General features: G+C 34.8%; 1 protein-coding gene across 1 annotated transcript; it reads right to left on the bottom strand.

Annotated features, from left to right (window-relative positions):
* Positions 1 to 41,867: 41,867 nt before the first annotated feature.
* LOC120349684 lies at positions 41,868 to 48,519 on the bottom strand. Its single transcript, XM_039420187.1, has 2 exons — positions 48,259 to 48,519; positions 41,868 to 42,056 (listed from the first exon to the last, which is right to left on the bottom strand). Exons 1-2 carry the CDS (start codon positions 48,427 to 48,429, stop codon positions 41,868 to 41,870), a joined length of 360 nt encoding a protein of 119 aa, XP_039276121.1. The 5' UTR covers positions 48,430 to 48,519.
* Positions 48,520 to 72,089: the final 23,570 nt, after the last annotated feature.

Below are 72,089 nucleotides of genomic sequence, written 5' to 3'. Positions count from 1 at the left end.
AATTCGTTGAGCAGCTATTTTTCCAAATTTGCTTCTGAGGCGTGTATTCTAATTTTTAAAATTGAATAGGAACAGATTCTATTGAAAATTTTGAGAACTAGATTCTCTAATTCCCCATTATAATCTCTATTTGGCAATGGTAATAGTTGCTACCTTGCATCTACATCAGATTGCTGTTTAAAGACATGTTTGTGGACTCTCTGGTTGAGACACAGAGTGACAATGGCAATGCAATTACTGTGTGCACCTCATCGTAGATAAATTGCACCAATTGCACTCAGTGCAAATAGTCTCACTTTTTTATTATAGATTGCAGAAATCCCAGAGCAAACATACTGTTTATAGTAGATAGATAGATATATTCATTGATAATTGTTACAAGGCTGTTGCCTATGGTAACATTTACAAGAATTGACAATAAAATTAAATCAAACTTAAGAGATGAATAATAATTATTTAACAGTTCTGCATTAGTATTGATCAATTACAAATATCAAAGAAAATAATATAGTATATATTAAGCTATCAACATTATACTAGATCACATTAGCAATACATGGAAAGAAAAGTTGGTATTTGCATCCATGTGGAATGAAACTTTTCATAAAAGTATTCGAAATATTAAACTTCATAATACAATACAATAGAGAGTAGAAGGAATAGGTAAGAAATGAACTATGAAGGGTGTCCTATTACAAAACATTATGATCAGACTTTTAATAAAAAAGAAAATATGTAATAATGAAACTGTGCATGAAATAGGAGCAATGGAATGAGAGCATGGATGCACCAAACCCTACCAATCATAATGACTTTATGCTAAGGTATCATTTATCAATGATGACAGGAGCCTCGATTTGAACAAATAGAAGCTTGGTGAGAAAATCAACTCAGGTGATAGATTGTTCCACAGTCGGGACGCTACTACAGTAAAAGAGGAGTTGTACATAACTGTGCGGTGGAGTGGAAGTTTAGTCTCATTGATTTTAATATTGTGAGTACGAACTTTTCTAATGGGACATTTAAATCACAGCTTTATTTCACCTGACATGAGCTATTTTTGCACTCACATGAACAAATGCAAATGAAATTTGAAATGAGAACCACTTCTCGATTCCAGAAAAGTCGAGTACAGATAATAAAAAAATTGACTTTTAAGCGATGAATGAGATGTAACAGAAAAAAGAAACCATGTTAGTTCTTAAGTATTGTATAAATATTATTCTCTAAATTTTGTCATTGGAAATTGATTGAATTGATCTATGTAAAAAGCTCTGTAGTGGATTACTGATTGATCATCAATTATTAATCAATTATCATGAACATTTTCTGATGAAGGCTCATCTGTTAACTTTGGAATGGACTCTTCAGAGATATCACTAAAACTATCCTTTCAATAAATCCACCAATCAATGACCATTAATCAACTTGTCTGATCATGTGGATCCCCAAGGATGTATGTTGTAATATGAGTTGTAATGATTTCATCACATGGTAGTGGAAAGTAATGAGTACATCACAAAGTGGAAATAATATGAGGTAGGTGGTATTGAATACCAACTGTGGTACAGTACCTTGTTTCATGAATCGTTCTTGTGGTAAGTGAAGGTGAGAATCTGATTGATTGGTCGATGCACATCTGTAATTTGCAATAATTCATTCTGCTCCCTTCAACAACTGGTAGTAATCTTTATAACGTGATACTTTAATGTAAGGTATCAAAAGAGTTGCACACACCATTCTATTAGCTTTGAAACTGTGATATGGTAGTCACAATAACTATTGAAAATTGTATTGTATATGCTTCATCCATAGAAGGAGGAGTCTGTAGGAGTATATTCACACCAATCTTAGCGGAGTATTGATGTGTAGTGAAAGGGGAAAATCTCTGGTAAGGATAATATAATTGTATTCGTGAGCACTAACCGTGCAATTGAAGTTGAGTTATCAGTTCTGCTATGTGTCGTTATCAGGTGAGTATAACATTTTTTTAGTCATATTGTAAAACATACGAATATGAAGAGCAATGTAATAAGACCTTTGTGCTCACAAAATCACTTAGTATTATGTTGAAATATGAATATTAATGTTAGTCAATTTATAATTATCGTCTTTAAATAGGTTGGAGCAAAGGAATAATCTCTCAGCGATCACTGTTATTGATGTCAGAGGATATAAGGTACAGTATTTATGCTAATAAGATCACTAACCTCGAATCCTTCAAATAATATTGATGGAAACTGAACCTAACACAGTTTTGATGTCTTACATGCTCCGTCCAGCGGTGATAGGTATGAATAAAGTAGTACTTTTTGTGTAGTTGAGAAGTTGATATAGTGGTAATTATTCATATTGAATGAAAAAGACTAAGAAATTGTCAAAAAACCACTGATTTATTGATAATTAGAAAGACCGGTTTCGGTTATTACACCATTGTCAATCTCTGATAAAATCTCTGATTGTTTAAACTTTGATTTCTTAGTCTTTTTCATTCAATAAAGTAGTATGCTATTAAGGTTAATAATTAAATGTAAATAGAGAAAAATCAAGAGTATATTTCAGGGTTCTTGATTCTAAAGACATTATTGAACAGTTTAGTAAATGCTCCACAATTCATTCCCTGTCTATTTAACCCTTCTACTACCAACGTTTTTCACATACACGAAATACCAAATGGGTAACCCCAACAAGATTTCTGTTTTATATAATTATTTTATATTTTTTCCATCAATCCATCAATCAAATGCATTACAAAATCTATTAGAATAATTGAAAATAAGTTTCTTCTGTTGATAAATAGGCTTTCAATTAAAAACTGACAGGCCAACAAAATTGAGAATTCTATTATATTGTTGAAGAGGAAATGTTGTCAAATAATTAAATTATGATTTTAGCGAAGCAATTTTTTCTAATTTAGACTTTAAGTGATCATTGTGAATCAGGTTTGGCAATAAAATGAAAATTGAACATTAAATTTATATCTCATGTATTCTGATAATGGATGAGATATACCAAAAAATTGCATGACATGGAATACCAAGTGGGGTAATAGAGTTACCCTCAGGATATATCTGCTAATAATTCCCAAAAAAAAGGAATGAATTGATTCTAAGAGATAAAATAACTAAAGTGATATGTTTTTAACGAGTACTCAATATTTCAATGAAATACATCAACATTATCTACAAAAAAATAGACAAAATGTGGGTTGGGGTAATCCAATTACCCCGCTTGGTAGTAGAAGGGCTAATTATGAAACTGGAATAATTGTCATGGGTCTCGGGTATCAATTTGTAACGGAGAGCATTGGAAACTCAAGTATATAGCCTAAAAGTGAACTCTGGTTGAAGTTGGATGGGAAAGAGACATCGGAAGACCGAGGAAGCGATGAACACCGGACAAGGCTTTACTAGCCTAGTCCATGATGGATGATGATGGAACTCTAAATTAGATCTCTTCAAACCATACGAGGATCTCAACAATCTCCGATAAAGTCAGAATTAGAATACTGATCTCAATAAACATCTAAATAGTGTCTTGCTTCCGATCCCAGAAACAACATAGAAAGAGAATTTTCGTATGGCATAAAGAGTCCTTTTCAGTTCAGCAGGCAGTATGTACTCGTTCGTATTGTGTGTGGCGAATTTTATTCAGACGCGGCAATGGTTTGGCCAAGATGGGGCGAAGAAGTGCTTCTCCGCCAGGAAAGGTACCGTTGCCAGTTTGTGTCACTGTTCCTTTCGGCTTCGGCAGTAGTGAGGTTGCAAGTTGCCAGTGTTTAGCCTGCTGCGCTGTCGCCAATGCTTCGACTCGTATAAGCTGCGTGCACAATTATTATCGAGAAGAAAACGAAAGCTGACTGGATCGCTTTTCTCCACAGAACCGAAGTACGTGCACAGAATACCAACTGCCACACAATAAGCTCGCATCAATTCACTTCCCCTCCTTGCACCCACCCCAAGTCGCCTTCCTCTTTTCCGTCACACCCATCCCTTCCGGTAGCGATAACAACAAATGTAAATAATTGGCTCCTCCTTTTTGACATTTTATCGACCCGGGCCTTTCTTTCAATTTCTTTGAGAATCAATTTACGCGACGTTGAAACGTGCAAAATCGCTGCTGACCTCTCGGCGTGCGCTCATTCCTTACCCACTGCGCGTTTCATTTAGAGCTGCTCGCTCCCTCTTTCAACCTTCTCAGCGCTCCCTCCGCCTACATTTTGGGGAATAGGTGGAAATTGATTCCAGGCCCTAGGAAATTGGCTTTGGTCTAGCATTTCTGTTTGGTCTGATAGCAGCGCACTAGTTCTGCTTTTAGATAGGGCAGCGAGTAGTTCAATTGAAAACCATGCTGGGTTGCTGGGTTGTATGAAAATTGGGTTGTATGAGTTTCTTCTTCATAAATAAATTCAGTCTCATTCAATCATCAAATTCAGGCTAAAATGGGATGAAGTAGAATATTCAATTTATTTTGCGAATGGAGAATCCAAGAGAGTCAAGAATGAACAACAGTTCCATTTTTTGGATTTGTTGAAATACAATTATTTCCTCTCTCATTCGTCTGCCAAACCTGTAAGTTTAAATCATGGTTTGATTATCAAAATTCTACCAACTATATACTTGTATCAACTAATAATACCAAATTGAATTTGGTTCTGCAGGAGGCATCCAGGTCATATTAAAGAAATATAAATATAGTCACACATCTATTACAAAAAAGTGTGATTGAAACGCTCTAGGAGTAGATGGAAATTCCAACTCTCCGTGTTAGGGAATATGTCATCCAGGTTGATACTTTTGTTATTAAGATTGATTCAACTCACTTGCACTGTATTCCATCTTAATTGAGATAACTCGTTCATACTCTATCACTATTACTAGTTACTTGATAACTATCTGTATTCCACGTATTTCCTGAACTCTTCTAATTGTCATAGCTTCTTCATAGAACTTCTTTTCCTTCAATGCTCATCAGGATGATATCCGCTAAAAATTATTGGATGGTTGTAGAATCATCAATAAGGGATCATTCGTATTGACCACGGTCAGTTAGGTACCTCACGTTGAGACTGTGAGCTCATGTGACAATTGAGTGAAGCTCTAGACCTTGATGGTCGGAAGGAGTTCCAGTGACGCTCATTAGTAGTTTCTAGTGCTTCAACTGTGTCCTGCCATGGAAGAATGAGACAATGTCAGGGGAAGACATTGCAGCTTGGATTTGTGACCAGATAACTAGACGTCGTCCGCTGTCTTTGCATCACAGCGAGTCTCTGCACACCGAATGTGCACCCAGAATAACTCGGCGTAATGAGACGCTTATATTCAAATTAAATTGAATCTATCTGTTTCCAATCTGCTTTTTGCTAGTCTCCCAACATTCGTTCTGGTCACCCTTGATATTTTCCCAACTTTTTTTACAATTATCCACAATTCCACCAATTTCAAGTTCACTTGGGTTTTGTTAGTTTTATTCTGGATAACAATGATTGAAAGTTCATTATAAGAGAATCAACTCACATGAATGCACAATGCAGTTCTGTAACATAACAATAATCAATTCCTGATTATAAAAACTCAATTATCAGTACATTTGATTGTTTTACCCATTATATTCATTCAATTTATAAAAAAACAACGATAAATAGACTCAAGATTGGGGATATTAACGAATGAGAGGCTATCAGTGATAATTGATCACATGATCAATAAATATTTGGTCTGAGATTCAGGTAATCTATACGTCATTATATATCGGTTCTACAGAAGCAAATTTTCCACCACTTTGAGACCCCATAGATGAGACGTCATCTGCTTATTTTATCATAGGCTCCTTCTTGTGGAACTTTCAGTCTTTTTCTAGGTATCATCTTTCAAGATGATGAGATACTACCATCAACTGAGAAATAAAGGTGTTGCTAATATTTCCTATTATAGCTTTGTAATCATAGCTTCACTTAATAATTCATTAATTCATCGCTCATATTTAAAAATTTTTTTCACGGTTTTGCAATATAATAATGACGTTTTTTGCTTGTGATATTACTGCGAACAAATATAAGAGATCCATAACTAATCAGTTAAATACAATAATTATTGTTCTATTATAATCATTGGAGTAATAAAACATTTTGTCATGAGGAATTACTGCGAACAAATATAAAAGATCCATAACTAATCAGTTAATTACAATAATTATTCTATTATAATCATTGGAGTAATAAGACATTTTGTCATAAGGAATATTGATATAAACGTGCTTTGAGTAAAATATTCTATTGCTAGCGGATCAAATTGATAAAGATGAAGAACAGCGACATGTTTCCCATCGCCACACTGGATGATGTTTTTCAAGTACAAACAAATCACTCATCCCGGACATGAGCAATGAACTCAGTACTACTTGTAACAACAAATGCAACACGAAACAAATCTATGACTAGGTTTCCAGTGCCTGCTTCATGAACATGCGATCCATGTTACTCTACAGCACGTAAAGGATATTGCAAAGGTCTGCAGCAGAGCTAAAGTAGTTGGAAATTGAACAGCATATTGCAAAGGACGCAAACTTTTCAATGAGTGATCTCCTCAAGGTTGAATCAGAACTGATAAGCAATGTTCGAGGGACTTATGATTTGCATGAAATCACCAGAGTATGATTCATTACCAAGCTGTTAACGTTTTAACCACTTATTTCTGCTTCCTCCATGGTGAGGATAATCTATGTCTGCTCATAAAATATTGGCCTTCTTCAATCGTCTCTCAGAACAGTGCACTTTATCGTGTTCGAGGTCACAGCGAAGCGCGAGCAATATCGTTGTTATAAGACGCGAGCAAGTGCAACCAATTTTCTTAATACTAATTCGGAATAATAGTTTCCTGTTACTCAATTTCATACTGTACTATCCCATCAAACCGCAGTTTTATTGGTTTTCGAATCTTATCAAGTTTTCTGAAATCTCCATCAATAATAGTGAAAACATTATTCCAATGAAGAGCTTGTAATCATAAAATCTGGATACCAAAAAGCCTCTGTTTTCAAATTTGATGAGGTTTTTCACATACAATATTGATCAACAAACAATAAAGCATTATACGGGTTTTTTATTGATAAAAACTTCGATAAGCTGGACATACAACATTCGAATAGTGATTCTTTTAGAAGTTTTAATCAGTTTGTATAGTATAGGTATAGTTGTATAGTACAGTTCGTATAGTATATGTATAGTATTTATGGGGAAAGTTTCTATATCCTTATATAATATCCTATAGGTTTCTGTATCCTATATCTAATCCTCTTATATTCTCAATCGCCCATGTAACAACTTCCATTTCTTCTAATCATTATATGACATTTTTGTATGTGTATCAACGCAAGTTTCACGATAGAAGACTCCTAGTAACACCACAAGGAGTACTGTGGTGTGATGTTATTATAACATGCAACAATTCTGCTGATAACACAAATTTGTGTATGTATGACCGAGAAATGTACTGCAATCCTAGATATAGCGACACTGTTATAAACCACCAATTCTCACTGTCATAAAATCATGCAATGATATGATTTATATCACCTAATTCGAATTTGTTTCCATTTTATTCAGTCCCACAAAATCTTACCGACCAGCAGATGATTATCGTCCCAGATAGCATGTGGTTCTAATGTCACTTGCTTTTGAAATACAATGGGGAGTGGTAAAGTTTCAAAATGTTCAGGCCAACCGCAAGCCAGCTGAGGAGAAGGAACCCTGCCGAAATTACTGGCTATCTCACTTGAAATTGGCTTCGTTTCGAATGGTGAAACATTATTGCTCTGTGGTAAGTTACAGCTCATAGACCAGTGCTCCGTGTCTCTTGGAAAATTCAGTCAGGCGTTATTAAGCGTGAAGTGTGATGGACAAGGTCTTTGGGCTCACGTTCTTTTATTGCTGTAATTATTAGACGAAAACAGTTTTATAGTCTTTTCTTCCCCGCATTACAACAATAATTTGACGCTCACAGGTTACCTCAGAACACGCATATGCGTATTTTAAGGAGAGTGATAGGGTATCGAGATGGTGGAGTGAGACTGCAATGAAGTGAGAGAGTAACAGATTTGTAATATGAGAGTGAGAATAAAAGAAGAATAAGTGACATTATGAATTATTGAATAGGTTATACCTCCATCTTTCTCCTGGTGAGACAAGGAAACACCATTCAGTTTGAGTTTTCAATTACTCTGGAAAAAACTTTAGATGCAGTTCACTGTTTCTATGTTTTCTTTAATTTGAAAATACAGTGTTGAATTTCGAATTCAATGAAACAATGATCTTGGAATTTGTTCAGATATGACAAGATCATTTTTCTAAAAGATTCATTCAAGTCGGCTAGAGTATTATTTTATGATAAATAAATAGATTATTGTTTTATTATTGATTACTAGCTGGCTCGGCGAACTTCGTATCGCCAAATTGTTCAATCTCATGACAAACTTTAGCTGGATGCACACCTGAGGAGGCGCGATGCGGCATTTTATTTATATAGATAATTTTCCAACTGCAAAATAAATGATTTACTGAAAACTAATTAATTCTGAACACCGGAAACAGCACAACTATTCGAAACAAAGCAATGTCTTTAGAGCATGTAATTCTTTAACCTGAGGCCGCACTGCTAGATGGTTACACACAGAACAGTCATTTCGTTTTTAGTCGAGGCGTTTAGAATAAAATACATGGGCGGTTATGGAGCAGTACACACTCTTGTCTACTATCTACCGAAGGCTGTTGTATGACGCAATGATTATAACAGCTGATTTTTATTTCTGTGTGTGGCCAGCTCACAAATATTCTCCCTTAAGGATTACATGTAAACTTCAAAGGACCGTAGGAAAGAGTCCTGAAGTCTGATTATAAATTTGATAGGCCATAAACCTGGTCCTGAACATAGCAAACACAACTGAAAAAATCATCAAATTCGGTGCACACAAAAATGTTATTGAATGTCAAAATTTGAGGCTCGATTTTTATTTAGATTATAGACAAAGAAGATGAATGTTTGTTTGATAGTAATATCAAAATCATGAGATTGAGGTTCCCTTTTTACCTTTTCCAAAAGTAATATGTCCTAGGATAGCAGTGAATAGGAGAATAAAAGAAAAGAGAAGGACAAAGATTTTGGTGGACACGAAATTGGAGAGAAAAAAGTGAACTTAGTAGGCATAGCCATGTCGTGCTCATAGATCGCACTCAAAGGAATGGTGCTGCGTGCTTTCAAGTCGTAAGAGAAGCTGATAATTTCTTGATGTGTTGTTACAAACGTATTCAAGTGTAAGGTGGGAAGGAATCATTGTAATTCAAGTTCTCTCTGTCGCTTAAGCTCTGGTCTCTTGTTCCTTTTCTTAGCAGGATTTTTGAAGATTTGTGCTTCTAGGGCTTGGACCTGTCAAATAATTTCGGTGAACAAACCTAAACTATACACTCAGTTGGAAAAAAGTCGTGAAACTTCTATATACGTGCAACAACTTATGTATGTATACATAGAACATATTCCAATTCTAGATATGTAAGAGGACGAGAGAAGCAATATAATTTCTTAATGTATATTATCAGTATACTCGAACAGCCATAGTGATCCTAGTACAGCCGTAGTATCTTTATCTTTATTTTATATAGTTTTACAATCGTATTTGGGTGGGACAATCATATTCACTCCCTTCGTAAAACAGAATATTGTCAATTCCACGAATGTCAACAGTGTAAAATTGACAATATTGCTTGAATTAATTATTGAAATGAAACATCATCATTGATACAAACCTATTCAATTGTTTGATATTTCAATCTCTGTAAACAGCGTTTTGTGAATCAGATTCCATGAGTATTCAGTCGATGTTAAATTCAACTACTCAAATAAATAACTGGCACTTTTCATCGATAATTTCCCACACTGATTGACTTAAGAAGTAACTAGCAGTATTCTAATAGAGCTGTAATAACGCTTGAATCCATGGAATCGTAGACTGTGGTGCTGAACAAGTCTATTACCCGAATTCAATGAACTTTTTCACCTTGTGCAATTCCAACAATCATTTGTGGTAAGCTTGAATTACCTGGAATTAAACTCCGTCAAGAATCTTGATAGAAAATCAAATTATCCCATTTCAAACTATTGGTAAAAAAGCAGAGCTAATAGCCCAGTAGAAGCGAATTCTCCTCAAAAATAGAAATAACACGTTTTCACTCTCCCAATGTAATACCCAAATGTGTGGGCAGGGAACACGATACTGCGACCACCAAGGTCAAAACATACTCTTCTCTTTTTCTAATCATTACCGTAACATCAATGCACTGGAATTTGAATTAAAATTTCAATTTATCACGTGAGTGATGTTGAATTAAGCGTGTAATATTGGCAATGAGTCTAGAAATGAAATAATAGCGATCACTATAAATGAGATTCTGATAGAGTGATCAATTATTTTACTGATATGAAGTTTTCGTTATAGAGGCTGTAATATTTCCAAGAAAGCCTATTTCAATATTATGAGTATCAAAATAATTTGAAATGGATACATGGAAATCTTATTACGCATTTTCTTGATCTATCTTCTATCTATATCTATAAAAGCGAAATGGCACTCACTGACTGACTGACTGACTGACTCACTCACTCACTCACTCACTCACTCGCAGAACTAAAAATCTTCCGGACCAAAAACGTTCAAATTTGGTAGGTATGTTCAGTTGGCCCTTTAGAGGCGCACTAAGAAATATTTTGGCGATATTTTAACTCTGAGGGTGGTTTTTAAGGGTTTAAAGTTTGTCTTTCAGCATGTATATTCTTCTTATTCCAATATCTTGAAATTATAATTGAAATGTCCATACCATATGTTAATATAGAACTATAATCTAGAGAGAGTACCTCTTCGAAACAGTTGATCTGGTAACTAAATTAAGAATTTTGTCAGGTTGGCATTAAGTTGAGTTGACTTTGTTAGGTTGGCACCAAGTTGAAGATTAAAATGCATTTATCCAGGACCTCCTAAATACCAATTTATCAGTACCTCCTAAATACCTATTTAGGAGGTCCTGATTTATCGCGGAAAAATTGATTGGGTAGCCTACTGCTACTTCAATCAGAGCTATTCCTGGGAATACTATATTACTAGCCGTCAGGCTCGCTTCACTCGCCATATCCGTTTAGCCAGACGTTTAGTCTGGATCCCCGACTGGATCGTCCTAGCATATGATAAAAATATGATATACATTTCAAATTTGGTAGGTGTGTTCAGTTGGCCCTTTAGAGGCGCACTAAGAAATCTTTTGGCGATATTTTAACTCTGACATACATTTCAAATTTGGTAGGTGTGTTCAGTTGGCCCTTTAGAGGCGCACTAAGAAATCTTTTGGCGATATTTCAACTCTGAGGGTGGTTTTTAAGGGTTTAAAGTTTGTCTTTCAGCATGTATATTCTTCTTATTCCAATATCTTGAAATTATAATTGAAATGTCCATACCATATGTTAATATAGAACTATAATCTAGAGAGAAACAGTTGTTCTGGTAACTAAATTAAAAATTTTGTCAGGTTGGCATTAAGTTTGAGTTGACTTTGTTAGGTTGGCACCAAGTTGAAGATTAAAATGCATTTATCCAGGACCTCCTAAATACCAATTTATCAGTACCTCCTAAATACCTATTTAGGAGGTCCTGATTTATCGCTGAAAAATTGATTGGGTAGCCTACTGCTACTTCAATCAGAGCTATTCCTGGGAATACTATATTACTAGCCGTCAGGCTCGCTTCACTCGCCATATCCGTTTAGCCAGACGTTTAGTCTGGATCCCCGACTGGATCGTCCTAACATATGATAAAAATATGACATAACATTTCAAATTTGGTAGGTGTGTTCTGTTGGCCCTTTAGAGGCGCAATAAGAACGGATTTGGAAAAAATTCAAAAGATGCCTACGCCCAAAATCTGCGTTTTTTAGCGTTTTCTCAGCTTTATCGAGAAAAAATAAACAGAAAATGTTCAAATTCACTACAGAAGCTCAGCTGGGGTGCAATAATGTTGTGTTAGAAGGAATTTGAAATAACGCCAAAGATACGCCCAAAATAAGCGTTTTCTCAGCTTTTCTGCATTTCCTCACATTTTCAATAATTGATGGAAATATTATATTAAAAACAATTCAGTACACAGGTTTAGCTGAGGTGGAAGAATTTGGTTCACCAAAGATAAGCCGATATAGTAACAGGTGTTTTTCGAGATCAAATTAACATAATACGTTCAAATTCGGTACAGAGGTTCCGCTGAGGTCTACATGCAGGCGAGCGAAGCGAGCCCGCTGATCTCATTTTTGGACAATCCAGTCGGGGGTCCGGAATTCGGTACAGAGGTTCCGCTGAGGTCTTCATGCAGGCGAGCGAAGCGAGCCCGCTGATCTAATCTTTGGACGATCCAGTCGGTGGTCCAGGATATGGCGAGCGAAGCGAGCCTGACAGCTAGTTAGATTATATTATCATAGCCAACTTTAATCTCGTTGCCATCTCATTGCTCTCGTTGAAATTTTACAGCCATCTCGTTGTCCAACAAGTTGACAACAGTGTTCACAATGTAGGTTGTCAGTTGCTGCATGTAATGACATATGCATGCAATATCATAGAGTAACCATTCATGAAGCACATAGCCACAGAGGATGAATAGAGAAAATATAGATTCATTATTATTCATTCTATAATATAGTGTATGCTCTCTGTATGGCAGTCTTCAATGAATTTTAACCTATCATGAGATTTCCACTCCTTTCAACTCGGGCTGACAAGTTGATTGAACCTGCTTGCGCCGATACCATTCTCCCTAGAATATGACATCCTAATATAGTGTGATTGAATCAGAAGCTGCATCATGGGAGCTTTGAAATATTGATCTGAACAGAATCAAGACAAGATTGTGTTTCTTCAATGGTTCCAAATTTTCTTAAATAACTCAATATTATTCGTTACAAGTGGTAATTGAGTGGAATATTTCTAATCAATTTATTAATTCAAGCCATCTAAATTCAAAATTTATAGTTTTCATGTTTATTTTCGAATAGAATTTTGTGAAAATTGTACACCTGAAATTCTAACCTCATCTTGGACTGTGTCACCTACAAATTTGGAAGAAAAATAGCACAAGGACTACCTTATTATTTTATCTACAAATGTTATTACATTAGTCTCATTTGTATTGCAAATAAATGAAATGAAATAAATAAATGAAATGAATAATCAAATTAGTGGTTCAAACGTATTAATCTATTGGTATAATCCTATCAAGTTTTAGAAAAAGTGGCATGATCCTTATCATTCTTTTATTTGAGTGGATTATTGAAAATACTTTATCATCAAAAAGTAGTATAATCAATGAGTAATGAGTAAACAATTTCAAAAAGGGTACTTGAACTTCTATTTCAATTTATATTCACATTAGAAAGTAGTATATAAGTGCAAATTTCACTGATAATGTTTTTGGACTGGACAGAACCAACATGAAGAAACCATGTTCCTACTTGCAAAATTCCAATGTATTTAAGTTCAAATTTATCTGTAATCGTCGTCTCATTCTTTATTGAAAAATAGTTACTTTACTTTCATTCGTAGAACATTGATTGATTATTTCTAATCCAGAATAATGACATTTTCAGCCTGGCAATCTAGGTAGTTGATCAAACCGCCGATGAAGGTTGGTAATCTGAACCGCTGGCCATCTATATCTTGAAAATCAACTTCTTATCAATTCTGATTTTGTGGCAGACTGATCCATTCACATTAATACTACATCAAATAAGTACTTTGGGCTGGATTGTACTCAAATTTACTAGCTTTCTTCAACTGTTGTTGACTAAAAATCGATTTCAAATTAAGTCTTCAGAGTTTGAGCTTCTCAACTGCTAGACCGCTCACACTCTCTCTTAATTTTCGAGAATCAGTCGAACATTCGACCCCAATTCATAAATCTTAGGTTACCATCCAACAATTACCTCAATAGCTACTGTTGTGGCTTTCGAGAAATCATCATTATCATTTGTACAACGATCACATCGTGGTGAGTATGTGGTCTTGTATGGAGATGTGCTTCCAGTGTGACATAGTTTTTATTTTTCAGTGTTACGACCTTTTTCAAGATCCGGACGAGGAAGGTCTAAAGGCTAGTCGAAGCGTGAATCCTTCCAGTTCTGTCCTGGTTCTTGTAAAAAGTAATTACTGCTCCTCTCCTCCAATCCTACTCCAGTAAACTACCGAATAGAGTTGGTTTCGTGGTGGAACCTATGGCCATTTAGGCAACTACCCCCCTCCCCCGCGAGCCGGCCCCCGAGTCATTAACGCACAAGGCAATATCTTCTTTCCCATCAAACCGCAGCACCGCCTTATCTCATCCGCTCTCGGCCACAGCCAGCTAGAAAGTTTTGTAATAATTATCATTAAACTACAATCACGGCTCGAATCACAATTGTGATCTGTTGTGCGTTATATAATGATAATAATGTGTAAGGCCCCCAACTAATGATTTCAAATGACCTATAAAGTGGCCGAGCAAGGTCAACCACACTGCATTACATCCTTATGAAAGTCGCTTCTCAGCACGTAAGGTGTCCGAAATTTGAATCACTGTGATATCAGATGGATTGATACTGTGGTTACAGAGTTCATCTAGAACTCTGATAGTCCTTCGATATCAAAATAAATTGAAAAGAACAATAAAATTTGCTTAAATTGGGATTACGTAGAGGAAATATTTGAATGATTGATCGAATAATGCCACAGATAAACAATATTTTGATCCATGATCTCAACAATCATCATCAATATATTTACATTTACTCATTGAAAGTGTTCAAAAATTTCTAAATGATCATCTTGAAATATCACTTAAATATATTTCTGCTTCATCCAAACTTTCACCAAACTCTAGAGTTCGGTACAGTATATCAACTTACTACATCAACTACTGAGGATTATATATCATTTGTATTATGTTGGATTTATCTACAACACCATTTATTTGTTTGAACTGGGAGTTGATGTTTGATAGGTGTCGACTTACAACATCACATATTTATTCAACTTGCACCTTTCAATTATTCTTACTATAAATCATTCAAATTTTCTTTCACCGAGTTCAAAGTATATAAGGCTTATTAGATGTTATTTAATTAGTGTTATTAAATATTGTTAATGAACATGTATATATCAGAATTGTTCTAATGAATTGGGTGACATGAAAGGCCCAATGCACCAGGGTGAAAGCAATTGTAAATTTGATTACATAGTAGGTACATTTTCGCTGTACCTGTACCATGGGGCCATTTGAGCATTGGTGCAGTTTGGCTGTGATAGTGACAGTGACAGGTGCTCGAATGCAGCGCAGCTTATCACTACATGCTGATTGAACATTGTTAACGGCTCTAGGCCCATCAATCGGGCCAAATCGCACCGTTTTGTTGACAGACCGACAAAACCGTGCCGTGCAAGTGTTTTAGTTAATTCGGCGTTAGTCGCCAACGGGCTGTGCATGTTGTCGTTGGAAGGAGAGAGAGTAAGCGAATGTCTGCACCAGAGACAAAAGCGTCAGAAACAACGATTAGGCCTGCATCACGTCAAAAACGCGACGCACGGGACAAACGTTGATCACGAAAATTCTACTTCCACTGAATCCTACATTCTACTTCCTCGTATTGTTTTTCAGTGGACAACAACACATGCGGATGGACCCAGTATGCACTCATTGTTCTTTTCTCCTGACTGATTAAGTAGTAATAGCCGTAATCCGCTGTTTTGTTTTGTTTTCTCGTGACAAGAAGAGAAAAGGTGCGAGAGAGAAGGAGAGTGAGTGAGAGAGTGACGACAGCAGTGCGCAGCTGTAGCTGTCCTGAATAATTTCGACAATAATCAAGTTAGAATGTCCTATTTCCATTTAGACCGTGCTATTCCAAACCGGCCGCACACTCTTCTGATTTTGTCTTTTTCTAAGTCTCTCTACACTATAAAAACACTCAACTTCGAGCAGGAAGCGCTAAGGAACGGAAGTATAGTGAAAACTTACTGTTACTTCCAAGAAACTACGCTGTGAATCCAGCTAGTTTCCCGAAATAAGTCGGACCAATTTTCTGCAGCAAAGTTCAAAGTTTAAAATGCACACACTATTTTAATGTCCGAGTAGCGGGAAGCTCTACTTGTTACAGGAAAGCCCACTTCCCGATTTTTCCATCCTCTTATAATCAGCGTGGAGAAATCGTTGTTGAGTCTGCACGTGCAACCTAGAATGATTCAAATTGATGACTTGCAATGACTTGCCAGAGTAGTAATGAATTCCACCTACAAATTACGAACATGCACTTTGAAACATGCATGCTTCAGTTTGAATGTTAACCTCACGTTCTCAACATCTATAATATCCTTTTCTTACATTCACATTTTCTCAATATCGAGTGTAGGACAAAACAGACGACTAAATATTTCAATAAAAGTATATAGTATTTAAATTTCTAACTCTTGACAGATTAGCGAGCCATTCGCTCAAATTAATATGTTGAATGAAAAAGACTAAGAAATTGTCAAAAAACCACTGATTTATTGATAATTAGAAAGACCGGTTTCGGTTATTTTAACGAGTTAGTTTAACTAAAGAGTTAGTTTATCAGAGATTGACAATGGTGTAATAACCGAAACCGGTCTTTCTAATTATCAATAAATCAGTGGTTTTTTGACATTTTCTTAGTCATTTTCATTCAATATGAATAATTACCACAATATCAACTTCTCAACTACACAAAAAAAAATTAATATGTATTTGAGTAGTAGATAATTGGAAAAAGATTAAGAATGAAATTCATATATAAAACATATCCTACTACATTACTTATAACTTTTCGTCTCTAATGGTTCTGAATTTGTTCTACTTGGTTATAATAAAGGAGAGGAATAGAAACCTTATGAGGTTGAATTGTTACAATTTAACAAGAATACAGATATTTTGCATGAGCATTCATGTGAGATTCCTTTGAATTCCTTCTCGCACATGACGAGTTCACAAAATTACTTGTAGTTCATGAAACTCTGGATGATCTACCTGGATCATTCATTAAGCTGGCTACATTTTATTCCACGTTGATAGAATCAAATTCAAATCAAGCATGGACACAATGTACAGAGTACAGAGATAATATCAACCTATGTTGTATTCTCACAGTAGAGTTTATCAATAAATGTTTATTACGTTTTAACTCGTACATAATAGTCTGATTGAATCAATGTTGAATAGATTGTTGGTTTACCCGTTGATTTGTGAAGATTTCTCAAGTCTATTGAGTTTCTCAAGTTCACAAGTAGAGTGTTGAAGGAGAAAGAAACGAAAATTTTAACCGAACAATATCATTTTCAACATTCTCAAAACAAGATAAGATGGAAACAAGAACTGAAACTGAAACTATGAACTTTTATAACTGAAACTGAAACTCGTATGCGACGTTTTTCACTTGGAGTTCAGTCTTGAAACCCCTTCCGGAACAATTTCCTAGTATCCAGAGTTTAACTTTTGTTCTGCTCCAACATAGATAGATTGGATGGAGTAAATCCGAATGTGGGAGTGGAGTTTTTTGTTGAAGGAGCCTGACTTGCACCGAGATAAAGTCGCTGCAAGTATAAGCTCTGTAGGGACGACGTCGTTTATCGCAGCCGCGTCGGTGTCTCCATTGGCCGCTCTCGGGGGAACTGCGGTCTTCCTCAACTACTTCGGATCGCAGCCTTCTTCTGCTTCTCACCTGCCATCTAGATTGAAACCACCTCAAGGATTTCGGGTCATGGTCGATTTCCAACGTTGTCGAGAGACAACCACTCTAGTGTGTCTCGTTGTTAAACCCAATTTTCGAACGGCTGCTTCAGAAAATCCTCTCCGAAGTTCACTGCATCTATCGAAACAAATCAGAAACATGATATATATTCTTCTATATAAATATATTCTTCCGAGTAGAAGATCGTCCTCCGTGGACGATGTTGTAAAAATGTACAGTTTCTTATTTGAATACACTAATTTACTTATTACTGCACAAAAAAAATTCTCTGTAATATCAACGTTAGTAGACAGGCTACTGACTTTGTCTACTAACTCCACTGTAATATAGCACATGATATAAGAAGTATATTTTGAAAAGGGACAGTTTTGGGCATAAGCCTGTTGTGCCTTTTTATGTAAGTGTAATAATTGTACTAGACTAGATGAGAATAATAATAATATCGAGTGACCTGGCTGGCTCAGGTCTGGTGTTGAGAGCTTTCAGGTCGCAACTGATCAATCACAGGGCCTCTGAACAACGACTTCTTTTTAGGCAGCCGGGATCGAAACCTGTTAAATATTAAACATTCTGTATTAGACTACATTGCTCATTGATTGGATATCGTTAAAGAAGTGTTTTGTAATTAATGAAGATTGGAAAATATTATTGACTTGCACTCCAAATTATAAGAATGTATCATTTTATCATTGTATCATTTTTAGAAGTTTCAAAATTAATATGCCGCCTTATAGAGAGTTTTCTATTTTCATTTCATCCCATTCCTAATTATACTCCGTATAATAGTGTTTCATGATTTACATCAATGTTATCTTGGCCATTTCGTTGACATCTTTGATATGATAAATATTAAACATTCCTAAATACTTCTTCGATTGGTTCATAAACAAAACATAACCTCATGCTGTTGGTGAGAACTTAGAACACACAACTGTTTATAGAGGAGGTACGAAATGAGTATCAATGATAAATGATGTATATAATAGTGGATATAGTAATTGTTTATTGAATTTATCAGAAACATTATGAAGTGAAACAATATTGATAGGACTGAAAGTTGAAATTCATCTATGAGTTTTCACCTTCCAAATAAAATATGTCGTATAAGATATCTCAATAATTAGTTGAAGTACCAAAGCTAGAGATGCAACTTGCTACTCCGAAAGAGCTCTGATAAAAGCTTGAAGCAAACTAATATCAATATTTATTATTACTGTCAATTAGTCTTCAAGTCTTATCTGTAAACAATTGATGATGATTAGAGGTAGAATGTCACTTTGTTGACGATATGTGCGCAATGTCTTTCAACATTGTGAGTTTTATTGGGTACCGTTATTGAAATGTATAATTCCATTCCCAGATAGGAGAGTTGGGAGTAAACAAGAAGTGGAACGTTGTGCTGGTCTCAGTGGACCAACACTAAACTACCAGCTGCTGGCAGCCTGATAAAGCATCACTCTGATAAGGTTTTATCCTTCTAATCACGTAAGTTATTTTCTCCAGGGACTAAACCCTCGGCTCTGTGTACACTTTTACGATGGTAATTTATTAGATGTAACAGAACTATCTCTTCAATGACTCTTACCGGGTTATTTGAAGGGCTTCAAACTTGAAACGCCAAGGAAACATCAAATATTTGTCGATCATGGAAATTTATGAGTCAGAATAAGAAATTTAGTCAGAATAAAGATTCTAGCAACGAGTCATCTCCACAGTGAATGACTACACAAGTTACTTTATCTCGCTCACGCTTTCTTGGAATAAATTCAAGATTAGTTTGTTTCAGTCTTCTTCGGAGTTCTTCCAGACTAGCGAGTTGCTTTGATACTAATATTATAATTAATAATTTCATCCTTATTTCTCTCATAAGACATGCTCATCGAAGAAATGGAGGAAATTATCAATTTTATCCATGATCAAGAAACTCTCCTATTACTGTTAAGTAGGTAATAAAAAATATTCAAAATCAACAAAAATTACAGCTTCTCCACAAAACCAGCTATTCACATATTTATTGATATTAACTCATCAACAACTCTAGTATAAGAGCGCTTTGTATTGACTAGAAAATGGTAATGATTGAATTTAATCAGATTAGCATACCGTAATGCAATTTGACGGGTTAAACAACATTGTGCAAGGTATTTCAACCGTTTCTATCCGAACAAGCTTGTAGAGCATACAGGAGCCTCTGTCTCTGATTTAGGAAATCTGATGTTTTTGTATTCAACACTCACGTTTTCTCTATTGAATAAGATAACTTTCCATCAAACTTACCAAATTTACCATAGATTAATCCATTTTTTTCTAGCCATCTTCGCTAAAACGGTATAACCATATTCAGGATGATTTGAAATGAAGCACATTAGAGCTCATAAAAACGCTGAAGCCTACGATAAATAGGAAGAGCAATAAAGTCTCTTGAATGGAATAAATAAATTGAGCCCACATAAACCACAATTCATCATAAAACTCTATATAGCTGTGCATAAAATAACGATGGTCATTCAATACCAAACAATGCTTTCAGCTATAAAAAAGCTTGTGATAAACTAAGTGAGCTGCTTTATAGCTCTACTGAAAGCCTGATTGTTACTCATGATTCAGATTGTGAAGGTTCACTATCTATTTTCAAATAGATTAAAATTGAATTTAAATACCACTCATCATTCCTATTGATTTAAGATGGAGGTATTCTGTAATGGGAAATGATACTTTATATTCATGAACTTTCCACTCAGTCGCTGGCAATTTCTTTTTGTAAATAGTTTACTTTGACAATAATTCATTATTGTGAAACGTTCAAAACTGAATTAGATCGACATCGAACATATTGTAAGATTTTTGCAAATCGAACGAATCGTTTACTGGAACTCCAGAATCATTAACGCATAACTTAATTATAATATCAGTATTTTTATCTTTTGTTCAAAGTATTCCTTTAGTCATGGAATTCCAACTGATCCTTAAATTACTACATCATTAGATGAATGTTATGTTACATGTTTTGATAATTTGAATTTGTAAACACTGTTTTTTTTAAGTGAACATACTGAGTGAACATTTATGTAAGTTAACACACATACTGGAACATAGTCATAGAACAGAGCTCCACATGTTATAGAGCATCATTATTCATATTTGTTGATGAGTTTTGAAAACCTAGATGTAGGTTACACATTGAACGTAATCATATTCCACATCGTTCGATTTCCCAGGTTTTCGAGAAAAGATCTCAGCTCAGCAATAGAAAAATCAGTTAAAATTTCAAGGCTTCTGCGGTTTCCGTTCGAGATGAGTCTATACCAATCATAGAGGTTACTAACCCGGTAATTATGGAGATCTGGTAGATACAGCTATTCCATGACTTTATTGGCTAGTGAATATAGTTTTCTTCCATTTCCTTTTCCACGAATCGTGGCTGATTATAGTTCTGCGAAGCAATCATAATTGAAGTACAGTATCAACATTTTCAGTCTTTTTTTTATAATATCAGTGGGAATACAGTCGGATAATCACCACGCTTGGTTGGTCATACGCATTCTCAATTCTGAGTTTACACAATTTTTCTGCGATTCAAATCAATCTTCTTTCCCAAAATTCGTTTTGCAATATTCGTTACGTCTTCTTGAAACTATAGACAGATCAGTTTTATTATGTTTTCAATGTTATCAAAGTATCCGCTATCATAGAAAAATATTCTAACCAAGGTACCTAGAATACAATGTATTCTAGGTACATTGATTCTAACTATGCTCTGCAGTTATCACTTCATAGTCAATTGATAAACTTTCATCATTGTTTGAATGCTCAACTAATCCTAATAATTAAAAAAATGCCATAGAGTTGTCAAATCAATCAGGAATGCCCTCAGGGGAGTTCAGAAACCCAAATTTCTGGGGTGTTTCCAATAAAGGGGGTCAGCAGTGTTTGAAATATGATTGTCCTCTTTACAAGGATAAATTTATGCTAGAGGATTCGTCCTCGGGCTTGCGGAGGGGGTTATTCAAACCTGTATAATTCCAATATAATCAGAGCTGTTCCAAAGGAAATAGTATGAAATTATACTATTGTAAATGATGATTGATTGTAAATAAATATAGTTCTAGTTCTGTAGTTTAACTTTTTTTCATCATTTCCAAATCCATAAGAGGAACAGTGTATTCAAGCTGGGTTCAGGAGCGATTAAAAGTAAATTCGTATGGCTTTTGTTGGTGGGGAGTCCCTTGCGGGAAGGTCCCACCGCCTGTATATATAATTTAAGCCGTCAATGGGCCTTACGACTGTCATACTTCAGCCGGGACCGACAGTTTAACGTGCCCATCCGATAACACGTGCGATATCAGGTGCGATTGTCTCAGGCTGATTCTATTATAGCATTCACCCTCAAAAATATTGTGTAGAAAGAATAGCATTATGATATAAAATCGTATGAATACAGGGCTACTTTCTTGTATTTATAAAAAGGAATTATAGTACCCTTCGAAATTAAAATAAGAATACAAAAATAATTTTTAGGAAATGTTTTTTAAAATAACAAAACTATTATTAAACATTCATTTGAAATTCACTGAAACTAGTAGTTTATTGCATTATTTTATTTTTTTCAAAGGGTACTATATAATTCTATTTCATAGATATTAATCGGTTCATAATACAATAATGTTCTATCAGAAACACGCAATTGTATTCTAATATGAAAGAACATCAATTATTTATCCTTTTCCCTATATGATTCATCGAATGTCATCAGAAAAGGTATTCCAATCCGGGATTGTGATTAATTAATTCCAATCACGAGGTAATTAGAATATCGCTGATTGTGTGTGAAAACTGATAAGCTTGTTAATGAATAGAGAATCTATTTCTGATTTTTGATGAATCAAACATGCTAAATTAATTTAGCTATACACTTAGCAGCTTCCTCACTTGGAAACGCTCGAATTGAGTAGCCGATAAATTATTGAAATTAGCCTTGAACCTGTTCTTATTCGGCCATTCCAGTGTCTTCCCATGGTCCTAATAAATAATTTCTAGTAATGACTTATTATCAAGGTTATCATCAAGGCAAAATCCTGTAATTAGATTATTAAAACTAGTATTCAAATTCGCTCATCTACGTTTAAAATAATAAGTGTTGCTTACAGTAAAGGCAAAACGTGTTTTGACAAATAGGACCAGTTGGGCTGAGAAAGGCAAGTTCAAGAACGAATTCATCATCATGTTTAATAAGCTGACAAACTGGTCCACTCCACTACGCCGCCAGCTCATATTATGTAATTGACTGGCTTAGGAAATATTATCCCCAACGTTATTATACTCGAAATCTCACGTCATGTTGAAGACTCCATTCCTGTCTTCGAAATTTTCAATAAGCAATGCAAATTACACAAGACACTCAATTTGCAAAATTTTCCAATATGGAAATCAATCATTGCTGATCGTTAGGTAACCTATAAAAATAATCTAATTCCCTTGGAATGGAAATCACTGAATAGGGACTCTACCACAGAGTCGTTACAGAGGATTTCATGGTGGTTTCATCACGCATTAACCTTGTTCGTTATCTACTTGTTTATAGATATTCAAATCGCCGATGTCTGTGGAATATCTCCCACTGCTACATAAAGGGGAATTTCCCAAATAAATCAGTGATCATCAATTCGAAATACCCTAAAGAATAAATTCATAATTCCAACAGAAATGAAACTTTCTTCTTGGAATTCATCGACAGGAAATTTCAATGACGGTTTCAAGAGGTTCTATCTTAAACCAGATTCGCTCTTCACATTTTTTTTCTTCCAACAATAAAGTTTATTGATAGTTTCCATGTTTATTTTGAAAAAAAAATTGTATAGGAATTGTACGTGAAAAACTAATCTTATTTTGGTTTGTGTCATCACCTAAATTTGGAAGAAAAATAGCATAAGGATTGCCTTATAATTTCATTCACCAAAGTTATTTCATAAGTGTTATTAGTATTGTAAATGCATACATAAATCAACAAAAATATCCCTCATGATTATTGAAAATCATAACAGGATGGATATCGGAGCATTTCTTCACTAACCATGTACCAAATCAAGACCTAGTAGGCTCAATCCATCTAATTTTCCAGATACAATTATTCCAACACCAAACCTGTCAATAAATTTGTACTTCTATTAATAATAATTCTATATCTGAGTGTACTTGAATATTTGTGGCCTTAATGGACGAGAACAATCGATAAAACAATGCATGATGCATATCGATACCAGATCGATGTGTTTCGAAAATCAATGACAACGATTTCATGCAATTTGTAAAAGTTGGAGTCCGCATTAAGCCTGGTACAGGAGGGAGCCAGCTTGAGCAGGAATATTTTGTCTCCCTATTTGATCAATCTCCTTCGCCCACCGAGCACCAACAGAAGTCAGTAGCATCAGCAGCATCAGCAGCAGCAGCAGCAGCATCAGAAGCAGCAATCTACATACGTAGTCTCCGTTCAGCGGCTTCCTTCTTTCCAGGTGCATACTTTGTATTTGATCAGCGTCTGCCTACCAAACACGAATACTGATGAGAGTCAAACATTTGCAACAACCAACGCCAAAAAACAAATGTTGGTTAGAGAAAATATGACGGATTCACATCCGTATATAACCTACAACACCAAATCATATTGTTTGATAGAACATACTGATAGTCTGAGAGATCAATATACCTCTGTTTCCCACCGAATCGAAATTTTTCAAATTTGTTCACCAGGCAAAACAGTTCCACTACATACACACAACAGAGTACAAGGTATTGTTTCTCAGGTACGATATTATTATCAATATTGTCAGCGCTTTATATGTTATCTCAACACTTTTTGAAGTCTCCTTTACATGGAGAGAATTTGAGTCGATGTTCGTTCTACATCTCGTCTATTGAATTTTCTTAATTTAGTTGAAATTTGAAAGAATTGAGTATTGAGAATGTGATTCAGCAAGAGTTTTGCAAAAAGTATAACTATGTGAGGCGTTTTTTTAGATATGATTCTTGTAGCAAGTTATAAGCGAGATATAAGGGAGAAATCCTGGTTATTATCATCCATACTATCAAATGATCAATCATTGAAATACGAGTAGCTCACAGGTTCAATTGAAATATGAGTAATTCATAGTTTTACTCGAGTTCATCAGTTTTTTCAGGGATAGATGCTATTCCATGCAAGCTCTTTTCACTAACAACTCCTCTGATATTTGAAGTTTTTTTGCGTTTTTATTCTGGCAGTTTTACTATTACATAACTAAACATCTTCATATTTTGTGAGGGTTCCATGATCTATGATTTCATTCATCATCAGATCACAAATACTCTGTGGTCCATCACGGGAATAATATGAATATAACATAATTTATGATAGATGGACCAGTGAATGTCTGTCTATAAAGAAGTTTCATGTGAATCCATAGGCCGTAATAGAGTCCCGTCAGGATCTGAAAGCTTTATCACATTGCTGAATTGTTATATTGGAGCTGGGACGCATGAGTCCCGTCAGGCGGCAAAGGATTGAAATATTTGTTGAGATGAGATCAGTAGTTTCCACGTCATCTGCAGATTGTTATGAAATAATGATAAGTTCTTTCAAATCTTACAGATGATTCATGGCCAACGGATATGATTTTTAGGATTTATTAAAAGTCTATACAGTTGAAATCGAAAAACACTTTCGAAATAAAGTAACTTAAATTCTTCTGTTTGGTTCAAAACTCTGAATTCATCAAAATCTTGAAATTCTATTACTCAATAGGCAGCTGTGGGTTTTGGATATTGCAGCATTCTATTTGGTATTGTATGAGGACTATTAAAAGCGTATTTCATTCATTCAGAATTCCTTATAAAACGGGGAAAAGACATAAATCAACGAACTTTCCTCTGGAAATCACTCAGACATGGACTTTAGATACGATCGTTGAAATATGCGCAATTAATATAAGGAAAATAAAGGAATATCAGGATTATTCACCTGCATTTTCTCCATAGAAGATACTCATCAAACTCAAAAACATTGTAATTGTTCACTAAAACTTTGGCAGTAATTACTGCATGCCATGTCATGCCGTCTTATTCATGTTGATGGAAATGAACTCATCAATATCAGATTACATAGCGAGTGAAACTGTTGAAGAAATAATTATTCCGTTAAAAAATGAGGAAGACTACTGCAGTACATCAAAATATTGAATAAGAAATTATACGCTCATATTCCACTTTTCCCTGTTAGGCAGCCAAGTATGCAGTTCTGGGTTTTGATTCAATAAGACCAGCACCCTTGAATTATCACGAGATACTCAAAAAGTAAGTGAGAACAAATAAAGTGGTTTTCGAGGGTTGGCCTGGGTGTGTGTATGTATGTCCATATACACGATAACTTTATTCATATCAGGTAACCGGTGCTTCGCAATGGTCTAATTAAGAACTTAACAAACTGAAATCTTGAAGAATTTGAAATAGGCCTATAACCACCCACGGTGAATTAGGAATCTATATGCAAAATTTCAAGCTAATCAATCTAGTAGTTCAGACGTGATGATGCTTCATTAGTGAATTTCCTATCCCGTACGTGTATAAGCCAATTCTCTCCTCTATTGATATAGATCAACTGATTGACTTGGAATTTTTAATTCAAAGTTCATAATTTATCTTATAAGTATCCGACACGTAGAAATTCAATAAAATATGGTGGATAGTGAGTCAAAAAGGTTTTTTCACGGTTTTTTCGAAAAAACACAACGATTTTTCTCAAACTCATCCCCTGGATATACATTCATCAACTATATGTCTATCAACTGACATTAGTCTTGTTCCAGGCAGAATTGCTGATGCTCCGTAATATTCTGGAAAAATGGATTTTATTATATTTCTATCACAATTTTCTCAAAAATGGCTTTACCGAATTTTTAAAATTGTTTTCACTGGCTAGTCATCTATGGGATCTATCAACTGGCAACTGTAATCAGTGTCCTCTCTGGGAGAGTAGCACAGGGTATCACGATCAACCTTGAAAAAATGAACTGAGTAACCTCCCAATCAAGCATATAATAGATTGCAGGTAGGCAACCCGCAACACAAGGCACTCTTTTTGATAGGATAATAATGGTGAAAGAATAATATGTTATAGAAATTCAAAACGTAGAATCGTGAACCAAAATTTTGAACTTTGAATTTGAACTTTGAAGTACTTAAGTACTTATTCAGTACTTCAATCGTATTATTCTTGTTCATTCAGAATTCAAACGGATTTATTTTCTTCACGAGGGAATGAGTTTGTTGAAAGTTTTTAGGATTGGATTTGTCAATTAAATTCTATCGATATTATTATGGTATGAGAAATTTATTATCATGACAAGGAAAGAAGTGTGATCGCTCTACACCACATTTTTTATGAGAGCAAGAAATGTTCAACCTAAAAATGGAAAAAAGATATTCAAATGAAAATATGTTACACATTTTACATATATATTGATGAATTAATATGTTGTACCACTCGACAAATGAATTGTTTTTAAATTTTCCTCGGAGCATATTTCTGGGAATTGAAACTATAAACGTTTAATATTTGGGGATATTTTTTACTTCCAAGACTCACCCTTTTACCTATATGATTGATAAAATTAATTTCAATTGACTCAATAATAATATAATCAGTCCGTTGCTCATTATATTCGTTCTCTGGTCCAGTTATTCATTCATAGACTTACATAAATTCTGTAAGAAACGGGATCCATAAATGAATTTTGAAAAAAATCGATCAGAATATTGTGATCGGATACCTCTAACGGGATTCGACAATCTTCAAAAATGAACAGTATTCCAATCACTGAGTCACGAGGTCAGGTTTCATACGGAAAATCAGCAACCGCAGTTCGATTTGAACTGACAATAATTCATCAAATTTGATTCATCTTCCAAATTACTTGATTCAATGGATTTACATTGAGGCCAACATTGTAGAGTGATACACTTCCTGATAGAACACCGCTATATTCATTGTGACTCATTTAAAACTTTGTATTTGTTGTGGGAGAAAAAATGAGATAGACTGTTGATAAGGAGAGATAAATTACATTGGAGAGTTGAAATACATTTGACGTACTATGCAATTTGGTTGAGTCATTAGCGCGAGTTTCTCAAGGTCGGTAGAATGTACAATAGTTTCCGCTTTGGGGTCAATGTCTCTCCATTACCAGCATGCTGGCTACGACTAGTACCAACTCTGAGTTTCCATTACCAGTACGTGGTAGTGGAAACACCCCCGCTACTCTCAAATCCACACAACGGTAACCAATTTGGCTCCAAGGATGCATTCCACTCTCAACCTCTCTCCAACTTTTGTATTGGAAGCTTATGGCAAAACGACTAACAGAAAAAACTGAGGCAAATTGCTGCAATCATAAAGCTCTTGAGATTTTGTAAACCTGGGACGAAATTGAAGATAAACTACCTATCGATATCAAGATTGCTCGTATTGGTTTCACACTGCAATTCAAAATTCGTACCCATCATTCCCCACAAGCCTCATGCAAAATGCAATGTTGAAGTAGCCCGTTTGCCCGAAGGTAACCTGACCAAATTACCTGGAGAATTCTGGATCAATTTTAAGGAAATTAATAAGAGATGAGGCCAAGCATCCATTAAAACACTCTCTTATTATTTTCGTGTAAGAATGCAACTTCCAAGGTAACAAGCTGTTCAATCAGGTTGATTCAACATTTGCTTGAAAATAATATTATATTCTAATAATCTATGTAGCTTGTAGAAATCTAGTACGAAGACCTTAGTAATAGTAGGTATTGATGGAATAATGTGGTATAATAATCACTGCTAATCCATTTAGAATACGACGTCATCATTTGTCTTACAAATGACTATACCCAGATCTTCCGATAACATGTTGAATCTGTGATTATGCCTATTCTCAGTCCCGGCTCTTAGAATATGTTATTAGAAAAGAATCATAAATTTATTAATTGTTTTGAATTTGATAATTTAGATCACTTTCCGCTTGTGTATTGCCTCTTGGAATAATATTAATCTATAATAGCAAATTTAAATTCACAACTGGACTATTTCCTGTTTGAATATTACAACTGATCTGTTACAAAACACCACACAGTCTGATCCTACCATCAAAACTCGTAAGATTAATATTATTTTTGAGGTATCATCGAACCCCTTAATTGCTTGTCAGCTATAAATTTATCTGGAGCTACATGATTAGTATGATTACTATGATAAGGCCACGTGCCGAAGGGATCAGATCACCTAATTGTGGTTTTATCGATTTTCGAAAAAATGTGTTTCCTACTCTTTTACATTCTGCCACTTGGAGTAGCGATTGATGAGTGTAATTTGGTCAAGCAGGGGATTTATCTGGGATCCAATCTGACCTTCCAGTAGCTTGTTTACTTGATATTATTTGTTTATGGAATATTGACTCGTTATCTCGGTTTTCATAATGTATATTATGTACTAGATGGGGAATAACGATGGCTTTAAACATAAAATTATTTGGAGAAATATTTCTGCCTGAGGATTTCTTGATCATTCTATAAAACTCATTCATTCAGCAACCTTCATGAACATTGACCATCAAAATTCCATAATGATGAATGTCCTTGCAATACTGATCCACATTCAAAAGGTTCAGTGAAGCTGATGTGAAATATGATGAATTTCAAATCATCCTTACATCATACCTAAAGCATTCTAATACTCGTTCTCAATTCAGTAGGGAATTTTAAAATTGCATCTACTCTCCTGAAACTCAGTTCTGAAAGTTCCCCCTTCTTAAATTCAAAACTTCGTATATTTTCTCACTTTCAAAAATAATGAAATGTAGAACTTACAATAATCGATGTGAGTGGAAGGAAAAGTGTACGATTTCTATAGCGTCAAAGACACGTTTAAGAAATTTTACAAGCTCATAATAGCACTGTTATGCCACTCCATGCTTTTAACACACAGATGCATTACATTGATGAATGTGCAGTTAGGGCAGAATGTTGACGTATAGTTGCAATCTATGTAACGTTCAAAAATGGTCCCATCATAGTCAGCTTCAAGTACCCATTACAGTATCAACCTCTCACGAAAGTAGCAGTTTAACACCACACAACACACTGTAGGCAGAATAACTTATACCCCGAGCTACTAACTATGAAGTTTACAACTTGCGAATCATCATGCAATTTTGAAAGCTTTTAGCACATCATTCGTCAATCATCATTATTGAGGAACAATTCCAGTAACGAAGCATCATCTACATCTTCATCATCATCATCATCATGGATTTAGTGCAATAGTGTGAAATGCAATTGACTATAATTTTGTAAGATAGACTGCTTATTTTACTTGTATGTACATGATCACAACCAAAATTAATGAATGCATTTTTTCGTTGAATAGTCATTTACTTACATTACAACTTGGGTGTCAATCAACTTTAGAGTACGGTATGAAAATATATCTTCAGGAGTACCGTACAGCAATCTCCCTCTCCTATTATCATAGCAGGACATTTGCCAATTTATACATAGTAGTCAATGAAATGACTGACACTCTTTGAAGATTAAGAAATTAATTCAATAACTCCAGTCATTGGATAATTTTTAAGTAACCCAGTCTCATTGGAAATCGCTTCTGGATAAGTTCGACCTCTGCTTATAAATGATCAGTTTTCATCTGTGAGTTGGGAGAGTTATGGAACGATTAGAAAATAGTAACTCATCCTCTCCTCCAAATATGAGTTGATAAAGTGGATGATAAACGTGTGAGGACAGTTGAGAAAAGTATCAATTGACGTAAGACGATGGATTGAAAAATTGATATTAAAGCTATTCTGAAAAATGAGTTTAACATTTGAAAATTCGCTTCAACTTACAAGTCACCTTTCATACATAATACTTGAATGATATTCACATAATTATTCTCCATTGATAAGTAAATGTGGCCGCTTTGAAAGTCGTCTCCTGTGAAAATTACGTATGATCAGAGTCAAATAATAGAATAATTTCAACGATATTTTAACGGTATCTTCACTTAATTGTATGAGTTTGTGAATTGTTTCCCATTGATTCAGAGATCACCTCGAGCTTTAGGTCCACCCCACTCTTATCAGAAAGATTGACTATAACCTCGTTTTCAAAACCATAGGTGTTGTTTTATGAAGATTCTTTCGTAGTTTAATATAGTTTGTTCTGAGAGTTGGAGAGCAAGTTTAAATCTCTTTTTTCCTCCAGAGAAGACTTATCAATTCAAACCTAGCCCCACCCAGAATGAACAATCAGCTGAGGACACAGTGCCCAATAAATAAGTTTCAAGCTTAGAATAAAAGTTGTTAAGTGGCCTCCGGATTTAGGCTCAGCATTTTTTTCCCGTGTGGGAGTTGGTTGTATTGCGGGGCGTAGCGACTTTTCTAGTATTGAAATCAGGAGTGTGGTCTGAGGAGGGTGAGGAGTGGTGAGGAGGAGTGTGAGGACTGAGGAGTGACCATGGCACTGGTCTCTGAGCTTACATTAGCCATATATTAACAAGAAGCGTGCATGTCCCATGGCTGTTATACCAATTCCTTCCCCACTTTCTCAATCATACTCTTTCAGTCTCTCTCTCTCTCTCTCTCTGTTCTCTTCTTCTTAGAGTTCTTCCTCTGCAGTCAGCTGATCCTATCGCAAACCTTATTTACAGTCCCATACTTCTCTCCGGACTGCAGCGGTTTTTGTCTTGTTTCAAACACAATCCAGTTTTCAAGTACAATAGGTACTCCAGTCTTTGCCATTGCAATAATTATAATAAAATATCAGACCGGAATTGATAAGAAAATATCCGAGAATATCGCTCAAAGAAAATTGATGAATAGCAGTGGAATACTTTAAAGAAATAAATAATAATATACTTTTCTTAATCTCACACATAAGTTATCATGCATCCTAACCATCTTGTGTATAAAATGTATCCTTACTGAAATATTATGGAAACATACAAACTAGGATCAGCATTGAGTGTATCTTCAAAGTTTGAAGGTTTTTCAGCGATATCGGAAACAACAGCGGATAACGTTCAATACATTTTTGTGTAGACTACAACGTATGTGCCTGACTTACATTTTTTACGTAACACGGCCGATGATGCGACCGCTTTTGGGTTTTACAGCACCAGAAGCATACGAGCCTCGTAAAAGCATCAAAAGTCGTAAAATACTGACGATATGAAGGTGTGTTGAACTATTTTATGTACGTTGATTCTTTATTTAGATATTAACAATTTTACGAACTCACTCTTTCGAACAGTTTCATCGATGCTTCAAACTTTTACTACTGCTATATTACCTTTCGGTAAGAGGACTTCCACCAACGCCCGTTCGCCCTTCGTCCAAGTTATATGGAAACTTTTCTCTTCACTTTTAAAGGCAAGGTTATTCTAGAAATTTATTGATGGATAAGGGGTTATCTTGAAACTCTATATACAAGAAACTTGGGCTGTATAGAGAATGTTCAATCTTATCGCACACTTATGATGGTAAATAGCTTACTTCCATTTTTTACTGGATGAAAGAGACTGACTTGTGGTATTCTCTGAAGCTGCAATGTGTGTTGAGACATTGAACCAATGGTAGGCTCCTGCTATTACTCGACCAAATGATACCCAGATAAGGTCTCACTCATAAACAATCACAAAATTATATTATGGATATATTCTGGTCTCATTATTCGAAAACACTTTATGGAAATGAACAATAAATAGTGTGTGTGGTGAAGTGTGTAAATACCTACTTCTCTGTCATTTACTTCGATCTCCATTCCCTATGATGCAATCTTATCAGCTTTATATCTCGTTGAATACATTTTAAATTTATAAAAATACAACTCAGCTTCAAGTAATTTATTATTCATGGAATGGGGCCTACTGTATTCTTCACAAATGATTTTATTCTTCACGTATAAAACATTAACATTTGTTTCATTCTAAAAATGATCTATTTGAAAAATCAGTAACTTAAAGGGAACAAACTCATTATTAATATTTATAAGGTTTCATGGTCACTTAACATCGAATTCATAAGGAATTCTTGATGAAGTTATTGAACTATGCTTTCTCAACCAATTAAAACGATTTTTGTAGCTCTAGAACCAGTATATTGAATGCTTCTTTGGCAGCGAAATATGCAACCAACAACAAGCACGCTAGCAACCAATAAAAAATAACCGCACACTAGCAACCAATAAAAAGAACCAATCAGATATCACAGAGACGCTCAGAGCTACTAAAACAGTTCTGATTGGTTATTATTGGGTTTGGTAAGATATTTTTTATTTGGGATTGGGTTTGGCTAGGAGCGTTCTCGAATGTTTTCAAATATGAATATGATTTCACACCAAGCAGCAAGACCTCATGAGAGAATCCCTTAACCTCCCAATCTTGTTGTGGACAGTAATTCAAATAATCTTCCATGATAGCTTCACCATGCGACTGATTTATTGGTATGATAATCCTTCCTCCATCATTCTATTGATATTTTTGCGGCTTCAAGAGGATAAATACTCAATAGTACTAATCAACTATGAGTCAACCGAAATCCTTCATCTGTTCATCAATATTGATTTGTAAAAAAAATAATTATTTTGAAAAATCAGCTTGGAATATAGTTTTAATGAAATACTTACATTACCATTGAATTGTATTTTAGAAGAATAGGATTTTTAGTAAGGAATGTATTCTCTGTCATATATTTGATTTCATTTTGATTAAATTTTCTTCCTAGAGACTCTTCAAAGAGTATAATAGGAATTCGCCAAGGACTATTTGTCAAAAAATAAAAGAATGTGAAATAGTATTACAATTTAACCCTCCCAAAAGCCTCATTCTCCATCCATAAATTCTTGAATACTGTAGTAAACCCCGTTTGCTAAATATTTTCTCAATAGCTTTTTGAAAATATCCTTATTCTCATTTTCTCTCAAAGCTGACGGCAGTTTACTCATAAATTTTATACCCATATAAGAAGACTTATTTTCATACTGAGCTGTCTTGTGGTATTGTGCAGAAAATTTACTCTTATTTCTTGTGTCATAATAATGTATGTCACAGTTTCTTATGAATTTTATATCTCTTATATATATATATATATATATATATATATATATATATATATATATATATATATATATATAATTCTCTTATTAATATAATATATCTTATAATCACTTCGAAAATGTACAGTGCTGGCACAGTTAGTAGTCCTAGATCTTTAAAATACTCTCTGCAGGACTCTAATGGCTTAAGACCTTTTATTGCTCTCAAAGCTCTCTTTTGCATTCTAAAGATCCAATCTGAATTCTTGAGACTGGAGCCTCCCCATACCAGTATTGTATACCGAATAATATGCAACATTATGAGGGCATGATATATTGCACATGTTAAGATAGTGTTCCCAGTACATAATCTTGGAATCTACCTGAGTGCAAACACTCCAGATGATATTTTACAGCACAAATGACCAATATAGTTATCTCAAGACAAGTTCTGGTCCAGCAAGACACCTAGAAATTTTATAGACAGAGGTTGTTCAACATTCACTCCATTTTATTTGAACGTTTATTTCTTCAAGTTCTCTATAATTATTTCTATGTTTGAATTGCAAGAACTGCGTTTTAGTTTCGTTCACTTTGAGGTTATGTTGACTAAGGAAGTGGGCTATGGCATGATGTACATTGACAAAAGTATCTAATTCTAAATTTTCTGCATCCTTTGCACTACAAATGTAGGATGTGTCATCAGCATACATCAAAACCTTACCAATTGTTATTATTTGTTGTAAATCGTTAGCATATAAAATGAATAATAATGGTCCGAGGATCGAACCCTGTGGTACACCTGTTTTTATTCTAAGATTATTTTATCTGTATTTTATTTTTTGCCCATTTTCCTTTCTAGTCATCTCCACACACTGACTTCTACCCACAAGATAGGATTTGAACCACTCAAGCTCCACATCAGTAACTCCCACATATTCCAACTTTTTCAACAAGATAGTGTGGTCCACACAATCGAAAGCTTTGCTCATATCAAGAAAAACCCCCACTGCCCTTTCATCATTATCCATTCCATCTATTACATTCTCCACAAGAGACGCTATGGCTGACCTGGTTGATTTATCCTTCTAAAATCCATGTAGCTCGGATGATAAAATTCCATTTCGAAACAAATGCTCCACGAAGCGAGTTAACATTGCTTTTTCATAGATTTTATCCAGTGCATTCCTTATAGTGAATGGTCGAAAATTATTTGCCAGATTTTCTTCGCCAATCTTGTGGATTGGCACTATCTTCGACTCTTTCAATTTCTGAGGAAATACATCACACTCCAAGGTCTTATTCACCAATACTGTTAGTGGAGCAATTAAATACTTTTTACAACTTTTTATAACAACAGTGGAGATCCCATCAAGACCAGTTGCCCTCTTGCTCTTCAGGGGATTCATGCCTGTATTGTATTATACTAATCAAGTATTATTGCTGTTCATTTTTCACTTGTAGGCTATTCTCCTTTTTTAACGCAGAAATAAATTCTAATTTATTTTTTATTATTATTGTCTTCTCAATACACGACTTGATACTCCAATTGAATATATCATCCTATTTGAGATTCAAACTCCTATATCAATCAATCCTATTATAAAATGTTACGTAATGATAAGAAAATGATCTTATTTCATGAGCCTTTGTAAAATAATTAATAAAAGTGAAAGATGCAAGAGGAGTGAGAATAATTTGAAATGTTTAATTCCCTCATCTGAAACCAAATTAAATTCTACAGTCATTATGACTAGTTATTCATTTGGTAAAATTAGTCTATATTAATCATAAGAGGTGGATTACTTTTGTAGAAAATAGAAAGTCGATGACAATTCTACAGACCTTTTCTTAGTGGCATGTTCGTTTTAGTATACCATTTACATGTGAAATTCATGTTCTACATTCTTTTGGAGTGGAAATCAGCCATCGATTCAGTGAGAAGGAAACGAGGGGAGCGTCACGATCTCCAAAAATCTATTCTATTCAAGGTTCTTCAAACCACAGAAAACAGTAAACTGTTGAAATTGATTACGCTATCTGAGATTGCCGTCACTCGAGTCGATTGCCAATTCACATGCTAAACACAGTGTGGAGATTCTTGTGGGTAGAACAAATTAGCCGTGGATGTAGATAGTAGATTATCAGTGTGGACAAAACGATATTCAAATAGCGACTTAACTGTTGAAAGGAATTCTCATCAATTTAACAGCAGCACCATTGTGACATGGCGATAGAAATTCAGTTGGGGACATTGGAAATAAACTTTCTGTTGTAATGGAGCGGGTAGTGACATTACAGACCTTGCTGGTGATAATTTTCGGTGGTCTGACTGTTATCCTTCAATTTAGAGTCCCAGGCTTCGGATTGCAAGCCTCTCTCAGTCCAAGACCACACACTAGACCTCTACTGTTACGAATAAAGTCCAGTAGCGCAGGGCTTTAGTTATAAGGATGGTGAATCTGGGGAAAAAGGAGAGAGACAGACTGGACACGATGGGGAGATAATCGAGATTTGAATCGTCGATTTCCCAGAAGCGACCACAAAGATCCGTGCACGATCTGCGGCCGGTCATCGGGAATAACGTATCAGAAATTTATTCAAATTCATAGAGCGGACGCGTACTTCCGCTCTCGATTCAAGGTTTTGTTCGATCCCTTCGTAACGGTCTCTGAATATAGAGACAGTCGCTTCAAATCCACCGACTCATAACTTCAAGAGATGTTATGAATTTTAAATACGCCCTGTGAACGCCACTGTCTCATTTTAACGCTCCGTTTGTCTTGAAGTTTCAATGAAATTTATTGAAATCTATCCATCCATCTTTTAGGGAGAGATGAGTAGAATAGTATCAGCTCGTAGGTGACTCGTTATAAAAAACCACAGAATGTCAGTCTTGGAACGATTATGAGGAATTATTCTTATTATAAAAATTTTGGATGACTCTATAATATTCATAATTATCCCAACTGATCAAGTAGAACCTTCCAATCTGCGACTTCTAACCCCAAGTAGACACATAATTCATAATTCTGTCGCAGGTACCTATTTACTAGTCGAAATAACAAATTTTCCAAACTGGGAGGAACTTGTAAAAGAAATCGAGAATACAACCCATTCAAACCATTTTGGATTGATAATAATCTTAATAAGGTTATAGAAATCAAAATATGTCGTTCCTTGCAATCACCACACCAGAATGTAATCATTTACAATGTGGTTATCAATCACAATAGCCATATTGAGGGCTCCTCATTGTTATCAAGCTGCAACCCTGATTGCGAATATGGAATAGAAAGTTAAATTACGAGTGGTGGATTAAAGTGATCATTGAGAGGAAAATAAGAGCTTATTAATGTGTTTAAATAGCCTGCAATTTCTTAGGATACATTCAACATCCGCATGATCATGATAATAATTTATTATGCACATTAATGAGAGTCAAATTAGAACGTCTAGTTTGCTTATTAACGAGTTATCAAATCTCAAATGTAGTATACTTTGCAACAGTTTAATAATCACTCGTAGAACTCATTTTGAACTTGGAATAATTGAATCTAGTCGAAAGCATTGTTGGGGGATGGAATTGAATCTATGAACGACGTCAACAGACATTATACACTAACGGGAAACATACGTCAAGATAGGACTCAGACGAACCGTGGCTGGAATGGATAACCCTCCCCAATTCAAAGTGAATTATGTTTGCAAATGCAGAGCGAGTATAATTATTACATTTATACAGAGCTTAGCAAAAAACTAGAAACTCTTGGACTGCAATTATTATTCCGAAAGGAAATTGTTTTTCTTATCGCGATGAAGATACGCATGCATGTAATCGGATAGGCGACTCGGAAGCAGCGGTATTTGCTGAAAAAAGAATAGCTCTTGGAAAAAAGCGAATCGTATTGTAAGGAACTCATCCGGAATAGGAAAATGCTTTCTTCATTATCTGCGTAGAGAGCAATCAGCTTGATATATTACACCATTATGCCAGCCTGCTACGGTTTCCACTCAATAGAAATAACTTATTCAAATTAATTTTTTGATTTCATCTTGATTCAAGGCTGCTTCTTGGAAAATAAGTGGACGTTCTTATCGCTGCTGACTTGCAAATTAGAAACGGATAGACTAATAATAATATGTGAAAGACAAGTTTCGAACTAAGTTTTCAACATGTTGGTAATTAACTGGCTGGATATCTTGAGGAAACAATTTCAATAAATTCAAGAGATTGAGTAGTTCACCCCCACCTAACCTCCCTCAGTTTTTCCTCAGTATTGTCAGAGAAAACGAGAATTATTATTTATCATAATATGGTATTGTCAATAGTCATAGGATTACTGAATCCAAATATATACAAGCTTGATTGCGAAATGTGGACGAGTGAAAGCTTTGCATATTGCATAACTTACTCCTGTCAGTTGTCTGACATTGAGTGCAATATTCTGTTCACAATAATGAAATTATTATAACGTTATTATTAGGCCTATTCTCGATGAGCTACAATATAAGTACTGTACCCGTACTTGCGTTTCCGATGCTGGGCTAAGTTGCACTGATCAACATAAGTTTAAATCTTGAATCTCTATGAGCTAAAGGCTACTGGAATCAATGTTGTGATCAAGTTGATTTTATGTGACGTATCCCATCCCTATCATCTTGGAAGAGTAGTATTTTAATAGCATGGAAATAATTTGATAACTACCCATTAAAGATGAGTAGGCTATGTCAACCAGTAAGAACCTAGTAAATTTTTTCTCTGTTGAACAGTGAGAGAATATCATTGGCTATTTTAAAGAGTGCTCACATATTATTAGCGGACTGCAAAACTGTGAACACTTCCATGAACCATTGGTATTCTCTTTCAGTTCACGAGAGCAGGAATCCATTGGAAAAACAGAGGATTTGAAATGATGAACAGAATTAAAAAGCTGTTCTAATATCAGTTCTGAACATCGAATCTATATATATATATATATATATATATAATATATATATATATATATATATATATATATAAAAGCGAAATGGCATTCACTCACTGACTGACTGACTGACTGACTCACTCACTCACTCACTCACTCGCATAACTAAAAATCTACCGGACGAAAAACGTTCAAATTAGGTAGGTATGTTCAGTTGGCCCTTTAGAGGCGCACTAAGAAATCTTTTGGCAATATTTTAACTCTAAGGGTTGTTTTTAAGGGTTTAAAGTTCGTCTTGTAGCATGTATATTCTTCTTCTCCCAATCTCTTAATTATAATTGAAATTTCCATATCATATGTTACTATAGAACTATAATCTAGATAGAGTACCTCTTCGAAACAGTTGTTAACTGGCAACTAAATTAATAATTTTGTCAGGTTGGCATTAAGTTGAGTTGACTTTGTTAGGTTGGCACCAAGTTGAAGATTTAGATGCATTTATCGGGGAAAAATTGATTGGGCACTGCTACTTCAATCCTGGGAATATTATATTACTAGCCGTCAGGCTCGCTTCGCTCGCCATATCCGTTTAGCCAGACGTTTAGTCTGGACCCCCGACGGGTTGTCCTAACATATGATAAAAATGCTCAAATGAAAAATGCAGGCGAGCGAAGCGAGCCTGCTGATCTCATTCTTGGACGATCCAGTCGGGGGTCCAGGGGGCGGAGCCCCCTTGCTAGACGGATATGGCAAGCGAAGCGAGCCTGACGGCTAGTATCATTATAAATTTGGATAATAAGAAGTAAGCATAGTTAGAAGCAATGCGTGAGCCCGGCTCAGTTATATGTGTGGTCTTTCAGGCCCCCACTATGAGGGCAATATTCTAAGCTTATACTATCAAACTTCAAACAATATACTAGCAAGTATGAAATGCTGAGTTTTGTCTATTCTAAAATGCAAGGGAAATTAAAATACAGTATTTCTTTATGAATATGTATTATCATCTATCTAACAGAGATGTGCGAGTTCGCACGGGATGAAACGTATCGAAGAAAAAGAAGAAGTATAAGAAGAAAAAGAAGAAGAAGAAGAAGGAGAAGAAAAAAAAGAAGAAGATGAAGACGAAGAAGAAGAAGAACGGCAGAGGGAGAAGGAGAAGAAGAAGAAGAAGAGGAATGTAATGGGGTATTTAAATTTGGAATATATTGGGGTTATATTATGTATGGTATTGTGATGGTATTATAAGGTTGTGAGAACAACCCTAGACATTATGGTAACAATTTATAATAGGGGAATCGCTTGGCTTGCGAGAGGTTAAATTGATCTAACTCTATAACTCATGAGAAAGGAACTATATTTTAAAATAATAAACAAGACAGTTATATTTTGGAGAACTAAGTAATCGATTTAATCAAATTGTAACTCAAAATGAAACTGGAAACTTAAATAAAAATAATATTGAGAAAACTTTTTAAACAAACAATAGAATAATTACAGGATTTGCCTTCAATAAAAAAGATGAATAATATATAATAATAAAATTGATAATATTAGCTCACTGAACTCACTGAACCAGGAAAATGGTGTCTCGGAAAAGAAGGGTAGAGCCGGGCCCGATTATCTGCAGTAGATAGCTCCAGGTCCCGTCCTCGTAACCGACTGACTAGAGCCTCTCATTTTTTCCATAATTTTACTTGTCATGAATTTTCACCGTCGTCAGCAATTTATCTATTCATTGTGAAAATTCATGACAAATAATAAAATTATGTAGTTCTATTACATCCCCGGGTCCCCCTAAACTTCGGCCCGAAGTTATCGAAAAAACGGCATCTCTCTAAGTTAATTTTTACACATTTCAATAATATTTCAAAAATTAAAGTCAAAATTACCGCAAGCTAAAATTATTATTATTATTCACAATATTATTCTAATTGGATATTTATATGTAACATAACTTTCAATGAATACCTTAAATCTATGTGAGTGCCAATTCATAAGCTAAATGCAAGTGATATAAATTACATTATAGTGAACTAATTCATAAAAATCAAACTTAGCCTAACACATCAATCAACTTCAAATCAACAATTCAATACATTCATATCTGAATAAGAATTGAATGGAAAAAATTTCAATTATATTGATGAATAAAATTAAACCTACAAAATCTACGAAAGTAATAAAATTGAATCATAATGCAAAAATTAAACATCAAGTCCGAATAGTATTCGAGTAAGCAAAATAATATTGTGGACCTTGAAAATAAGAATAATAATAATAATTGAAATAGTTTATCTTCTAATCTGGGAAAATATTTGAATCGATAGCATAAAAGAGTAAATGGATACAATAATAGTGAATAAGTAATTATTATTGCATAGTTTCCTATATCCTAACCCATTATTTTAATGATTTCATTACATACTACTTTACTAAAACACAATATATTCTTAAAGCTCCTGTGGGTAGTCCACAATTGGAGTACGTTTCGGGACTCTCAGTTGATTTGCTTTCTTCTTATATAATTTTGAAGACATAAATACAAGAATATAACAGTTATCAGTGTTTGCCAGACAATAATAATATAAATGATCAGTTTATTGTTCACCCCTAACAAATCAAAGTTATTTGGCATTTCAACATGATGGAAAATGTCTTCTGAGAATGAGTTGTGCTCTTCAAATTTTGAAAAATTCAAGTGCCAATTTTCATTTAAGATTTCCGAAAGGTTTAAGTACTGAGGCAGAGTCTCATGTTTAAAAATTGGGATGCTCAATTTAGATAAATTTGTCCACATGTGAGGAATTAAGTTATTAATAGCTGGAGAAGGATGGGAACGGGAGTCGCAAGGATAAAGAGTGCTTATCAGTACGTCGCCGTTGTCGTCTTGAAGTTCGCAGTTGCAAGGGATGTGGAGTGATAGGGTTCCTGGACTGTTGCTTGGGACCTCAGTTGTTGAGTTTTTACAGCGAATTGTCGTCTTTTTGCCGGTGTTGTGGAATAGGAAGGTGTCTTCTCGTAGGCGAGTGATTAGGGTTTGATTGTCAGTTGCTTTACAATCAATTTGCAGACTTCTCGTAGCTCCGATACGTCTGCTTCTGATGTTAGAAGGTGGAGACAAGTGGCTTGGGTGGCGGAGTTCGACATCTTTTTCCTCGGAATCAAGCAGAGGCCTTTCTGCTTGAACTGGCAATCGTCTTCTTCGTCATCTGACAGGATTTGCAGTTTATTTTCTTCTCTAAGTATCAGGTGATGTTGGGAGGTCAAACGGCAGGTATGACCATTCCAATGAAGCGGGATAGATTGCAGGTGGAATAATGAAATAGTTGAATTTTTCTTCTTTATTGGTATTTTGAGGGTAACCAATAGTTCGTTGTCGGATTTTCTGCAGGATGTTAGTTTCAAGTTTCGAATTTTATCGTTGTCTTTTGTTGATATGGTGAAGTTTCTCTTGTTTATTTTCTTTTCGAGTTCTTGAAGTCGATTGTTTAGGTCTTCTTTTGAAATGACGTGATGAGAAAGTTGTTGATTGTAGCATCTCATGTCGATTTCATTGTAGTTGTTAGATAGAGTCATCATATACATGAAAATAGTAGTCCTCAGTTGTGTTTTCAGTACATCGGTTGTAGTATTCCCTTTCTGAAACTTATTCTGTTGGGTGAATGATTCTTGCCAAAGAATAAGGTCATGCTTCATGTTGTTCAATACTTTCTTCACGTTCTCTGCCATGCCGTTCATCTTGCGTGTGTTGTCTATCAATTCGACATGTTCAGCGTGAACGAAGTCTTGAAGATTACTGAGATGAGAAGTGATGTCGGTTTCGGTTTTCACGTATGCGCCCAATTCTTCGTCGGTAGCTACTCCGCAACACCAGTTTAGGACCGCCCCGATCGTATCGATAGAGCGTTCGCGGCGTGGTAGTCGATTTTCGCTCTCAGCTGGAGTGTTGTCGTCATCGCTGCCAATGTAAATGCCGTCTTGTAGTTGTAGAAGTTGCAGCTCCGTTCGATGAATCTGATCAAATACTGCACACTCCGATGAGGAAGGGAAAGGACATGAGTCAATTTTTAAAGGAGTACTCAGAAGGTTCCTCATAACAAATAAAGGATTTGACCTAGGAATACTGAATGTTATTGGAACTGTGGACTCGTAAAATACTACATTGTGAATTTCTTTAAATAGAGCTCCGTGAAAAAGAGAAATTTCTTGAGACAATACCGTACAACATATTTCTACAAATGCTAAGGAACAAAGTATTATGGTATTCATTTTAAAAATATTATATCAGTTAGTACTCTATATTAATCTATCAATGAACAGTTCGTATAAGATATCAATTTTATAAACAATAATTACTAGTAAAATCCCCAAAAACCCTACAAATAGATTATGTAAATGGTCAAATTAATAGCTATTTCTTATATTCCAATCGTAATCACTTACTGGAATTGATTATTTCATTAACATCAATACAGATAATATTGTTATTAAAATATACGTTTTCACATAAATAATCTTATAAATAAATAAATTATTATATCAAGAATCATCCGTTTCTGAAAAAGAGAAACATTTTATTACATACGAGTCAAGAAAATAATATTCAAGCATAAATCGTATTTGATGATTTTCAAATAGCATTCATTCATAAACAAAAACGTGAGAACAATTCACATCTTTTAATAATGAATCATCGTTAGAATGTCTAGTAAAATTGTCTATCAGAGCTCAATTATATTTCATTGTTTCATCGAAGTAGAAATCCAATTAATTAATTGATTGATTGAAAACTGCATACTATTGTGATTTGAGAATCATCTCGATATCTAGTCGTGAGAAAATGGATTTGATCGCTTCACAAGTCAATACTGATCTCGCAAACAAAATTCTCTAAAAATTCAGTTGTAAGCATGATATTGTTTTTCAATGATTTGGAAAATAAATAAATTACATGAATGTTTCATCTCGATTTCTTCTCATCAATTGTCTTTTAAATTAATGAAAGGCAAAGATTTAGGATGAGCGAGGTATAATTGCTAGCATAAAGAAAAGTGCTGGAATAAAGAATACAGTTAGACAATAGAACAATAAACACTTAATTGATGGGATCTCGTATGAAATATTTTTTCAATTTATCTACATGAAAAGCTACATTTTTATAAGTACCTCGTAGCGGAAAAAATATCTCATAGACTTCATCTGTTACTTTCTTTACTACTTCATATGGGCCTGAATATTTTTTGACTAATTTCCTAGACTGTCCTTGTCTTACATCAGGATCGTGGACCATAACTAAATCTCCTGGTTCAAAAATGCAATCTGTTCTATTCCTATCGTAATAGTATTTCTGTTTTTCTTGTGCATCTGATAAGATTGATGGTATCTGTTCTCGCACTTCTTTAAGATTTGCTAATCTCGCGTCTAAATGATAAGTGACGTCGTCATTTTCGGGAAAGATTTTCAAATCTAAAGGAGTAGTGGCTTCAAAACCGTGCAATAAGAAAAAAGGTGTATATTTCAAAGAGCATTGTTTCGAAGTATTGTATGCGAATAAAACTTTCGGCAGCATTTGTACCCACAATTTCCTATTATCGGCTACGTAAGCTGTTAGCATCTCTTGAATTGTCCGGTTGGCTCTTTCGGCCAGACCTTGACTTTGGTGGTGACTTGATGATCCTAATATGTGTTTGATTCCAAGCTCAACCATAAGGTCATCGACTTTTTTATTTACAAAATGTGTACCTCTATCGGATCGAACTTCTTTTGGAACGCCAAATCGGTATATTAATTTCCATAAGCATTTAGTGGTATTATTTGCGTCGGCGTGTTTACAAGGTTCAGCTAAAATATATCGGGTCGTTAAGTCAACAATCGTTAGAATGTATGAATAGCCCATTGAGCTCTCTAACGGACCGATGTAGTCCATCATGATACTTGAGAAAGGCTTACTATCACACTTGATGGGTGATAAGAAACCTTGAGGCTTCGTAGTAGGGTTTTTCTCTCTTGGCAATTTTTACATGATCTTACATAATTCGCAATGTTTTCATACATATTTTCCCAATAATATTTCGATGATATTTTCTCATGGGTTTTATAAATGCCGGTATGTCCACCTGTTAAGGAATCATCATGGAATGTTTCAAGGATTTTATTGATAAGAGATCGGGGTACGAGAAGTTTCAATTGATTGGTATGCCCATCAAATTTCTTCAGATAGACAATGTCTTTTTCGATCGTGTATTTTCTCGCCTTTCTAATCGTAGCTGTATCACTATGATTAGGGTTTCGTATTGCATCATATATTTTTCTTATACTCTCATCATTTTTCTGTAAAGTCTTTATGTCTATTTCTTCTATTTCGAATATATTGTAGTTTTCGTCCTTTGTGAGATCAGTTATATCCTTCTCTAGTGGATATCTACTCAGGGCATCAGGTACGTGCATTTGGGCTCCTGGTTTATATTTCAAATCGAACGTGAACTCCGTTAATTTCATAAGTAACTTACTGACTCGAATACTGGGGTTTTTCCAAGTTTTATAGTATTGTAAACTAGCATGATCTGTGTAGATTGTAAACAATCGGCCAATTAAGTATTGTCTGAAATAATTTACACAATACACTATTGATAGAAGTTCAATCTCTCCTACTGCCCAATTTTCTTCATGTTTTGTCAGTTTTCTGGAAACAAAAGCTACTGGATGTAATTTTCCATTGTCATCAGGCTGCGAGATAATGCCCCCTATTCCAACTCGAGAAGCATCTGTGTGTACCACTACCTCCTTATCATTATTAAAATGATGAAGTACGGGTTGTGATAAAAGTTTGCTTTTTATTTCCGAGAATGCGTTCTGCTGATCTTCTTCCCAAGTGATTGGTTTATTCTCGTTATTTTTAGATATCAGATTTGTTAAGGGTCTTGCAATTATAGCGTAGTTTTGAATGAATTTTCGGTAAAATCCACTAAGACCAAGAAATGCTCTGACATCTTTGACAGTTTTGGGTATAGGGTATTTTTCGATAGCTTCCAAGGTTTCGGAAGCGGGTTGTATCCCTTCCTTTGAGACAGTGTGTCCAAGTACTTTAATTTTTCGGTAGAAGAAGTGACATTTAGATGTATTCAATTTTAGTCCTACGTCTTGCAATCTTTTCAAGGTTTTCTCGAGCTGTTGATATTGCTTATCAAATGATTCTCCATAGCTAATGATATCGTCCAAGTAAATCAAAACTCCTCTATACAAATAATCATTGAATACTTGGTTGATTGCTCGTTGGAAAGCATTTGGAGATGTTCTAAGACCAAAAGGTAGTCTTTTGAACGTGTACAGCCCTTTATGAGTTGCAAATGCTACATATTTTCGACAATCTTCGTGTAATGGCTGTTGGAAAAATGCTTGTCTGATATCTAGGGTGGAAAAGTAATCCGAATTGTCAAGAGAATCAAAAATTGTTTGAAGAAGGGGAAGGGGATATCTATCCGGTAATATTTTCTCGTTCAACATTTTATAGTCTACAACCAATCTGAATCCACCGTCTTTTTTAGTAACTAAAAATGCGGGAGAAGCATAATGACTCTGGGTTTCACAAACTATTCCTGCTTTTATCAATAACTCTACTTGTCTGTCTATTTCTGTTCTTTGAGCGATAGGTAATCTGTACGGTGACTTAGCAATGGGTGTGTAATCTGTAAGTTTGAACTTGTATTCGGGTAATTTCGCTTCCTCGAAATCAATTTCGTTTGTTGAAAATAGGTGTTTGTATTTATTGATGAGTCTTTTCGCTTTGGAATTTTGCTCTGGTGTAAGATCTTTATTAATATCTATTTCACAACCCCCTCCATCGAATAGAACAGAGTCTACTAATGAAACAGATTCGTCGTAATTACAAACTTCTCCTTCAATTTCACCAATAATAGTTTCATGCAACAATCTTATATCTTGCCTTCCTAGATTCAAAATTCTAATTTCACTCATGTTTGTTTCAAAATCATCCTCATTCCAAAGCACATGCAATTTTTTATTATGTAATAACGATTCATTTGGAGTAAAATGGGATACTTTGAGCAATTTTTGTGTTAGATTGACTTTGACATTCACGTCTTTTTGAGCGGGGATTATTGTTTCAAGAGCACATTTGACGAAATTTACGGGATTGGGTATGCAGACTTCTTTTGTAATATTTGTTTCAGAATCGTTGTGTAATCTATTTAATGTACAAATCCACTCTTTATCCATGTCTAATTCGACTATTTTACCATTATCGGTCATTGAAATGATGTTATTCTCATAATCTAATTTCATTTTATATTTTGAGAAGAAGGAATTTCCAACAATAATATCGGCCTGTAAGTCTTCAGAAATTACTAAATTTACTTCGAATTTCCTGTCATGTATTTGAATTTCACTCGAGATCATTCCTGTGATCGGCATTAATGAACCATTAGCTACCGATAAAGCAATACTACTATTTTTCAAATGTTTTAGATCATCGCTACTTAAAAGATTTTTTTGAACTATGTTTACGTTCGTACCGGTGTCAATGGTAATTGATACATCTTTTCCTTTGAATTTTCCATTAATAGTAGTACTGGGACTTGAATTCTTCTCTCTTTAGTCAATGATCCATTCATTCCAAGTTCGTGCTGAGCATGCATTTCGGAAGACAATAGCTGTTTGAAGTTGGTTTCACTTTCTATTTCGTTAGAGCAATTAATTTCACTTTCATTTGAGTATAACTGATTATTATTGGCATTGAGAAAAAACTGCCTGACAAATTCTATCGCTTTGGATTGTTCATCTTTCATTGATACAGAAGATATTATATTACATGTGATTTCTTCTTTATCAATTGAATTTGGAGAATAATTATCAAATGGAAATTCAGCGCTTTGTTTTTCAAATCCGGATCCCAAGTTCATATCCGATTCGTCTAGGCTCGGGATCCTGTATTCGAGTTTTTTGATAAGAAAAAACAATCGTCTTTCCAGTGATTATTCCTCTTACAGTATGTACAGAATCTAGTCCTATTAGGGTTGATTGGTGTCCTGTAATTGACTGATGTTGATTGTGTGTAATTATTGTTTGTATAAGGTTGTCTTTGGAAATTGTTCTGATTTGTTTCGTGTGGGAAGACGTTTCCGCTCCTATTTCCAAACTGTCTATTAGGATTAGGATTATGTGATTGTGTGTTTCTGTCGCGATCATTGTAATTATTATTGTTTGAATAAGGTTGTCTTTGGAAGTTGTTCTGATTTGTTTCGTGTGGGGAAAAGTTTCCGCTCCTATTTCCAAACTGTCTATTAGGATTGGGATTTTGTGATTGACCTACATTTCTACTCAAATTTTTCACCACAATACTCAGATCGTTCAATTTCTTCTCTAAAGTATCTACTACATTTATTTTTTGGACAGGCTGTTCGATTGAAGCATTATGCATTCCTAACTTTTTGTCTAGAAGGAAGCGAGATCTTTCATATTTGGCGAGATTTTTCTCTAAATCTTCAACTGATGCATTGTCCATGAAAGCAACATGTTGCAATGCTCCTACGTCTAAGCCTCTCAAAACATATCCTACTATTCTTTTCTCTGACATTTGAGGCTCAAGAATGTGACAAAGTTTTATTATATCTGCTGTGTATTCTGTGTATGTTTCTGTTGGTAATTTTTTTCTGTTTTCGAGTTTTTGTCTGGTTGTCTCTTCATGAACAGGGTCTACAAGTTTACTTTTTAAGTGGCCTACTGCATCAAGAATGTCGCGTTTTCATTTTTATCCGAAAATATGTCGAAAATTGCCAATGCTGTTTTCTTGAGGTAGAGGGGTAAATACAAGATTTTATCATCCTCATCCCACTTATTTATTTTTGCTGCCCTATTGAAGGTTTTCAACCACTCGTTGAAGTCTTCACTCTTTGTACCCCCATAGCTTTCGGGTTTCGCAAAGGGTCTTTTATCATTCCCTGCCATATTATTTTCTGGAATTAGGATATTTGCTAAGTTATCGGGAGCTACTGTGTCGTAGATGTGTTCTTGATTTCTGCCTAGCTTGCCTACTATTCGCTCGTAATCGGCTAACATAGGGAAGATAATACGATCGCGTTGAGACAGGGACCCTAACTTAAGTAATCGACTTAGAGCATCTCTAGCTCCTGAATCGTGGTCCACATAAATACAAACTTTTTTTGCCAAGTCAACAGCGAATCTCAAGTATTCAATATTAACAGATTGAGGGATGTGAATACCTAACTGTTTGCCTAGCTCTAATAATTCTGATTTATCCAGAGATTTTACTTTTAAATCAATAGGTAAACGTAATAATGAAACCTCGAATTCACTAGGTGATTGTTCAGAGTCACTAGAACTAGAGCTACTCATCTCAATATAACAATAATAACAATTATCATATTTACCCTGTACGTTGAGAGAATAGAGGACATAATTATACGAGATCAAACACAGAATATAATAATTATGATAATGACCTGAAATGAAAATGTCAATAGATAATTTGAAGGCTAATCTTGTCAATTAATAAACTCTTTCTCATGAGAACGACGCCCAACACCATGTAATGGGGTATTTAAATTTGGAATATATTGGGGTTATATTATGTATGGTATTGTGATGGTATTATAAGGTTGTGAGAACAACCCTAGACATTATGGTAACAATTTATAATAGGGGAATCGCTTGGCTTGCGAGAGGTTAAATTGATCTAACTCTATAACTCATGAGAAAGGAACTATATTTTAAAATAATAAACAAAACAGTTATATTTTGGAGAACTAAGTAATCGATTTAATCAAATTGTAACTCAAAATGAAACTGGAAACTTAAATAAAAATAATATTGAGAAAACTTTTTAAACAAACAATAGAATAATTACAGGATTTGCCTTCAATAAAAAAGATGAATAATATATAATAATAAAATTGATAATATTAGCTCACTGAACTCACTGAACCAGGAAAATGGTGTCTCGGAAAAGAAGGGTAGAGCCGGGCCCGATTATCTGCAGTAGATAGCTCCAGGTCCCGTCCTCGTAACCGACTGACTAGAGCCTCTCATTTTTTCCATAATTTTACTTGTCATGAATTTTCACCGTCGTCAGCAATTTATCGATTCATTGTGAAAATTCATGACAAATAATAAAAATTATGTAGTTCTATTACAGGAAGAAGAAGAAAACCGGGAGAGGGTGATGTGAAGCTAGTGAGAGAGATTGTAGGAGAAAATAGAAGCGTACAAAGTTTACATTAGATTGCCGTCTTCCCTAATCTGAGCGCTTGTCGAAAGCTGTTCGACTGTAGCACTGCAGACTGTACAGAGCTAAGCTCAGGCAGCCCATTACAACGACAGCCATGTAAGTTAATGGAAAAGACAATGCAATGCGTTGAAGGTGAAGATAACGGTCGCTACGCTTCAAAACACTCACTTGGACACCACAGCTCAGTGCAGCGCAGCGCGGGAAAGGAAGCGTTCTCCCCCATTTCAGGGACAGACCCTCTACTCATCCAACTTACACATTCAAACAAATCGAAGTTCGGTGTAGATGCTCCACTACCTCCTCACTACCATTTAATTCACACTAAAAGTGTACCTCTATTAACAACGCACACTATCTACTCATATCCTCCGAACTAGTAATTACAGTGCGAGGACCGTTTTTCACACACCAATTTCGTTATCGCATTGTTTTTGGTGCCCACGGTCACACACTGTCAATTTTACAACGCCAAAACGTGTTGGACATCTCGTTAATGCCATAGATAATGCACTTGTTCAACTTTGTTGCAGTAGGCTATCAGCAAGAAACTTGCTGAATTAAGAATAGACTAATTTTATGTGATTCACAAGACTCTCCATCTTTTGAATCTACTAATTCCAAGGATGTTATCACAAATGGTAGTAAAGTACTCTTTTTCAATTGCATTCCACATCTCTATTCCACGAAATCATAATTGAAAAGAAAAATTGATAGTTTCTAGATGATGATAAAAGATAAATGGATAGAATACAAATTATTATCATTTCTAATCAGCATTGCACCACTACCTTCAGAAGCTCTTATAAAATTGACTACAACTCCAGATATCTCCTATAGTCAGGGGTGTCTTCAGAGGGGTGGAGGGGTTTGGACGCAGATGCGTCTCGAATTAATTCGAATATTATTGACTTTTTTCTGATTAGTGTTCGAGACATGTTGTGACAAAATAATTTCAAAGGGTACTGAGATTTATATTTTTACTAGCCGTCAGGCTCGCTTCGCTCGCCATATCCGTCTGGCCAGGGGGCTCCGCCCCCTGGACCCCCGGCTGGATCGTCCAAGAATGAGATCAGCAGGCTCGCTTCGCTCGCCTGCATTTTTCATTTTTATCATATTATATTAGGACAATCCAGTCAGGGGTCCAGACTAAACATCTGGCTAAACGGATATGGCGAGCGAAGCGAGCCTGACGGCTAGTAATATAATATTCCCAGGATTTAAGTAGCAGTGCCCAATCAATTTTTCCGCGATAAATGCATTTAAATCTGCAACTTGGTGCCAACCTAACAAAATCAACTCAACTTAATGCCAACCTGACAAAATTATTAATTTAGTTGCCAGTTAACAACTGTTTCGAAGAGGTACTCTATCTAGATTATAGTTCTATAGTAACATATGATATGGAAATTTCAATTCTAATTAAGAGATTGGGAGAAGAAGAATATACATGCTAAAAGACGAACTTTACACCCTTAAAAACAACCCTTAGAGTTAAAATATTGTCAAAAGATTTCTTAGTGCGCCTCTAAAGGGCCAACTGAACATACCTACCAAATTTGAACGTTTTTGGTCCGGTAGATTTTTTAGTTATGCGAGTGAGTGAGTGAGTGAGTGAGTCAGTCAGTGAGTGAGTGCCATTTCGCTTTTATATATATAGATTTATATTCTAAATTTATCACACAATGCTTAAAATGACTACTGACTAATTTTTTTGTTTACGAGGGGGGGAAGCTTAAAATAAGGGGGGGGGTCATCTTCATGGACTGGGGGGGAGGGTGTATGTGTGCCCTTGCTATAATGGAATATGGTATTGGAAATATCAAAGGTTTTCTATTAACCTGAAAATATTGAATATCGACATTCTTCCTCACTGAAAATTGTATTTCTTCTAACAAAAAGCTGCAAATCTCTGTTGAATATTATTCACAAAATCAACCTGATCATCATTCATTTTTTCTATCTCCACTTGAAGCCGCTTGTAAAAATAAAAATATTGGGAGCCTCTTTTCATCGTTCGGGTTCATATCAACATTTCATTACCCAAGAATGATGAAATTCATGCCATTAGAATACGGAGCCATTAACACGCTCTCAATGTGTTATCACTACACATGCTCATGATAATTATGAAACAAAACTGGAATATATCTTTGAAATCACTAATATTTGAACCAATACTTCATGAAAGGTGAATGAGAAATCGTCCAATAATATTATTCCTTACAATAGTACTAAAAGACATTGATATATGACAGTTAGTAAGTACTTATTCTAAGAAAACATTCATAACTCCCAATCCCTGACTATATGACTATTCTATTCATCAATTCCCAATAAGTCAGTAAATGCAAAACATTATTCTTTTTGTCTCACCTTTATGGAGTAAAACAATTCTCTCAGGTTTCTTCATCAGAATAACCTCTGCTCTATTTTTTTCATTATCAGAATGTAGCAGTCTATTACAATATCCTTCGCCTATTTCATGTTGAGATATTCTCTGTTGTTGATTATATCAACTGGAATAAACTTAAATGAGAAAAGTAATAATGCGGGAGCTGTAATGACTGATATAAATGGGCAATGGGTGTTGACTCACATCAAAGTTCTTTACAATTTACAGTAATGCAATCACTGTAATTGGCCACGCCGTGAATCATGACGACCGTATTAAGTCGTATATTAGCTGGCTTGATGTCATAATCTGCACTTGCATGATTTGATTGTAATAACACTCTACTCCACGAAATAACAGAATAAGAACAATTCGGTAATGACTGTTTGGCAACGGGTTAGGTGTGCGCTATCAACTCCCCACTTGCTAATATCACAGGGCCGAACACATCCAGAGAGTTGTAGTTCACAAACTAGATGAAACAATCGCATGTTTGGATACAATATTATTACTGTTAGTCTATATTCGGGGCTCAGTCCAACTTAGTTTTCAAACTCTGAGTGATGGGTAAAATCAATTTGAAAGGAAAGTTGTACGGTCATCCATTATTACCGGGTGAAGTGCATGGAATCACGTGAGTAAATTTATTAATTAGGATCCCATCCATGTTAATGAATATGGAATGAGATTGATAACAAAGTTTAACATAATATAACTATGTTTTGAACATGAGTGTTCATTATTCAACATCGAGGAGTTAAACATGAGATAAACTACCTTGAAACAAACTGGAATCAAACTAGAGTCCCATCCCTGCAGTTGCTTTTGTCATAAAACCTTATTTACGTTTTTTCCTCAATTTATCATTGCATAATTATTATTAAAAGAAAATCCTAATTAAATGCTGTAAATCACTACTGCTACTGCAGATATTGACAAGTATTGATATCATTTTATACAAAAAGCTTCTTCATTCACCTGATTTTATACAGTATTATTCCATCATGACAATTTATATATTTTCCTTTACCCTCTACCTATCTACTTGCAATTCACATAACAATGTTCGACGATCTCCCTTCCATTTCCTCTCTACAAATTGATCACTGACAAAAGAAAATGACAATGACATTGCGTCTCTTAATATCGAAAGTGGTACATTCATTGGTATCTTTATTTTTTGTGTTGTGTATTTGCCATACGCTGAATAACTAAATAGAAAATGCTCTTGTGAAAACTATGCAAAACATAGAGATGAATGGAAACTTATCATTTTTCAATGAGGATTCAAGATTCATACTATGTATAATATACATAAAATTCATTCACCTGATTTTATACAGTATTATTTCATCATGACAATTTATATATTTTCCTCTACCTATTCTACACCCAATTCACATAACAATGTTCGACGATCTCTCTTCCATTTCCCCTCTACAAATTGATCATTGTCAAAGGAAAATGACAATGACATTGCGTCTCCTAATATTGAAAGTGGTACATTCATTGGTATCGTGATATTTTTGGGTTGTGTATTTAGTTTGAATAACTAAATAGAAAATGCTCTTGTAAAAAGAATACAAAACATAGAGATGAATGGAAACTTATCATTTTTCAATGAGGATTTAAGATTCATACTATGTATAATATACATTGAGATATGAGATGAACTAGTCTCAAGATCTCATTCCTTTGAGTAGCTGGTTCACCAAGAAAAGGGGAATTCCATTACACTTGAGAACGATTGCAACGAGTCTAATAATAGTTGCTTGTCGAAATTCTATAATATCGGTGGAGCTGTAGCAGGTAGTGCTCGACTGGAAGGGTCAAGGGAATACTGAAGCGGGAAGATGATTTGATAAGGGCAATCATCTCCATCGGGACTGAAGCACCGCTCGGGGAAAAGATTGCAGGAGAGCGAGGGAGAAGGAGGATCGCTGGGGAAATCTTGCTCGTCCATTGTATGTTAATGTAAACGGCGACTGTTTCCAAGTTCCAATGTTCCGATTCGAATATTTTAATGTTGAGCCGCGTATGTTTTATGAGGCTCGGCCAGTGAGCAGTGAGCCTTGCGTTGCAGTCGCCGCGAGTTTCGGCATTGATCTCACGATTTATTGCGTCGACCTCGGATAATTGTGCGACAGTGAACTTGATAACACGACGACGCAACCAGCTGCTGCATCTTCTCACTCATCTTCCCTCTCTCCTCGTCCAGCATCTTCACCTTTGACCAAACGAGAATGAAAATAGAAGAGCGTTACTCTTTCTGGAGGAAGAGTGGCCACCACCACACAGCATTGTGAGGGTGTGATCCAAGAATCTCCATCCATGTTCGTCTATTACAAACTCAGTATTCAATGGCCTTGCACATTATTTCAAGGACAACATACTATGCTGTAACACTCTTCAACATCTCTCCCTTATTACTTATTCCTATCACCGTTTGTGGTTTTGTACTCTATAGTTGAAACGAATGTAGGCCTATAATACTTTATTTTCAATCATCGACATCATTAAATGAATTTTGTTGCCAATACAAGCCGGAGCAAAAAACTGAATTGCGAGATTGAGGAATAAATAAGATCAAATAAAAAATCTTCTAGGCACCAACTGTTCCTTGTTTTATGTTTTGTTTTTTTATCATAGAATAATAATTATTGTGTGTTACTAACTTTTATCTAATTTCATCATCTACTAATCTACAAAATTATATTTGTGTGTAAATTCCACTAATCTTTGTTCTTATTTTGATTTGATTTCTTAGTTTATATTGAATAAATATATTACTGCAACTTAGGTCTACGCACAGGTTTTTCCTTGTAGGCTACTCCTTAAACATAGATGGACATAAAAAAATATACTGCAGTTTTGGGATCATTTTATATATTTAATAGTTTTTTTCTTGTATTATTTCAGATGTTATAATATTATATTATTATAATTGTGTATGTTTTTTGAAAAATAAATTTGAATTTGAGATCAACCTGACACCGTGATCCAGCAATCAGACAGTACGATTAATCTATGCTTAATCCTAGTTTAGTGCACTGATATAATGGTGACGTTGTGCAGTGCCAAAAATAACTATTCCAAGCGAAACTTTCTCCGGCAATAAATATTCCCAGTTCGAAACTTGTATAAGAGAGGGAAGAGTTGATGAATAGCTGAGAAAAAGTACAGAATTCGATGATGGATGATAGGAAAAGTATCGATAACTTTGAGTAATCGATCTCAATCCTGAAAATTAACCTTGTAATTTATTGCTGTTCAAATAATAAAAAAGTTCACTTTCACAGTTCCTTTATTTTACTATTTTCTAATGATTTGCTAAATTCGCTTATTGAAATACTAATTGCAGATAGATAACAATCTACCTGAATTGATTTGAGTATCTTTCTACGCAGAATTTCTAATAACAATAGCCTACGAGCTACGATTAACATATTGCTTTACCATGTCTTATTTATCTCATCCAAAGACTAAAGGGAATGGTTTAAGTAAGTGTGTAGAATTTCACGTCAAGTTTAATAGCCGTATGGGTGTCTCTCGAATAGAGAAAGGACAAATTGATTGCACAAGTGATCAGCTCAAGAATCAGACTTAAGGAGAACCATTTTGCATGGAAGAAGAATTGTAGAGATCACGAATCAATGCTGTCTGCTGTCTACTGCTTCCCATTTGGTTAAAAGATGAATAATAATAGCCATACAGATATTTTAGGCTATCGCAATATGGCAATAGATGCTGAATACATAATGATATAAAATTAATATAAGACACAATAAAATTGGTATCATTGGTGTTGATGATGATACCACGCTAATGTTTTCAGGTAATAAGTGGGAGGAAACAAGAGCTGCAGCTAAGAGAGGAATTGCAGATGTCAAAGCTTGGCTTGACCACCATACCATAACATTGAATCATAAAAAATCTTCTTCCATGGCATTTACTCCAATGCTGCCACTCAACCAATTACTCAAATGAATATAAAAATCGACAAGACTGGCTGCATTGATTTAGTCTCACCTGATACAAGTTGTAACTGTCCTGCCTTAATCTGTCCTGTCCTTACGCTCAATCTGTTCTAAAGTATGGAGTAAGAGTGTGGGGTGGTGCAGCTAAACAACACATTAAGAAAATGTTCAACATACAGAAACACATTATTAAGGTTGCACTAGGCAGGCCAAATCTGTACCCGACACAAACTCTTTTTAAAAAAAATGTTCAACATACAGAAACACATTATTAAGGTTGCACTAGGCAGGCCAAATCTGTACCCGACACAAACTCTTTTTAAAAAAAATGTTCAACATACAGAAACACATTATTAAGGTTGCACTAGGCAGGCCAAATCTGTACCGACACAAACTCTTTTTAAAAAAAATGTTCAACATACAGAAACACATTATAAGGTTGCACTAGGCAGGCCAAATCTGTACCCGACATAAACTCTTTTTAAAAAAAATGTTCAACATACAGAAACACATTATTAAGGTTGCACTAGGCAGGCCAAATCTGTACCCGACACAAACTCTTTTTAAAAAATATGTTCAACATACAGAAACACATTATTAAGGTTGCACTGGGCAGGCCAAATCTGTACCCGACACAAACTCTTTTTAAAAAAAATGTTCAACATACAGAAACACATTATTAAGGTTGCACTAGGCAGGCCAAATCTGTACCCGACACAAACTCTTTTTAAAAAAAATGTTCAACGTACAGAAACACATTATTAAGGTTGCACTAGGCAGGCCAAATCTGTACCCGACACAAACTCTTTTTAAAAAAAATGTTCAACATACAGAAATACATTATTAAGGTTGCACTAGGCAGGCAAATCTGTACCCGACACAAACTCTTTTTAAAAAAAATGTTCCCTTATTACTTATTCCTATCACCGTTTGTGGCTTTGTACTCTATAGTTGAAACGGATGTAGGCCTATAATACTTTATTTTCAATCACCAACATCATTAAATGAATAAATTTGAGATCAACCTGACACCGTGAAGCAATCAGACAGTACGATTAATCCTAGTTTAGTGCACTGATATAATGGTAGCGTTGTGCGGTGCCAAAAATAACTATTCCAAGCGAAACTTTCTCCGGCAATAAATATTCCCAGTTCGAAACTTGTATAAGAGAGGGAAGAGTTGATGAATAGCTGAGAAAAAGTACAGAATTCGATGATGGATGATAGGAAAAGTATCGATAACTTTGAGTAATCGATCTCAATCCTGAAAATTAACCTTGTAATTTATTGCTGTTCAAATAAAAAAAGTTCACTTTCATAGTTCCTTTATTCTACTATTTTCTAATGATTTGCTAAATTCGCTTATTGGAATACTAATTGCAGATAGATAACAATCTACCTGACGTGATTTGAGTATCTTTCTAAGCAGAATTTGTAATAACAAAAGCCTACGAACTACGAGTAGCATATTGCTTTACCAGGTCTTATTTATCTCATCCAAAGACTAAAGGGAATGGTTAAATTAATTGTGTAGAATTTCACGTCAAGTTTCATAGCCGTATGGTATCTCTCGAATAGAGAAAGGTCAAATTGATTGCACAAGTGATCAGCTCAAGAATCAGACTTAAGGAGAACCATTTTGCATGGAAGAAGAATTGTAGGGATCACGAATCAATGCTGTCTACTGCTTTCCATTTGGTTAAAAGATGAATAATAATAGCCATACAAATATTGTAGGCTATCGCAATATTGCAATAGATGCTGAAAATATAATGATATAAAATTAATATAAGACACAATAAAATTGGTATATATGATGATACCACGTTAATATTTTCAGGTAATAAGTGGGAGGAAACAAGAGCTGCAGCTAAGAGAGGAATTGCAGATGTCAAAGCTTGGCTTGACTACCATACCATACCATACCATAACATTGAATCATAAAAAGTCTTCTTCCATGGCATTTACTCCAATGCTGCCACTTAACCAATTATTACTCAAATGACTATAAAAATCCACAAGACTGGCTGCATTGATTTAGTCTCACCTGATACAAGTTGTAACTGTCCTGCCTTAGAGGACTCAAATCTGATTAATATTTGGGGTTTATGGTTGACTGGCATTTCATGTGGGATTGCCAATTCAATCTTTATGTAATAAGACCAAGTATTCAACAAACAAATTCTATAAAATAAGTCAATTAAAACTGCTAAATCTTTCTATGATGATCTATTTTGCATACGCTCAATCTGTTCTAAAGTATGGAGTAAGAGTGTGGGGTGGTGCAGCTAAACAACACAAAAAAAAATGTTCAAAATACAGAAACACATTATTAAGGTGTGATCCAAGAATCTCCATCCATGTTCGTTTATTACAAACTCAGTATTCAATGGCCTTGCACATTATTTCAAGGACAACATACTATGCTGTAACACTCTTCAACATCTCTCTCCCTTATTACTTATTCCTATCACCGTTTGTGGCTTTGTACTCTATAGTTGAAACGGATGTAGGCCTATAATACTTTATTTTCAATCACCAACATCATTAAATGAATAAATTTGAGATCAACCTGACACCGTGAAGCAATCAGACAGTACGATTAATCCTAGTTTAGTGCACTGATATAATGGTAGCGTTGTGCGGTGCCAAAAATAACTATTCCAAGCGAAACTTTCTCCGGCAATAAATATTCCCAGTTCGAAACTTGTATAAGAGAGGGAAGAGTTGATGAATAGCTGAGAAAAAGTACAGAATTCGATGATGGATGATAGGAAAAGTATCGATAACTTTGAGTAATCGATCTCAATCCTGAAAATTAACCTTGTAATTTATTGCTGTTCAAATAAAAAAAGTTCACTTTCATAGTTCCTTTATTCTACTATTTTCTAATGATTTGCTAAATTCGCTTATTGGAATACTAATTGCAGATAGATAACAATCTACCTGACGTGATTTGAGTATCTTTCTAAGCAGAATTTGTAATAACAAAAGCCTACGAACTACGAGTAGCATATTGCTTTACCAGGTCTTATTTATCTCATCCAAAGACTAAAGGGAATGGTTAAATTAATTGTGTAGAATTTCACGTCAAGTTTCATAGCCGTATGGGTATCTCTCGAATAGAGAAAGGTCAAATTGATTGCACAAGTGATCAGCTCAAGAATCAGACTTAAGGAGAACCATTTTGCATGGAAGAAGAATTGTAGGGATCACGAATCAATGCTGTCTACTGCTTTCCATTTGGTTAAAAGATGAATAATAATAGCCATACAAATATTGTAGGCTATCGCAATATTGCAATAGATGCTGAAAATATAATGATATAAAATTAATATAAGACACAATAAAATTGGTATATATGATGATACCACGTTAATATTTTCAGGTAATAAGTGGGAGGAAACTAGAGCTGCAGCTGTGAGAGGAATTGCAGATGTCAAAGCTTGGCTTGACTACCATACCATACCATACCATAACATTGAATCATAAAAAGTCTTCTTCCATGGCATTTACTCCAATGCTGCCACTTAACCAATTATTACTCAAATGACTATAAAAATCCACAAGACTGGCTGCATTGATTTAGTCTCACCTGATACAAGTTGTAACTGTCCTGCCTTAGAGGACTCAAAATCTGATTAATATTTGGGGTTTATGGTTGACTGGCATTTCATGTGGGATTGCCAAATTCAATCTTTATGTAATAAGACCAAGTATTCAACAAACAAATTCTATAAAATAAGTCAATTAAAACTGCTAAATCTTTCTATGATGATCTATTTTGCATACGCTCAATCTGTTCTACAGTATGGAGTAAGAGTGTGGGGTGGTGCAGCTAAACAACACAAAAAAAAATGTTCAAAATACAGAAACACATTATTAATGTTGCACTAGGCAGGCCAAATCTGTACCCGACACAAACTCTTTTTAAAAAAAATGTTCAACATACAGAAACACATTATTAAGGTTGCACTAGGCAGGCCAAATCTGTACCCGACACAAACTCTTTTTAAAAAAAATGTTCAACATACAGAAACACATTATTAAGGTTGCACTGGGCAGGCCAAATCTGTACCCGACACAAACTCTTTTTAAAAAAAATGTTCAACATACAGAAACACATTATTAAGTTGCACTAGGCAGGCCAAATCTGTACCCGACACAAACTCTTTTTAAAAAAATGTTCAACATACAGAAACACATTATTAAGTTGCACTAGGCAGGCCAAATCTGTACCCGACACAAACTCTTTTAAAAAAATGTTCACATACAGAAACACATATTAAGGTTGCACTAGGCAGGCCAAATCTATACCCGACACAAACTCTTTTTAAAAAAATGTTCAACATACAGAAAACATTATTAAGGTTGCACTAGGCAGGCCAAATCTATACCCGACACAAACTCTTTTAAAAAAATGTTCACATACAGAAACACATATTAAGGTTGCACTGGCAGGCCAAATCTGTACCGACACAAACTCTTTTAAAAAAATGTTCACATACAGAAACACATATTAAGGTTGCACTAGGCAGGCAAATCTGTACCCGACACAAACTCTTTTTAGAAAAAATGTTCAACATACAGAAACACATTATTAGGTTGCACTAGGCAGGCAAATCTGTACCCGACACAACTCTTTTTAAAAAAATGTTCAACATACAGAAACACATTATAAGGTTGCACTAGGCAGGCCAATCTGTACCCGACACAACTCTTTTTAAAAAAATGTTCAACATACAGAAAACATTATTAAGGTTGCACTGGGCAGGCCTAATCTGTACCTGACACAAACTCTTTTTAAAAAAATGTTCAACATACAGAAACACATTATTAAGATTGCACTAGGCAGGCCAATCTGTACCCGACACAAACTCTTTTTAAAAAAAATGTTCAACATACAGAAACACATATTAAGGTTGCACTAGGCAGGCCAAATCTGTACCCGACACAAACTCTTTTTAAAAAAAATGTTCAACATACAGAAACACATTATTAAGGTTGCACTGGGCAGGCCAAATCTGTACCCGACACAAACTCTTTTTAAAAAAAATGTTCAACATACAGAAACACATTATTAAGGTTGCACTAGGCAGGCCAAATCTGTACCCGACACAAACTCTTTTTAAAAAAAATGTTCAACATACAGAAACACATTATTAAGGTTGCACTAGGCAGGCCAAATCTGTACCAAACACAAACTCTTTTAAAAAAAATGTTCAACATACAGAAACACATTATTAGGTTGCACTAGGCAGGCAAATCTGTACCCGACACAAACTCTTTTTAGAAAAAATGTTCAACATACAGAAGCCCATTATTAAGTTTGCACTAGGCAGGACAAATCTGTACCCGACACAAACTCTTTTTGAAAAAAATGTCCAACATACAGAAACACATTATTAAGATTGCTCTAGGCAGGCCAAATCTGTACCGACACAAACTCTTTTAAAAAAAATGTTCAACATACAGAAACACATTATAAGGTTGCACTAGGCAGGCCAATCTGTACCCGACACAACTCTTTTAAAAAAATGTTCAACATACAGAAAACATTATTAAGGTTGCACTGGGCAGGCCTAATCTGTACCCGACACAAACTCTTTTAAAAAAAATGTTCAACATACAGAAACACATTATTAAGATTGCACTAGGCAGGCCAAATCTGTACCGACACAAACTCTTTTTAGAAAAAATGTTCAACATACAGAACACATTATTAAGGTTGCACTGGGCAGGCCAATCTGTACCCGACACAAACTCTTTTTGAAAAAAATGTTCAACATACAGAACACATTATTAAGGTTGCACTAGGCAGGCCAAATCTGTACCCGACACAACTCTTTTAAAAAAATGTTCAACATACAGAAGCACATTATTAAGTTTGCACAATGCAGGCCAAATATGTACCCGACACAAACTCTTTTTAAAAAAAATGTTCAACATACAGAAACACATTATTAAGGTTGCACAATGCAGGCCAAATCTCTACCCGACACAAACTCTTTTTAGAAAAAATGTTCAACATACAGAAGCACATATTAAGGTTGCACTGGCAGGCCAAATCTGTACCGACACAAACTCTTTTGAAAAAATGTTCAACATACAGAAACACATTATTAAGGTTGCACTAGGCAGGCCAAATCTCTACCCGACACAAACTCTTTTTAGAAAAAATGTTCAACATACAGAAGAACATTATTAAGGTTGCACTAGGCAGGCCAAATCTGTACCCGACACAACTCTTTTTAAAAAAAGTGTTCAACATACAGAAACACATTATCAAGGTTGCACTAGGCAGGCCAAATCTGTACCCGACACAAACTCTTTTTCAGGAAACAAATATTCTCACAATCAAAGAGTTATACATAAAGAATCTAATATTGTACATAAATAAAAACAGGAACCTTTTCAACATTCGAATCACACCCTACAACACTCGTCAAACATTTAAAACATCAAACTTGACCCATACTAATCTATAGATTTGTAGGATGCAATTACCCTCTATTTGTGATACCGTTCCGCAGGATTTTCTCTCATGCTGTTCAATAAATATATTAAAAAAAGGAACCTTCAGATGTTTAAAACGTCTACAGACTTATATGGAGACATAATTTGAGGTATTAGTACAGTAATTTACTAAGTTATTCAGTTAACAGCATTATGATTAGATTTAGCAGATTAGATTGGATTTAGATTTAGCAGTATGGTTCATGTTTTAGGGTATTAGTTTGAGAACATGTAGGCTTAATCGTTTAAGAAGGGTAAATGCTGCAGGGCAAAATATTCAGATATTTTTCCCCCAATTAGTATCAGTTTCTGTTCATCTGTCGACACTCTAGTAGTTTCTTTTCTCTCTTTTGTTAACATATTTTATCTTACTATAGTTTTTTTCAGTTTTTCAAACCTCTTGTTCTTCTCCATTCTCTTAGTTGTTTTTCACCTTTTTGTAATTTCTTGTTCGTATTTCCCTCAGGTTCACGATCAGAAGGAAGTCTTGTGATTCATTTGATTCTTTTTATATTTTTATGATGTATATACAAATTATTTTGTGTTTTTTCAATTGTTGTGAACGTGAAGAAGAATCAATAAATTATTATTATCATTGTTATCAGATCTGTTTTATTTTTATTTTTATTCTTCATTCCAATATGTCATGAGTGGCACAGTCCGCCACATTGGCAATCGTCACACTATCATACAAACAACAAAACTTTCTTGTTAATTAACTGCGGTTCTCGTATTTATGTAAAAATTGAAAAACGAAAGTACCCTTTTCAACACTCTATTCTATTTCCCACAACATGTTTCCACTTATAAGTTGTGAGAAATAAAATAAAGGGCTCCTGCGATTTCTTGTTTCTCACATTAATGAAAATACAACAATAATAATAATAATAATAATAATAATAATAATAATAATATTTGTCTGGCTTTTTTCGGTGGGGAGTCCCTGACGGAAGTTCCACCTCACCTGAATATATAATTCAACCCGTCAATGGGCCTGACGACTGTCATAGTTCAGCCGGGACCGATTATTCAAGGTGCCCATCCGATAACACGTTAGTGCATGACCTGATCAGAAAAGTTTGGTGATGATCAAGTTTGAACCAGGGATCTCTACTTCTCTAGGCTGCTACGCAAGCAGTCTATATCCACTATATAACGGAACAATACGGTACAATACATACATGTATTGGATGAGCCGAAATTAATTATAAATTTCATATCACATTATAATATACTCACATTGAATTGTAATCATAATTTAGAATAAATCAGCATTTACAATGAAAGCTTCTTAAATTTCTCCCTGTATATCCTGGTAATTGATTCGAAATTAGAAGTTAATTCCTATTAACGATACAGAGTGATACCATGATTGATCTTTACAAACTGGTATTCTCTGTCTTAGAAAAGAGCAATTTGTTCATGAAACCAAAATAACCAATTATCCATAAATTATCAGCAGAAAATGGGCTTATATCCTATTGCAAATTGGTAGCATAGGTGAAGATTTAAGCGGCAGGTATTAGTGAAGAGATTCAATACAGCGTACATGGCCACTTCAAACAATAATAGTGAGGTACAAGTTTATCGATGCTCTTGGATGAGCAAACCTTAATACGCGTATTTATGACATAGATTACAGCTTATATAATTCAGTGTTGGGGCTGCGGCCGGGAACGTTATAGGTCTAAAGTCTAGCCGCAAACGTGGTAGAATCTGGTCATTAAATCCGAAACGGCTTATTTATGCATCACTGATTCAGGCAGAGTTTGTTTACACTCGCCAAGGATACTATGAAGCTGGAGTCATAAAGAAGAATGCAGTAACGCAGCTGTTACAAACAGAAACCTCCCTGCCTCTTTCTACATTATATGCATTAGCGCTAGTCGGTTTCCTTATATTTAAGACATTAGTACAGTAATTTACTAAGCTATTTAGTTAACAGCAGTATGATTAGATTTAGCAGATTAGATTGGATTTAGATTTAGCAGTATGGTTCATGTTTTAGGGTATTAGTTTGAGAACATGTAGGCAAGTTTAATCGTTTAAGAAGGGTAAATGCTGCAGGGCAAAATATTCAGATATTTTTCCCCCAATTAGTATCAGTTTCTGTTCATCTGTCGACACTCTAGTAGTTTCTTTTCTCTCTTTTGTTAACATATTTTATCTTACTATAGTTTCTTCAGTTTTTCAAACCTCTTGTTCTTCTTCATTCTCTTAGTTGTTTTTCACCTTTTTGTAATTTCTTGTTTGTATTTCCCTCAGGTTCACAATCAGACGAAAGTCTTGTGATTCATTTGATTCTTTTTATATTTTCATGATGCATACAAATTATTTTGTGTTTTTTCAATTGTTGTGAACGTGAAGAAGAATCAATAAATTATTATTATCATTGTTATCAGATCTGTTTTATTTTAATTTTTATTCTTCATTCCAATATGTCATGAGTGGCACAGTCCGCCACATTGGCAATCGTCACACAATCATACAAACAACAAAACCTTCTTGTTAATTAACTGCGGTTCTCGTATTTATGTAAAAATTGAAAAACGAAAGTACCCTTTTCAACACCCTATTCTATTTCCCACAACATGTTTCCACTTATAAGTTGTGAGAAATAAAATTAAGTTCAAAAGGGTTTCTGCGATTTCTTGTTTCTCACATTAATAAAAATACAACAATAATAATAATAATATTTGATGGCTTTTTTCGGTGGGGAGTCCCTGACGGGAGTTCCACCTCACCTGAATATATAATTCAACCCGTCAATGGGCCTGACGACTGTCATACTTCAGCCGGGACCGACAACTCAAGGTGCCCATCCGATAACACGTTAGTGCATGACCTGATCAGAAACGTTCGGTGATGAGCAAGTTTGAACCAAGGATCTCTACTTCTCTAGGCTGCTACGCAAGCAGTCTATCCACTATAAAACGGAACAATACGGTACAATACATACATGTATTGGATGAGTCGAAATTAATTATAAATTTCATATCACATTATAATATACTCACATTGAATTGTAATCATAATTTAGAATAAATCAGCATTTACAATGAAAGCTTCTTAAATTTCTCCTTGTATATCCTGGTAATTGATTCGAAATTAGAAGTTAATTCCCGTTTAACGATACAGAGTGATACCATGATTGATCTTTACAAACTGGTATTCTCTGTCTTGAAAAGAGCAATTTGTTCATGAAACCAAAATAACCAATTATCCAGAAATTATCAGCAGAAAATGGGCTAATATCCTATTGCAAATTGGTAGCATAGGTGAAGATTTAAGCGGCAGGTATTAGTGAAGAGATTCAATACAGCGTACATGGCCACTTGAAACAATAATAGTGAGGTACAAGTTTATCGATGCTCTTGGATGAGCAAACCTTAATACGCGTATTTATGACATAGATTACAGCTTATATAATTCAGTGTTGGGGCTGCGGCCGGGAACGTTATAGGTCTAAAGTCTAGCCGCAAACGTGGTAGAATCTGGTCATTAAATCCGAAACGGCTTATTTATGCATCACTGATTCAGGCAGAGTTTGTTTACACTCGCCAAGGATGCTATGAAGCTGGAGTCATAAAGAAGAATGCAGTAACGCAGCTGTTACAAACAGAAACCTCCCTGCCTCTTTCTACATTATATGCATTAGCGCTAGTCGGTTTCCTTATATTTATCATTATACATATCGCCTACGTTACATAACCATAGGGCAAGGAACAGTTCAACTTTAGTTAATACCATCGAGGCCATGTCTGTTTTTAATTTTTATACTAGTATTTTTTCCGATGCAGAGCCGACAACCTGCATCCCACTCATATTATGCAAATCAGAGTTGTGAAGTTATCTCTAATATATCACAGTCCTGGCGCCTCGCGCCTGTGCATTCGAAGACAGCCTCTATGTTGAAAGCAACAAGAAGCCTCCAAAATTCCTTTTATTGAATTTAATAATTTTCACTGATAATGCACTGGGTACACTTATTCGACTTCAAGGAAGAGCTTCGAACATGTTGAGTACACAAATTTATTCAGTTGAGGTTGTGGTAAACGGTAGAAGTGGGCCATAGAATAATCAAACTAAATATTTTATTTCACTACTCTCTCATTTTTGAGACACATTTTCAAAAGCGTATAATGTCTTCAGTGACAGCGTATGCTCAAAAGTTCAGCATTTGATACTGTTACAACCATTATACTATCGTTTTCTTGTTGGGAATTAAGAGGTTCTCATGGCTACCATAACAATTGGGGATAAGATTCTATTATACGAGATTACAAATATAGTATTATAATTATTTGTTACATTATTCAAATTATAAGTATTAAAATAATATTATACTACTCTAGATTATATTCTATTGGATTTCGTATAATATATTTGATAACGTAAGATTATATTATACAACAACAAACTATCGAGTACCCATTATTCTATTGCAACACTATAGTAGTTTCAACTCTTCTAGAGTTGCATTTACGAGTGTAAATTTATAAAAAATAATAAAAAGTGTAAAAAATAAACAGTATTGAATTAATGCTACTTTAAGTTCATCTGAAAATCATTCATATGATTCAGTTTCATGTACTGCAAAAAATCTCTCATAGTAAATATTTTACTCTTAAAGTAAAGTTTGTGTAAATTTCTGCAGTTCATGAAACTAAATCATATGAATGGTTATCATAACTAGCATTGATTCAATGTTATAGTCAAATCTGTGTTGTTATAATAATCCAATTTCATTGGTTCAGCTCCACTCTCAGGAATAATGAAATCTCTCACACTATTTTTGAGTTGAGGGTGTAAAGTATCGAATTTGGGTAGATAAAGGTCCCTAACCGAAATAGTAATGGGTCTGAAAATAAAGTAACTGGCTAATATCGCCAAATGGATAATAACTAAGATTGGATAGCATCAGCTTGTTCTGGCTAAATGGTACAAAAACCTAAAAAGGATTTGAAGGAATTTTGTTGCTCATAAATAGATTATTATGTAAAATATTTTGAGGATTGAGGTTGGGTACATGTATTCACGGATCGGTGACCTAGAGATCGATCAAATCGAGAAACGTAGAATCTGACCAAAACCCCTTGGCAGAGCTCTATTGCAATCAAATAGTGTGCAATGTGAAAAAACACCTGATCACGTGGCTGATTGTTAGGTAGCATGAAATTAATATTAATGTATGGAATATTAGCTAGCATGTAAAGAGCATAACAAATAAACCAAATAAAAATGATTAAGTGTGTTCAGGAAGTGGGAGGTACCAGGCGCATGAATACCGAATAAAATTTGCATGCACCAATAGCAAAACGACAGTTAATGGGCGGCAACTGTGGGCCGATTCAAGGATGTTTCTATATATTTATATAAATGTACTGGATTTTGTGTTAAAACTTTGTATAGTCTATGTTATCGATATGGCTCGAAGGCAAAGAAATTATTAATCGCACAACCTAAGTAATAATTTGATATTTTTTGTGCGATCTGTTTGAGCCTAAATGGCGGAGGACTAGGATGTTCAAATTTTATGTTAATTTGAAAGTCGGAAATGAGATTTGTGAAAATTGAGAGGGGAGAGCCAGCACTCGCCAACCAAATGCCACCAGGAGAGGACCCCAAATATTTTAGAGCATAGTACCTTGCTAATAAATTTGTAAAAGTTAAAGTAAAATCACATTATTAAATTTCTTAAAAGACTTCGTGATGCTATTGTAAAGCAGAAGTCATTTTCATTTTTTAAATAAATTTATAACCCCTTGGAAGAGACGATTCCGGCTACCATATTCCCGGACCACATGGAGTTGGATCGACATCGGCGGCTTACAAGAAGATTTTCGACACGTGAGTGATAAATATTGAATTAGTGATGGGCGCCCTAGTGCTTCGAATTAATCTAATAATCAAGCTAGCTCGTCGAAAGGGTTTTTATTATAAATTAAGAAATTAATAAGAGTAATACTTGCGCAAGTAAAATTAGTATTAAAGGTATTTTATTGAAAGAAAAAGATAGATCAATACATTTCAGAAAATTCTATTGAATCAAAGAAGTATAAAATCTAGGCTATTAAAACATATGCATATGATATTTAATTTTTGCAATATAATTTGCGATAGTTTGTTATAGCTCTAATTCACTAGATGAATGGCTCTACCTATTCCGTCAGGTGCCGAATCTTGCACCCTGAGATAAAAATATATATTCGATATAAAGAAATCTACTAAGTACTAGAGATTTTAATATATATATATATTTGGATTATTAGTGGCTAATTTATCAAGTTGATTTTAAGGAACATATTTTTTAATTGAGTTGTCCAAGTCGACAAGTATTAGCAAGCGCATATCGCAGCTACATGCAAAAGAATGCATATGATTTTAAGATAAAGGCACATGGTAATGATTCGTGCCATAAATCTAGAATATAAAATTTAGCCTGTGATATTTTACTGATTTCAATTATTGTTCTATTTTTATATTATATTTTTATCGCTCTTTATATATTTTTTGCCTCGATCTATTTTTGCATTATTTGTTTAATATATGTATGAAATGTTTATGGTGTGCAATTTATTTTTATTCCTCAACACTATAGTATAAGTATCATATTTATATATATTTATTTTTATTGAATTACAAGAGTTATAGGAGAAGCCCATACCTAGGCCTATCAAGATTTTTTGAGACTGAATCCTATTAAAAAACCACGACCTAAATATATGATTATATCAAATATCTCATGCTTTACCGACTGATGCCAAGCAGGAAGCTAATCGTTATTTAAATATAAAGAATAACGTGACAAGGGCTATATTTTTTTATAGTTATAAATCAACAGAATGTTCGAGAACAATCTATTATCCTACCCTCTAACTTAAATGATTTCAATGTCTTATTTTGTTTTAGATGAGAATTTCAACATTCGACCCAAAAACTGCGTGGAGGATCTTGCACCAATGGTCAACTAGGAACACTAACAGAGTGGACACCTCTAGAGAACTGGTATTCTAATAGTCTTCGGTAGCCGGTGGCTTGAGGATTCTGTAAGGCACAACACACTAGTCGTAACTTGTTTTCTTCTCGTGTCGGACAAACCTGTGACATCCTTAAACTTAAGTAACAGTGTAATAAAGTACACAAGATTACCTCCACTGTAACATGCTATTTAAAAGGTCTCGACAAATCACCCTTTAACAACAATCTCGGATCTACCGAACAGCTACTAATTGAAAATATTCCACCCAAAGCTGGATTTGTGGACAAATGGGTGTCCAGTTTATTCCTTTTAGCATCAGCTTCAGTATCTATCAACGTTACTGTACTTTCGAACTCCGACTATCTCCTTTAAGCTGGATCTTTGGATTTTCTCACTCCTAGGGCCAAATGCATACGAGCACAATCTACGTTTAACGCTAAACCACGTTTACTTATAGATATGGTTGCATTTATTATAATGTGTTTCATAAGGAGTTTGAACGAGCAGCTGACATTTCTCCGTTTAAACCGAGTATCTGCATAAGGCTTTTAATGGATAGATAACAACCAATCATGTCAATAATCAATTACCGCGAGAGTTCAATAATCATAAAACATTGACTGTTTTTCATCGCATCTTACCTACATTCACTTGAAAAAAAAACAAATTTGAATAACTAAATAAAATTCCGTCTGCATCTTCAACCCACCCTCCTACTGCAATTTGCATTTATTATAATATATACGTTGTCTAACCTACATTCTTATTCTATCGAGTTTTTTCTAAGATTGAATCACTGAACAGGGGTGGAGTCCCCTGAGGAGCAGTTGCACGATTGAGATTGTCACCTTTCCGTCATAGCAGGTCACATATAATAATAAGTTATAACTGTGCAACTTGCCAGATCCAACTTTTCCTTGTCATTAGAGATGTAAATTTGAATCGGCCTCTGCGGATGAAATTTGAATATGAGAATGATTATGATAATTGTCAATGTTGCAAAAAGCTGTAAGCGACAGACAGAAGTATAACTGATCTAATAGAATCAGAGACCTCACTATCAGCTCAAAGCTGGATATAATTTGATTTGGTTAGCAGTTAGGTTTCCAAACACTTCCTCTCCTCTATTATTGGCTGAATTGAAATTGATTCGAACAAGCTTTAGGAAAAGATTTATATAGGCCTACATCATTTAGTGAGAAGAACTATGAACACAATACGTACGGTACTATGTAACTAACTCTTATTTTGTACTTTTTCTACTGCTATTTCTCCAATATACTCTGGTCATATTTCTCTTTATAAGAGTTCCAGAATGTTTAACATGAAGTTATTTGAGATTTACAGTGGATGGAAATAACAATATACAGGAAACAGATTAGTTGGATGCTGGTTTATGGCATAACTGAGAAGGCTTAACATTTGATTCAATAATCTCTCCAGACATTGAATCTGTATAAACAGATACAAATGAACAAATGGTATGTATTGGTACAAATGAAATGTATGATAGTATTACAAATAGTTTTCAACATCAAATCGAAGGAAATGATTTAGGATACAATGGAATGAGGTATACAACAACAAAGAATTTGAAAATATTAGAATCAGGTGTATTACTGAAACCTTGAAGAATTCTAATTAGGGTTGATAAGCATCCTAATTAAATTGAGAATCAATATGCAAAATTTCAAGTTAATCAGTCCAGTAGTTTAGTTTTGATGATGCGTCATTCGATAATTCCCTATCCCGTACCAACTCTTTCCTTTATCATAATTATCATCATTCCACATTATTCCACATTGTGATATATAACAACCACAGTTTGAATGAATTAATCAGTCAGGGAGTGTACGAATACACGTCTTTTTCAGTGCTGAGCTCCCAATAATACCTTGGGATAACAAGTTCCCACGAGAAAAGGAAACCTGAATGATTAATTTGAACAAAATGCTATCAGTGCTGCTTACAAATGTAAAATGAGTTATTATATGAGATCGAAAGGGATATAAATTGTCTTGATATATGGAATCAATGATCTTTGAATTTGTGGCACTAATAAGAGAGTTAGACACTAAAAACTCGTCGAGAGATGATTTAATATTAATTCCATTGCTTCCTG

Source organism: Nilaparvata lugens, chromosome 2, assembly GCF_014356525.2.
Source record: "Nilaparvata lugens isolate BPH chromosome 2, ASM1435652v1, whole genome shotgun sequence".
Taxonomy (NCBI): Eukaryota; Metazoa; Arthropoda; class Insecta; order Hemiptera; family Delphacidae; genus Nilaparvata; species Nilaparvata lugens.
Note: the sequence above shows the minus strand (reverse complement) of the source record. Positions and strands in the feature narration are given on the sequence as shown.

What these genes read in the sequence shown, in the direction of transcription:
- LOC120349684 (XM_039420187.1), bottom strand. Translation starts at nt 48,429, where the DNA reads ATGTCAGAGAAAAGAATAGTAGGATATGTTTTGAGAGGCTTAGACGTA. An exon ending in TAGGAATGCATAATGCTTCA is followed by an intron (nt 42,057 to 48,258) that starts ATCGAACAGCCT and finishes AATAAACTGCAA; the next exon opens with ATCCTGTCAGATGACGAAGA.